General features: G+C 42.3%; 1 protein-coding gene across 2 annotated transcripts; it reads left to right on the top strand.

Annotated features, from left to right (window-relative positions):
- The first annotated feature begins 11,441 nt into the window (after positions 1-11,441).
- Positions 11,442-50,828, top strand: Wdr26 (WD repeat domain 26). Of its 2 annotated transcripts, none has more exons than XM_051148051.1 (14): positions 11,442-12,148; positions 13,863-13,962; positions 14,066-14,170; positions 19,871-20,007; positions 23,491-23,588; positions 24,617-24,773; positions 29,533-29,671; positions 34,742-34,882; positions 37,736-37,855; positions 40,026-40,171; positions 41,509-41,587; positions 42,671-42,800; positions 44,801-44,986; positions 49,700-50,828. In XM_051148051.1, exons 1-14 carry the CDS (start codon positions 11,787-11,789, stop codon positions 49,723-49,725), a joined length of 1,926 nt encoding a protein of 641 aa, XP_051004008.1. In that variant the 5' UTR covers positions 11,442-11,786; the 3' UTR covers positions 49,726-50,828. The 2 variants fall into 2 exon arrangements, with proteins under 2 accessions (XP_051004008.1, XP_051004009.1); XM_051148052.1 differs by having other exon boundaries at positions 11,657-12,148; positions 14,066-14,122.
- The last annotated feature ends 672 nt before the right edge of the window (positions 50,829-51,500 follow it).

Raw genomic sequence — 51,500 nt, 5'->3', positions numbered from 1 at the left:
CTGGCCTCAAACTCACAGCGATCTGCCTGCCTCTGCCTCCCGAGTGCTGGGATTATAGGCATGCGCCACCACCGCCCAGCACAAACTCTTTTTAAAGGCATCTTTACCACTACCCATTTTCACAATGTCTGAAATAGAAGAAAACATAAACCAAGCTGCACACAGGTGGCTCAGTGCCTCTTCTTAGAGAGCACATCCAGACTTGACATGAAGAGCACCTATCCTGTGCTGGTTACAGTTTGTTTTTGTTAATGTGACATCTGAGGGTAACCTCAGTTGAGAAAAGGCCCCATCGGATTAGACTGTAGGCGAGCGTATGCAGTGCATGTTCCTGTTTGACGACTGAGGTGGAAGGACTACCTTTCTGTGGGCAGTGCCACCCAGAGCAAGTGGAGCTGGGGTGTACGAAAGAGCAAACTGAACACGACAGGAGGAAGCAAGCCTGTAAGAAGTATTCCTCTATGGCCTTTGCCTCCAGATTCCTGCCCAGCCTTCCCTTAATGATGGAGTGAGCTGTAAGATGAAATAAATCCTTTCTTCTCCAAGTTGCTTTTTTCATGGCCTTTATTATAGCAATAGAAGACCAAATTAAGACAGCTCCTTGAGGACTGGAGAGATGGCTCAGAGGTTAAGAGCACTAGCTGTTCTTCCAAAGGTCCTGAGTTCAATTCCCAGCAACTACATAGTGGCTCCTAACAATCTATAATGAGATATGGTGCCCTCTATGGCCTGCTGGCTCACATGCACGCTGAATACTGTATAAATAATGATAATGATGATGATGATGATGATAATAATAATATAAGAAGAAGAAGATGACAACGAAGACGAAGACAAAGAAGACAGCTCCTGAGCCAGGCCTGCTGGCACACATCTTTAATCCCAGCAGAGGCAGGCAGATCGTTGTGAGTTCAAAGCTGGTCTACAAAGTGAGTCCAGGACAGCCAAGGCTACACATAGAAACTCTGTCTCAAAAACCAAACCAAAAAAAGACAATTCCCTTTTTTGGAGTATGCACCAATTTAAGGGCTCTGAGCAACCTGGCTGCCCTCCCTAGAGGGCAGCTCCCATAGCTTCCTGGAGCTAACCTAAGCTACATTACATACCATACCACCCTACCCACCCCACCCACGCCCCAAGCATCAAGCGAAACCAAGTAGGTTTATCTAAAGTGTCCATGACCTCCTCTGCAAGCTAACCTGGCTGAAGGTGCTAACAGTAGGAAAACAAGTGTGAATTCCTGAGTCCACTCAGCCTCTTTGCAACTCCAGATTCCTCAGCTCCAACATCTTGGTGTAGGGACAGATGAAAATGCAAAGTGGACACGGTTAGAGCCTCCTGATTTAGTGTTTCTCAGGCAAACTTCAGCTGTGAGAGCCTCCCTGCTATAGGGAGAGACAATTCCTTCCTGCTCTCCTGTGTCATTTTTGGGTGTGGTGTCCTAGTCTGCAGGTCACATCTGGCTTCCTGCATAATTTCTACCATCTTGCATTCCAACCAGGACTCCTTGGGAAAATAAGTTGCATCTTCAAAGAAGAAAACCCTTTTAGTGTCCATCAGTGGTCCTCTAACTAACCAGTCTGGTGAAATGGTACAGGCATCAAAGGTGAAAGACCAAGGCTACATGCACAAAACGGGCAGGCACAAAAATTAACTTACAGGATTTGCTCCAGTTCTCCTTTTAACCTTGAAGGAATTAAACAATTGCTTCCTTTCATATTCTACCAACAGCTAGCTCTGAAAATTAGCATGTTGTAGGCTTGAGTATCCAGCTCTGCTGCTCACTAACTGTGTGACCTCAAATCCTCTGGGCTTCAGTGTATCACCTGTATCCCATAAGGCTGAGAAGAGTAAAACAAGACAATATATGTGCCATACTTACAACAATGCCTGGTCAATAGTGTCAACGATTAGTCAACGATTAGTCCTATGTAATGATTATGGAAGCTCTACTGTGGGCATCTTTCATCACAGGAAAGAAAGGGCAAATGGAACCAGGGGCTGGCAAGATGGCTCAGGGGATATAGGCACTTGCTGCCAAGCCTGAGGGCCTGCCTTTCATGACAATTACCTACATGGTAGGAGAGATCTGACTCCAAGGTTGTATCTGACCTCCACAAAAGTACGACCTCTCCATCACACATAAGATGAATTAAATATAGTAATGAAAGAGTAGAACCAGAAAACAGGAATACTATTCTAATTCTTGATAAACCTTACCAACACATTTACTTCTATACCACACTATTTGACAATAACCTAACATTAGAAGCAGATTGGGAAGTTGCTCGAGACAGGGTTTACTCTGTGTAGCCCTGGTTGTCCTGTACTCTCATTGCAGCCCAGGCTGACCTTGAACTCACAGAGATCCACCTGCCTCTGTCTACTGGAGTACTGGGATTACATGCATGCGCCACAGCCGATATTATGAGATAAGGGTTCAAAAGGTTATCAGGAAACTGGGCATTCTCTTTTTCCTTTTCTTTTTTGGTTTTCCTGTCAGGGTTTTTCTGTGATAGCCTTGGCTGTCCTGGACTCTTTATAGACCAGGCTGGCCTCCAACTCACAGAAGTCTACCTGCCTCTGCCTCCCAAATGCTGGGATTAAAAGCATGTGCCACCACGCCCAGCATTCTTACCATTCAGAAATGCAAACAGATAACTTTGTGGCCAGACAATGGTGCACATGCCTTTAATCTCAGCACTAGGCAGGCAGAGGCAGGTAGATCTCTGAGGCCAGCCTGGTCTACAAAGTGAGCTTCAGGACAGCCAGATCTACATAGTGAAAACTCTGTCTCAAAAAGCCCCAACAGCCAGGCATGGTGGCACACTCCTTTAATCCCAGCACTCGGGAGGCAGAGGCAGGTGGATCACTGTAAATTCAAGGCCAGCTTGGTCTACAAAGTGAGTCCAGGGTAGCCAAGCCTACACAGAGAAACCCTGTCTCGGAAAAAAAACCAAAAACAAACAAACAAACAAACAAAAAGCCCAAACAAAGCCGGGCATGGTGGAACACATCTTTAATCCCAGCACTCAGGAGGCAGAGGCAGACAGATTAATGAGTTCGAGGCCAGCCTGGTCTACAAACCGAGTCCAGGACAACCAGGGCTACACAGAGAAACCCTGTCTGGAAAACAAAACAAAACAAAAAAACCAAAAACAAACAAAAAAAGAAAGAATCTGCGAGTCTCTAGTCTGACCTAGCCATGGGTTTCTTCCCATGAAGAAATGCCGGGCTATGTTTTGTTATGTTGCCAATCACTGGCATTAAGGTCTCTCCTCACTTAAAAAAAAAAAAAGACACAGGAAGATTAAAATAGGACAATACACCAAGCACGGCGGTGCACGCCTTTAATCCCAGCACTTGGGAGGCAGAGAGACAGGTAGATTTCTGTGAGTTTGAGGCTAGCCTGGTCTATAAAAGCAAGTCCAGGACATCTAAGGCTACACAGAGAGACTGTCTCAAGAAAAACAAAATAAATAAATAAAACACAGGACAATACATGTACACATGTCTCATGCAGTCCAAGCGGGCTCGCCCTCACTGTGTCAGGGTGTAGCTGACGACGCTGAACCTCTGATCCTGTGCCTACCTCCCAGATGGTGGAATTATAGACAGAAGCCACTGTGGGCGGCTTAGCCTCTCAAAAGATGCAGCTACAGACAGTTGTGAGCCACCACATAGGTGCTGGAAATAGAACCAGGTTCCTCTGCAAGTTAAAATGCTATATACTGCTGGGCCATCTTCCCCGCCCCTCTAAGCAATTCTAAAATAAAAATAATGAACCTAGAAAGCCTAGGTAACTTTTCAACAATTTTTTGAGGCAGGTCTCACTAAGCTCAGGCTGGTCTCTGATTCACAGAGATCCTCCTGCCTCTGTCTCCTAATTGTTAGGATTAAAGGAATTTACCACTATGCCTCATGTAATTTTTAAAGAAACTTTATAACTACCTGCTTCAATTTTTTTCTTTTATTCTTTTTCTTTCTTTTTGGTTTTTCAAGACAGGGTTTCTCTGTGTAGCCTTGCTGTCCTAGACTCACTTTGTAGACCAGGCTGGCCTTGAACTCATAGCAATCCACTTGCCTCTGCCTCCCAAGTGCTGGGATTAAAGGTGTGTGCCACCATGCCCGGCTCCTTCTTTTGTTTTTGGGTTTTGGTTTTTTGTTTTGTTTTGTTTTTGAGACAGGGTTTCTCTGTGTAGCCTTGGCTGTCCTGGACTTGCTTTGTAGACCAGGCTGGCCTTGAACTCACAGGGATCCACATGCCTCTGCTTCCCAGTGCTGGGGTTAAAGGTGTGTGCCACCACACCCAGCTCAATTTTTTTCAATTTTAAATATCTATTAGTCTAGTATGTCTATATTGACTGTGTATACATATTTTTAATAACCAGAATTTATTTAACAGCTATAGTTGTCCCACAATTGCTTATGAGTTATGATAATGCCAGAGGAACAAAGACTATATTTGAACTGTGAATAAGTAAGACTGCCCAAAAGGCCTGTTATCTAAGAATCTGTGTGGGGACTCCCGGGGCTATTAATTATTTATCTATTTTTCAAAGTTAATAAATAGGAATGCCTTTCTGCTCTTTATCACCCAGATGAATTTAGCCACATGTGTGATGGTATGTGTGCATGTATGTGTGTGTGATATGGAATGTGGTTGTGTGACAGACTGTGTATGTGTGTGTGATGTGTGACGGGAGGCGTGTGTTGGTGACAAGGTATGTACGTAGGAGACAGCACCCTGAGAATGCAGGAGAATTCGGTTACAGAGAGGAGATTCTTTTTTTTAGTTTTTCGAGACAGGGTTTCTCTATGTAACCTTTGCTGTCTTGGACTCACTTTGTAGACCAGACTGGCCTTGAACTCACAGCAATCCACCTGCCTCTGCCTCCTGAGTGCTGGGATTAAAGGCGTGCACCACCACGCCTAGCCAGAGGAGATTCTTAAAAAGCAAATACAGCCTACACACAGCAATACTTTATGTGCCATGTTTTATTTGGATCAACTTCTCATATTTTGATTGTTTTGAGTGTTCTTTTAAAACACTAGTGTTTTTAAAGTATAATACTAATACAAAAAAGCAAATTTATCTATCATTTTTATAACTCAGATAAACTCTGTTGACACTTAAAAATGTATTGACAGAAAATCTGAAGTGAGGGAAGTTTCATTCAGCCCCTCCACAGGGTGCCACTGTCTACCCACGTTCTGTCCCACCAGACACGGGAGCATGTATGCACTCTCATTTCCCAAGGACAGTCCTCTTCACAGTGTTCATAACAGCCCTTCTGTGTGCAGCATGCTTACCTGGCCTCTGTGTCCTTCCCAGCCCTGGTGAATTCCTCTTCCTTTCAGACTCTGCATCTGCCAGCGTCACTGCACCCACAGGCTAGTGTCACATATTTAAAATGTGGTGCTACCACAAGGTTGGCACAGCAATTATAAAACTACTCCAAGCAATCTCTCATAGCTATGCGGTTTTTTTTTTTTTTTAAAAAGTTGTTAGTATAGTCATTTTCCTCAGAAAATTTCCCCTGACATTATTATTTATACCAAATGGTCTCTGGAGAGCTGGGGACAACTACTGAGGAGAAGGCTACTTTTTTGTTTTTCAAGACAGGGTTTCTCCATGTAATGGCCTTGGCTGTCATAGACTTGCTTTGTAGACCAGGCTGGCCTTGAACTCACAAAGATCCACCTGCCTCTGCCTCCCGAGTGCTGGGATTAAAGGCATGCGCCACCAGGCCCGGCTGAGAAGGCATTTTTCTCTGGGACAAAGGGGCATGCTTGTCCACTTGTGAGCTCAGAGGCCTCTGTCTTCCCAACACAACCCCTGCTTACAGATTGTTCACTGCATGAGTGTAAGGAGGAAGGAAGCAAGCATGTGCTGGAGAGACACAAGACCCTGGATAAAACTGCTTGGTGACATGGCCCTCCCTTCCTCCTCTCACATACACTCACACGAAGTGTGCCAGGCAGGATTGGCTGCATATGGCTGCACAAGGCCATGGCTGAATGGCAGTGAGGATAGGAAAGTTGCTCAGGTCCTTAGCTCAAAATAAAGCTACCTGGCTAGGTGTGGTGGTACATGGCTTTAGTCTTAGCACTCGGGATGCAGAGGCAAGCAGATCTCTGTGAGTTCAAGGCCAGGCTGGCCTACAGAGTGAGTTCCAGGATGGCCAGGTTAAAACAGAGAAACCCATCTTGAAAAACCAAAAACTAATTTGAAAACAATAATAAAACTAGCTGATATCTTTGTCCATAACTGCCTCAAACCCTTAAACGATGGCCATTTAAATTCATCTTGAAAGACTGTAACATCTTTTTTTTTTTTGCTTGCTTTTTCCAATCTTACCCATCTACCAGCTCTATCAGGCAAACTGATAGGGGTCGTTGTTTTACTCTTTTAAAGTGACAGTGGCTTGGTGGTGGTGGTGCACATCTTTAATCCCAGCACTCCGGAGGCAGAGGCAGGTGGACTGCTGTAAGTTCAAGGCCAGCCTAGTCTACAAAGCTTTTAATTTTTGTTTTTGTTTTTGTTTTTTCGAGACAGGGTTTCTCTGTGTAGCCTTGGCCATCCTGGACTCACTTTGTAGACCAGGCTGGCCTCGAACTCACAGTGATCCGCCTGCCTCTGCCTCCCGAGTGCTGGGATTAAAGGCGTGTGCCACCACGCCCGGTTTACAAAGCTTTTAAAAAAAGAATAAATAAATTTTAAAAAATGACACAGTGTCCAAGGGACAGTGAAGTCAAATGGCTTGTTTTGAGTCAGGCAAGAGACCAAGAATTCTGACTCCAGGACTCTCCCATATTCACTCCTGATTCTCCTCAGCCAACTCCAGTCCAACAAGGCCAGCCTGTCCCTTTACAGCCTCCAACACAGGAAGGGTATAGTAAGAGTGTGTGTGTGTGGTACAGGCCTAGACTCCGTGCAGTCCAAAGTTAAGGCAAGAGGGTGGGTTACAGGCCAGTCTGGTCTACAAAGTGAGTCCAGGACAGCCAAGGCTACACGGAGAAACCCTGTCTCAAAAAACGAGACGTGGGGGGGGGGGGGAAAGGGGGGAGAAATGTTGCCTTAGAATATCCCAGTCATGTGTCACTTCTATTTCTTGAGTTGCCTTTTAGCCAATAAGGGCTGATGCAAATGAGTGAGTGAGTTGTTCTTTCTCTCTCTCTCCCTCCCTCTGTTTTTGTTGTTGTTTTTGTTTTTAAAAGGGTCTCTCTATGTATTCCTAGCTGTCCTGTAATTCACTATGTAGACGTAGCTGGTTTCAAACGCACAGAGCTTTTCCCATCTCGGCCTCTGGAGTGCTGGGATTAAAGACATGCACTATCACAACCCAGCTGTTTTTCAAACTCTAAAAAAAATTTTTTTTTTGAGGCAGGCACATCGTTGTGTGTTCAAGGCCAGGCTGGTCTACAAAGTGAGTCCAGAACAGCCAGGGCTACACAGAGAACCCTGTCTCAAAAAACAAAAACAAAATTAAACAAATTTTTTATTTACTTATTTTTCCTTTATGTGCATGAATGTTTTACCTGCATACATGTATGTGCATCACATATGGGCCTGTTGGAGCCCCTGGAACTAGGATTACAAATGGCCCAGGTGTTGGGTATCAAACTTAGGTCCTCTGCAAGAGCAACAAGTGCTCTGCTGAGCCATCTCTTCAGCCTCCAAACCCCTTTCTTTGAGAAAAAATGCATTTACTTTTTTGGGGGGGGAGGAGAGAGTTGGTTTTGGTTTTTTTTTTTTTTTTTTTTCTTCTTCTTTTTTTTTCTCTTCTTTCTTTTTTTTTTTTTTTTCTTCAAGACAAGGTCTTTCTGTGTTATCCTTGGCTGTCCTGGACTCTCTTTGTAGACCAGGCTGGCCTCGAACCCACAGTGATCCACCTGCCTCTGCCTCCAGAGTACTGGAATTAAAAGGCACGCACCACCACTCCAGGCACCCTCCTTTACTTTTAAAAACAGCAATTATACTTGGGAGGCACGGGCAAGCAGATCTCTGTAAGATGAAGGCCAGCCTGATCTACAAGTGAGTCCACGACAGCCAGGGCTGTTACACAGAAAAACCCTATCTCAAGGAGTAAAAAACAAAACAAAAAAACAAAACACTAATTATGGCTCAGTACATTGATTTCACAAATGGGTATGACCCATAGTTTGAACAGTACTGCCTGAAGATGAATTCACTTGGCTTCTGCCCTCAAGGCATCCACACACGTGCTGGCAGTCTCAGATACACACAGTTCCTACACAACCCGAAGACTTGCAAAGGCCTAGTGTCAGTTACTTCAGCAACCTACTGCAGCACCCCTGAGAAGGTGACACCCAAAACCTTGTCTTTCCAGGGGTGGGGACAAAGTTCAGTGACAGAATACAGTTCAGCACACATGAAGTACTGGCTTCCCTACCACTGCCAAACAAACAGGACAGGAAGTTACCTTTCATTTGACACCTACTGTAGGCTTTTCATACGCCCAGACAATAGCACAGAAATGAATCAAGCACCTAACCTAAATATACATGCAATCTTTTTCTGAGAGACAGTTTGACTTAATCCTAGACCCAGCTTAGTGTTTTGTAGGAGGAGGGAAGGAGAGAGAAAGCCAGGAGATAGAGGTCTAGAAAGGACCCCCTGGGGACCTCGGGAGTGTCAGAGAGTGAGTGAGATCATACAGAGGACCAATAAATCATACTCACAGTAAAGGCTGGAAGGCTGGAAGCCAGGACACGCTCCCCTGAGGAGGTTCACAAGGAGATGAGTCCTGACAGAGCAACTCCATAGAGTCACACTCGTAGAGAAGACAGGGGTCTCCTGGAGAAAAAAGCTCAGCAGGCACATTCCAGTGACAGTAAGGAAGGGTTCACAGAGATGGCAAAAGATTAAAACCTTTTCATAAAGGTACAGTGTACAATATGTAGCACATAATTTGAGTTGACTAAAAATAAAATAAAAACAAAAAGCTTTTTATTTTTTTTTTAAACAAAAAGCTTCTTAAAAAGAAAACTAGCCAAAGGAAGACTGAGATAAGACCAGATACACTGGGGAATGAAAGACAATTATAAACTATTACACCCTGAAGGTAATGTGACCGTACTAAAACTGTCCAAACATACAAAATAGTATTTCAGAATTATTCACTGGCAAGTGGAGCTAACACTTCTCTTAAAAAACAAACAAAACAAAACAAAACAAACAAACAAATCCCTGGCACTCAGACAACAGGTTCCCAATCTGTTTTACTACAGATAAAAATGTGTACATGTATATGGGCTTCATATAGTCAAAAAATTTTAAGAGCAGCACTGGTTACCCACAAGGAAGAAAAGCTGAGACAAACATTTTGAAAATGGAGGGCAATGAAGTCCTATTTATTGCTCCTTCTTTTGTTCCCTTTTTGTTAATAAGTGTGAGCCTGGCCTGTAGCTAAATGGTTCTTTTCTTTATAAAAGCTATAGACTTTATTCGGACTAACTTGCAGATTTGATCCATCCTCAAGATTGCTAAGAATCTAGTAGATGACAGAAAGTAAATTTTGCCTAAACAGTAACAACTTTCATGATAATGGGATTTCTAAGGTTACTACTGTACAGCGATGTATGAAGGCATTAACCATCTAGTAATTCTGGCTTTGCTGGATAGACTGTCTGTGCCCTATGAACCTCAGCTAAAGCGAAGGTCTGTCTCAGGTGAACACAAACACGGCATGTGAGTCACCTTGCAATTACAGCTGACACCTGAAAGCATATTTAAAGCACGAGAACCACAAGGCTAAACTCTGTAAGGCTGCCCTGGCCTCCCTGTCTCTCTCCTCAGTGCCAAGATGAATAGAGCTCAGCATTGACAATCATAGGATAATTTTTATTACACTTCTAAATTAAAAAGGGCTGCCTCCAAAGGCCTCAAAATTACTGAGCTGTGAATACTGTAAGTCTTAGGGACATGAGATACATTGCTTGAGGCTGTTGGGGATTGGTTTGTTTCAGGGTTTTGCTGTTGTTTTTCCTCCCAAAGGGAAGCCATCAATAACTTCCTAAACTTCAAATATCTGTACATACCAGGTCTACACACTATGTAACTGATTAGGTGGGGGGGGGGGGTGTCCTGTGGACCATTCACCACTAATACACAGCTGCTGTATTTTCCCACACAAGAAAGCCATTTAGAGCACCGGGCAAGTGAAACGTAGGTCACTAGAAAACATCAGGTCAGGATCTGAATCGATGCTTGAATCCTCCCTGTCTGAGTAAGACAGGGCAGGAACGAGGACCAAGACACGTGAGCAAACACTTAAAAGAAACAAAACAAAACAAGCGGGGGGGGGGGTGCGGGGTGCGGGGGCGCGCGCCTTTAATCCCAGCTCTTGGGAAGCAGCAGCAGGTGTATCCTTGTGAGTTCAAGGCCAGCCTGGTCTACAAAGCGAGTCCAGGACAGCCAGGGATACACAGAGAAACCCTGTCTCGAAAAATCAAAATAAATAAACAAACAAAACAAAACAGTAAGACTCCACAGCAAAGCGCCTCCGCTCCTCTACACACCCTCAAGCCTTTGGAAGTTCTTGCCCCCCAAGAGTTGTTTTTCCTCCCAAAGAGAAGGCAGTTACAGCCGACTTCGCCTTCCCGGGGCGGAGCACGGTCTCCTCTCCTCTGCTCGTTCGTCATCTCCCTTGTCCTGGGGTGACACGGATAACAGCCACTGTGTGTAGTGCTTGGCTGTGGAAGTTCAAGTGTTTCCACCCTAAAAAACGAGGCTGTGGTTAAATCCTGGGTGCAGAGGCTGAAGTCAGTGGACAGGGGCCTAGCACACCCTTGTGCTTGAAGTTACAGCTGCAAAACGAGGCTGCCCGCGGCCCCACCCTGGCCCGTGCCAGCGCGTCTGCGGGCCCCCTCCAACGCCGGCTGGTACCTCCTTTCTGGGTCACTCCGGGTGCACGGCGCGGACACGAACCCTACCTCCTACCCTGCAGAGCCTCGGAGGGTGGCGGCGAGCCTCCTGCGGGCAGAGCTTGCACCCCAGGCCCGGGAGCCAGGGCGGCCCTCGCACAGCCCGGCCAGGACGTGCCGGCTCGCATCCCGCCCCGAGCCGGACCCCCGGCGGCTCTCGCCTTCACCCCACGGCCTTACCCCCGGCAGCAGGACACACACGTGCTGGGTGACAGCCCCCTATAGGTTCCATACCTGCTGCCGGAAGTGAGCGAGGAGGGCAGTATAGGCATTTCCTGTGACGCCAGCGCCCAGACTCCATTAGGCAGCAGCTGGGGGAAGAATCAACACACCAGGGAGCGGAGCGGCGAGGACCGAGCACCGAGGCGGCTGCTGCCTCCGCCGCCGCCGCCGCCGTCACTGCTGCCGGGGCTTCAGCTTCGGGCCCGCGCCCCCCCCAGTGCCCGCGAGCCCCCGGGCCGCGCCGCGAGCGCCTCCGGAGGGGGGGGGAAGGGCCCGGTCCTCCTTCTCCCCCTCCTCCCGCCCCGCCGACCCCCGCCGCGCCCCGCCGGCCTCCCACCACGGCCTCTCTCGGCGAGGAAACTCTGGCCTCCGCTTCCTCCTCCTCCGACTCGGACGCCGGCGGTGCCTCCCCGCCCCCGCGGAAGAAGCCCCGAGCCTCGGCGGCGGAGGGAGCAGGAGAGCCCGGGGCCTCGGCCGGCCGAGCAGGCCTCCCCCCCCAGCCCTCGCCCTCGTCGGCCGCCTCCTCCTCCGTGGTGGTGGTGGTGGGACTGCCTCCGGCCGCCCCCGCCGTCCCCCAGCGGAGCAGCGGCCACAGCCTGGTCAGCGGCGGCACCATGCAGGCCAACGGGGCGGGAGGAGGCGGCGGCGGGGGCGGCGGGGGCCAGGGCCAGACCCCGGAGCTCGCCTGCCTGTCGGCGCAGAACGGGGAGTCGTCCCCGTCGGCGGCGTCCGCGGGGGACCTGGCCCACGCCAACGGGCTCCTGCCTGCCGCCCCCTCCGCCGCTGGCAACAATAGCAACAGCCTGAGTGTCAATAACGGGGTTCCCGGCGGGGCCGCCGCGGCCTCCGCCACCGCCGCCGCCGCCCTGGCTACCCCCGAGCTGGGCAGCAGCCTCAAGAAGAAGAAGCGGCTCTCGCAGTCCGATGAGGATGTCATTAGGCTCATAGGACAGCACCTCAATGGCCTAGGGCTCAAGTAAGTGTCCGTCCTACAACCGGTGAGGGCCAGGCCGGGGCCGAGCCGCCGGGAGGGTCGTGGGGGACCCCGCGCGCGGCCCAGTGCGCAGGAGGCCGAGGACAGACAGCCCCGGGAGGAGCGGGAGGGAGGTCGAGGAAAACGAATCGGCCTGATGTCGTGGGACCAGTCGGAGCGTCTGGGCTGGGAAGGGGTAGTGGAAGCCCGAAGCGACCCCTCCCCACGCACCTCCAGAGCTAGATTGTCCGAGAAGGCGGACACCGAAGGGTGTTTATGCTGGGGGGGGGGGAGGGGTGGATCAGAGCGGTGGAAATAATGAACCTTGGAGGGTTTGTTTTTCAAGTGTGTCTCAGAGGCATCTTTGTGGGACACCTCCCCACCCCCACCTCTGACCGACAACAGCCCAGGCAAACTACCAATCAGGAAGGACACTCGCCTACAAGTGTTTATGAGAACTGAGGGGCTGGGATAATTTGGAAAGAGGCTGTCGAGTAAATCTGATGGGAATAATGAAGTAAGATAGCGAATCGAAGTCATGGAGAGGCTGTGTGTGTGTGTGTGTGTGTGTGTGTGTGTGTGTGTGTGTGTGTGTATACGTGTGTACTAAAGGCCTAGCTCCAGTGAAATCCCACTTGACAACCAAGAAGATTGCCTCTGAAAAAGTGATGTCTGGTCTGGTGAATCATTTGTTTTCAAATACAAATTGGGTGGCTTTAATTTAGGGTGAAAACCAAAACGCACTGTTTTGTACACACACAAAAGAAAAACTAAGGGAGTTTTGAAGTAGGGTTGATGGGAGTGTCCTGGACTGCATAAAGGTGTCATAGCCAGAAGGAGTTGACAGAGTAAACATGTAACAGTTCCTAGCATCTAAGAAAATATTAAATGAAACTCTTGGTGTTGGTTTGGGGGGGGGTGTGGGTGCAATTTATTGGGAAATGGGGAGACCAGGACTTATTCAGAGTGACAGAAGTATTTTGATTTCCAAGCTGATAATTTCACTGTTGAGCTGAAAAATGAAGAGCAGTAAAGAAACGCATAAGTAAAGCCATGAACACAAATATATGACTACTCCATGAAGGTTCTTAGATACCAGAGTATCTGGGAAACAAAACCACATCTGGAGAGACTTCACTCTGTTCCCGAAGGAAAATGATAAAGTGTGAAAATAAATTTTGTGAATGCTAACAACATATTACTGAGGGAAGCAGCAAGCTGACAGCAGCAGGCGGAAATAACTCGTGACTATTTGGAATCTACACCATAGTAAATTGGCTATTTTTAGTATGGAGAGAAAGGAAATGGTTTTTGATGCTGGATTTGTTTTAATTTTTAAGATTGACCTAGCAGAATTTCCATACAAGCGAGTATCTGGCAGGAAAGCCCTACCTAAAACAGGCCATCTTGTCACCTTGAATTTTTTATCTTTCAAAACGCTGTGCCATAGTGTCTAGATCCTAGTTTTATTTGATCAGTGCTTAGAGCACATTTTTAGAAGATGTATGCTGAAACATTAAGTGGCAAAAGTAGGAAAAACTTTCCTGGTTTTGATAAAGGTTTTAAACTTTAAATGTAGGTGGCATTTTCAATCCTTTACTTAACAAAGGGTTTTAAAGCTATTTTTCTTCTTCATGAAGTTGTAGATGTTAGCTTGTTAGGAAGAGTAAGTCCCTAAAGTTGGTCAGGTCTTTTTCACACTGTATCTCTCCTGCAGCCAGACTGTTGATCTCCTCATGCAAGAGTCAGGATGTCGTTTAGAGCATCCTTCTGCTACCAAATTCCGAAATCATGTCATGGAAGGAGACTGGGATAAGGTAAAGTAGGGCATAGAGCTGTGTGGCTGATGCTATAGTTATGTATTTGATGGGAATTGTGTGACATGTTTGTTTTTCTTTTATACCATTTTTTTTTTTGCAGGCAGAAAATGACCTGAATGAATTAAAGCCTTTAGTGCATTCTCCTCATGCTATTGTGGTAAGAGGCGCACTTGAAATCTCTCAAACGTTGTTGGGAATAATTGTGGTAAATACACTTTTGTTCTTAGTTTCACATTTATGCTTATTTTAGGATATTGATAACTATAGGCATCTGATCTTAAGAGGCTTGAAAGTAAATTTTATATAATTTATAAATAAATGAATTGTTCATGGTTGTAAGCTAGGAACTTTAAATATTTTAAGTTAAGCTCAGTAAATGTGTCATTTGAAACAATTCATAATTGAGGGTTTATAAAAATTTAAAGATCTTCTGCTTTTAGTGCTGTTGATAGCCTTATATTGATAGGGTCAAGGATAAATTATACTTTTATATTACTCAAAATACTAGTGTGTTAAAGAGAAAATATGCTTGGGTGCATATACCATACAGTCTGGAGAGGCTGGTACATTATTTCTTTGATCATTGGAATTACATAGTTAAGCCAAATTATTACTGTTGGTATTCCCAACATTTTCTTTTATTCAAGTTATATAAATTGACAAGTGTCAAAGTTGGTGTAGTATGTGTCACTTTGGGAGGTTTAGGCTCAGATTTGACTATTGGTTTCTACTTACCAATCCTTATTTTCTTGGCAAGATCAGTTTAATAGTTTACCCTGGTATCCTCTTTCATAAATCCTTATGAATTTGTTTTGTTTTTATGCTGGTGGGTTTTAATTCTTCAGAGAGGGGCACATGGTTTTTTTAAGTGCCAGTTTTTGGGAAGCATGAAGAACGGGCTGCAAGCTTGTGAACTTCTAGCTGATTCACTTATTGTCTAAAGCAGCTTCCTGTCTGTGGGGGGAGGGAAAGAAGGGACTAGGAAGTGAAGTAAGGAAGGCAGCTGGTGTCAAATATTAGTAAGCCACCATTAACTACTTGGTTTTTCTTTTAACCTTTTTTTACCTTTGTCTATAAACTTAATAGTCATTTTTTTTTCCTCTTTTTAAAAAAACTTTGTAACAAATTACTTTCAATTCTTATGTGATTCTGTACAGTAATGTACTCTTAGTGGGCTTCAGGCAAATAAAGGTCTGAAGAAGCATGACAAACATGAGCTTAGTTAAATTCATGATTCCGTTCTTTCAACAAATACCTAAAGTATTAAAAATTTAAAGGGCTATCAAGTCAAATGATTTAACTTAACGAATAAACAACTCCATAGTAAAAGTGAGCTAAAGTAACTAAGCGTCCGTAGTTGAAAGGATTACTTTTTTTTCCCCAGGAAATAAAGTGTCCTTATTTGGTATATCTGGGGCTTAAAACCTGAGTGTATTTTAATTGGGCAGTTTTTCACAAATTTTTAGCGCAGAGTGAATGAGCTCAAAATAAGAATTGGCCAAAATAAGAAGTGGGATTTATTTGTGGCTATAAAGAAATTATTTGTGGAGTATTTTGATGTGATTTCTTGGATATGTTTTCATTATTTAAGTTTATCCAAATTGTGTCTGTATTCTAGTGGTGAAAATTTTAATGGACTAGAGCTGGGCATGGTGGCGCACGCCTTTAACCCAGCACTCGGGAGGCAGAGGCAGGCAGATTGCTGTGTGTTCGAGGCCAGCCTGGTCTACAAAGCGAGTCCAGGACAGCCAGGAATACATAGAGAGACCCTGTCTCAAAAAACAAAAACAAACAAACAAACAAAAATTCAATAGACTCACTTCTTTTAAATTTTGACTTATAGTAATTTGAGACTTCTGCTTAGATTTAGATTATGACTCATTAGAACCTTCAATAGAAGCAACATGTAAATTGGAGAAAGGTAGTTATAGATAATAAGGAAGAATCCTTTCTTTTTACAGCCGGTTCAGTCTGTAGGACATTCTAGGATCTAATAAAAGATGAAGATTAAATCTCTGGCTGAGCCTCACACCATCAAACTGTTTAGGTATTTATACAAAGAAAGGGGTCCGACTTTTTCTCCCTTAAGCATTGATGAGTCAATTGCTTTAAAAGATTCAGGTCAGCATTTTTTGGAGCCTCTCCTTACCTTTCAGATATCGTTTATGCCTTCCCAACTTCATTACTAGAAGATCATTTACTATACGTTGCAATTTGTAGTGCTATCTTAGACAGCCTTGGGTTTTAACACTCCCAGACACCTGGTGACATAGTCTTAAACTGCATGGTGTCCATTATTATTTCCAGTGATGGGAATTGAAGCCAGAGCCTCGTCTGGGTTAGCTAGGGCTCTGATACTGAGCTGCCTCCCTAGCCTTAAGGCTGAGCTTAGGGTGTGTGTGTGTGTGTGTGTGTGTGTGTGTGTATGTGTGTGTGTGTATTTCTGTCTGTGTGTATTTCTGTCTGTGTGTGTCTGTGTGGTTTTTGTTGATTTGGTTTTTGGTTTGTTTTTTTTTTTCCCCCGAGACAGGGTTTCAGCTCTGGCTGTCTTGGAACTCTGTAGACCACAGAGATCCGCCTACCTCTGCCTCTCAAGTGGTGGGATTAAAGGTGTGTGCCACCACCGCCCAGTTTGAACTTAGTTTTTTAAGCCTGAATGTTTTACTGATGTAGTTTACTCTCCTCATTCTCTCCCTGTTCCCCACACTTAAAGATGGTTTCCAAGCAAATGATACTCAGAATAGCAGGCTTTCTGGGTTTTTTGGATGCTAAAGTCACGAATCAGCATCTCTAGTTTGAGTTGATATGCTTAGCCATGTCTGAGATATCCGGACGGGCACTTGATAATATCAGAAAATTGCTGTATGTTTCAAAGTCTCTTTTTTTAATGTAAAAGAAACAATCTTAACAGTAATGGACAAATATTGACTTGACATACAAAGATTAACTCATAAAGTCAAGTAAGAACTTTGAGAGCCATAGCTTAAGTATAATTTATTCCCCTTTCCTTGGAATCAGGATTTAATTGGCAAATTTGCTTATAGCATTATTCTAGAGTTAAAACCACCTCAAAGTAAGGAGATTGTGCGCAATAACTAGGCTCCAGTGTTAAAATTCAGTCTGATAATATGGGGGAAAGAATAGTGATTCAGATACCGGGTAAGGTGTGGGAGAGTCCAAGAAGAAATTTCAATTTTAGGTTTTTATTAGATTTTAAAGGAAAGATCAAAATATTGTTGGTCCCAAAGACATTGAAAAAGCATCAGAGACCTGAAATGGTCTTATAGAGGTCTAAACGGAACCTGAAAATTTTCTTATTCTTCTTCTTACCCTCTGGCTTCTTTCAGAAGTTTCTGATCTATAAAAGAAAGAAAAGAAGATCTCTATCTAAGCAACCCTTAGCATTGCATGATTTTTAACTTTCAGGAGTGAGCATCATTTATGCATTAAAAAGGTCTTTATTTTCTTGAGATTATATTCCATTTTTAGCTTTAAATTTAGCAAGGTAAAATAAAATTTCATTGTTACTGTATGCAAGATACTTGAGCTGGGTTTCAGATGGGTAAACGTTTTTTTCTCAGCAAGCTCTCCAGCTGTGTTTGTCTAGCAGCATACTAGCTGTATGCGCTGGGCCAAGCGTGGATACCCATGTGAGGGTGTTCATTGTCTTAATCTGGATGAAATGACTCACAGAAATGTTCTTGTACTGCTTTTCTAGCATTCTCTGTATATACAGAAATGTGTGTTTGTGTTTGCTTTGCTCAAAGGTTTAGTCTGCCTTCCTTTTAGATCCTGTCCCATCTTTGCCCCATAGAATACAATAACATGTCTGCCAGGAAGGAAGAAACGGGATTTGGGCACTGTCCCTGTGCACACTGCTACACACTGAGTGGAGGGAGGGAGAGGGCATAGAACCTTCTGATTGATTAATAATAAATTGTCAAAGACTTGGCTCAGAATTAAAAAGGAAAAATGTTTCCCAAATTCCCAATGCTGAGAAAATTTAGTGAGGAAATGAAATACATGAAAGTGGTATTGTTTGTTTGAATTAAAAATACACTAAATTAATGAAACCATCAACAGTGTGCTGATAACATAGAAACTTCATTTTGTAAAGTTAATTTTTTTAGAAGATGGTGACAATAACTTGAAGTATAAGGGCCTGCCCTTTTTATAAGTTTTGCTTTTTTTTTTTACTTTATAAATTAAATTTTGGGAGTCTTATCACCTTCTGAACTTCAAAGTATTTTTCATTTGACATATAAAAATAAGCTTAAGGATACATATACACTTGCTTTTTAAAGCATTTTGGTAGTCTGTTTTTGAAACTTGGATTAGTCTAACTTTATGTGTCAAGTTGTTAAGTGCAATTTTCTTAGTTATAGGAGGTCATCTCAGTTTAAAAAGTTTTTGTTTGTTGTGTGTGTGTGTGTGTGTGCGCGTGTGTGTGTGTGTGTGTTTTACCTAAAGCTTTAAGATTAGATTACAAACCTAAGGAAGGTGTTTCACAGTGGATGTGTTTAAATAGTTGCCTGGTTTGCATAAGAGAGTTTTTGTTTTCTCTAAATATGACTTTTGATATGTGTCAGGTGAAGATTTATTAAATAAACTTGTATTTGAGAAACAATAGAATAAGCCAATAATTTATATCTTCTAGATACTGCTTAATATAAATTCTTATAAAGCAGTTTGTTATACTCAATTTGTTGTTACATGGCAATTTCTGTACAGCATTTTGTAGCAACTTAGATTTTTTTTAAGTGGACCTAGCTCTTGCACTTCTGACTGTGATGAACAGTCGCTCTCTGCTTGTGAGAGGCTTCTTCCAGACAGTGCTCCTCGGTTAGGTTTAAAGGTTAAAGGACACTGTGCACGGAACAGAGGTACTGCTCTCATCTGACAAGAACTGCTAGGCTTGGGACTCATCATTTTCATGTTTAGAGTGAGATGCTAATGTGACATTAAAAATATTAAAGCCAAAAATTTCCCTTTGGAAAAAAATGAGAAAGTGTCTCCTAACTGAAAAGTTTTATCCTTGTAGGCAAAGAAGGACTAATACTTACCGGAGTTTTGTTGCTAAACACATTAGTAAACAGATTATTACAGATACAGACATAGTAGATACTGAATGGTCCTAAAGGCCATTAAATCCAGCCTTCTGATGTAAGCGTGTCCTTATAACCACAGAGACAGTGAGCTTGTGCTCGCCCATGTTAGTGACAGGATCTCCAAACTTTTGCAGACCAACCCGCAGTGCGCATCTGTTAGAAAGCCCAAGTCTGGTGCTTTCTTTCACATGTCTCCCCAGCGACTTCAGTTCTGCCTTCCAGTCCTTAGTTTCTCTTTCACACTGTGACTTTTTTGTTTTGGGGGGGTTTTCTTGGTTTTTTTTTTTTTTAACTTGTTTTTGTGGTGCTAGACTCAAATTCAGATCTCTCCACACTCTGCAGGTGCTATACCACTGAGGTAGCCCCCTGCTACATCATGGCTTTCAAATACCTGCCGTTAATGGGGATTTTTTTTTAACCAGTCTTTTCAAAGCTGCATAAGACCTCGCACTGCTCTGTTACAGTAGAAATTTTGAAAAGCAAATTTGGAATTCTTTAATTAGTTTTAAATGTTGATACATAAAATTGTAAGGAAGTGTAAGAGCAGGCGATGCCTCCGTCGGTAATGACCCTGACTGAAGGGTTATTCATTCAAAGAGTTTTATTGATGTGTAGACTTGAGCAGTGATATTTAACCTACTGTGACTCATAAACTAGAATATTTGAGTCATCTTGAAGCTTTATAAAATTATTTTCAGAAGGCATAGTAGATGGTTTCTACTGTTCTGTTTAGGCGCAAACGTTTTCTGAAACTTCCATCAACTTTTTCCCCTGACTGCTGCTTTCTGTCATGTCAGAGGATGAAGTTTCTGCTGCTGCAGCAGAAGTACCTGGAATACCTGGAGGACGGCAAGGTCCTGGAGGCGCTTCAGGTGCTGCGCTGCGAACTGACGCCACTGAAATACAACACAGAGCGCATTCACGTTCTTAGTGGGTAAGGAGTGGAGTTCTTAGACTCCAGGCTCATGAGGAGCTCTTATTTTATAAAAGTTTTTGATTGGCCAAAGTTACATTTCATTAACTTTCTTTCTGAGATAGAAAAGACCTGGAAGCCAGGTGTGGTGGTGCATGCCTTTTATCCCAGTGCTCAGGGAGGCAGAGGCAGGCGGATGTCTGTGAGTTTGAAACTAGCCTGGTCTACAAAGTGAGTCCAAGACAGCCAAGACTACACAGAGAAACCCCGTCGCAAAAAACAAAACAACAAAAAAGAAAATACTTGGACATTGCTAAGTCTTCGTACTGGGTACATCCACTTACATGTGCACAGCCTACTTAGCTACTTATATTAAGATTTGATGTACGTAAGTTAGGTGAAAAGGAGAAATCTGTATAGCCAATGAGATACTATTTCAAAATCTTCTCAAAGAGAAAAGAAAAGCAGACCTCGTGGCTTTGGATCCCGGCGAGCGTTAAAGGGCAGCCATACAAGTGCTCTACGTACAAAGCCATCAGGCACTTAACTGTGGGCGGGGCCTTTAGTTCTCTGTTGTGTTTTTAAATTTTGAGGCATGGTCTCATTACATAGCCTTGGCTAGCCTGAAACTTGCAATGTAGACTAGGCTGGCCTAAAATTCATAAGAGATATGCCTGCCGATGCCATCCTAGTGCTAGGATTAAAGATGTATGCCGTCTTGTTTGGCTCCTTCTCCTTTTATTAATTGACCTCATTCTTTGCTGTGCCTGTAGTGCTGGATGCTAATGCTGGTGCTGCTTTTTTGTTTTTTGTTTTTGTAGTTTGTTTGGTTTTTGTTTGTTTGTTTGTTTTGTTTTGTTTTTTCAAGATAGGGTTTCTCTGTATAGCCTTGGCTCACTTTGTAGACAAGGCTGGCCTCAAACTCACGTAGATCTGCCTGCCTCTGCCTTCCTGAGTGCTCGGACTAGCCTCTTTGTTTTTTTGTTTGTTTGTTTGTTTGTTTGTTTTTGATTCAGTGGCTCACTGTGTAGCCCTGCAGCCCTGGTATTCACTACCCAGACTGTGCTGGCCTTGAACTCACAGATCCGGGCATTCTGGTGATTCTCACATGTACCCTACCTAGCTAGTAGCCTATTTGATACTCTCCACTTGGATTTCTAGTAGGCATGTCTAGCCCAAATGTCCTGTTTTCAGACCAGTTCTTCTCTGTTCTGTTTTTCTTCATGGTCACAGCAGCTGGAGGATGCCTGATGTAATAAAAGTGATATGAGTTATGTTAAAAGACTTCTAGATTTTTTGTTGTTGCTTTTGTTTTTCGAGACAGGGTTTCTCTGTGTAGCCCTGGCTGTCCTGGACTCTTTGTAGATCAGGCTGGCCTTGCCTCCTGAGTGCTGGGATTAAAGGCGTGTGCCACCACGCCTGGCTAGATTTTTTCTTTTAAATCACTTTACATCCAGATTACAGCCCCTCTCCCCCCTCCTCTCAGTCCCACCCTCCCTCCTTCTTCCCCCACCTCCCCTCCCCTACTCCTTAGAAAAGGGGAACCTGTCCCCCAATCCACCCAGCGCACCAAGCAGGCCTGTTCTTTGTATTTGGACAGTCTCCTTAAGCTCCCATGGCTACCTCAGCTTTTGGAGCAGCTTGGGTTGTAGGCCACCACGTGTCAGTTTTACAAAATTTAAAAGTAAATTTTCCCACTTAGCTACTGACATTAAATTCTCCCAGAACATTTTTTTGTCTTTTTTTGTTTTCCACTTATTTTATGTCATTTACATGAGAGGTCAGAAGACAGCTTGTGTGAGTCTCCTCCAGCCTGCGGGTTCCAGGAATCACACTCAGATTGGTAGGCAGCCTCCTTTAAGAGAGCCTTGACCCTCTCACTGGCTCCCCAAAATTATTTTAAAAACAAAGTATTCATAGTATCCAGTTTCTCTTGGGCAGGGGTTGGCCTGTTAAATATAATTACACTTTCTAAAAAGTTTTTCATTAACAGAATTGATAAATCCATACTAAATAGCAAGAGGACAAGAGATTCTATTATTTACTTAGACTTTCTTACTCCCCCCCCCCCCCAGGAGCTTTTATTCAAGCTTGAGCCCATACTCCTTTTTCTTTTCTTTTCTTTTTTTTTCTCTCAAGACAGGGTCTCTCTGTGTAGCCTTGGCTGTCCTGGACTCACTTTGTAGACCAGGCTGACCTTGAACTCACAGTGATCCACCAGCCTCTGCCTCCCAAGTGCTGGGATTAAAGGCGTGCGCCACCTTTCTTACTTTTCGAGTTAAGGAGAGGAGGAGCAATGACTCTGGTATCTGAAAGGCACCACTGAGCCTTGCCTGTGCAGCAGGGGGCAGACGGAGCACTTGGTTTAGTTATCCCTCACTACTTGAGTGTCCTTTGTACAAGTGGTATGTTTGGCAGACGCCAGGCAATGCGCCCAGGAGAGTTACTTGCCCCATCTCAGCTGCATGTTTGAATAAAGGCCTTCAGTTCTTTCACTCACTCCTGCTCCCCTGATAAAAGCCAGGCGGGAGGTGTGTTCCCTCCAGGGCCATATATACAGTTGCCCAGGTCAGGAACGCCTGCCTTTGTAGCGCCATCTGCACATAGTGAGGAGCGACGCTGCCTGGCTTTCTGTGTGCTTGAGTTCAGGTCCTCATGCCAAGCCAGTGCTCTTGCCCACTGACCTACCTTCCAGCCCCCGCGTTGTTTGTTTTTTTCTTTAAGTACTTGCAGCAGAGAAGCTGGGAAGTTAGTTCAGGGTGAAGAGCAAGGTCTGTAGCCAGCATGCCTGGGTTGCTGTCTTGCCTACCTTCTCTCAAGACTACCTCCTGAGCTTGCTGTGTCTGTCTCTTCATTTATGGAATTAGCATCACAGTGCTTGCTTCACATGGCCTGCTTGTGGGCATTTGGTGAAGCATGTGCTGAGAATTTGGAATGGGACCCAGCACAGAGTGAGCTACATAGCAGTAGATGGGAGCACTCTTTAATTGAAAGGGCACTGTTAGCTAGTTAGGGAATAGCATATTACTCTTTAATATTTTTGTTTTTGTTCTTCAAGACAGGGTTTCTCTATGTAGCTTTGACTGTCCTGTACTTTGTAGACCAGGTCTCTGCCTCTGCCTCCCCAAGGGCTGGGATTACAGGTGTGCACCACCACACCTGTCTCCATTTTATTTTATTTATTTTTGTTTTTCAAGACAGGGTCTCCCTGTGTAGCCTTGACTACCCTGGGCTCGCCTTGTAAACTAGGCTGGCCTAGAACTCACTGAGATCCACCTACCTCTGCCTTCTGAATGCTGGGATTAAAGGCCTGTGCCACCATGCCTGACTCCTTTTAATAATTTATGAAGGTACTAGATTTTTATTATGAATAAGTTGAGTTCACTGTAAAAATGTTCTTCTTGATTTGTATAACCAAGAACTTGATTGTGAAAATAAAATCAACTGTTTTTCAATTATATTCCAAAGAAAAGGGTTTGAGGTTTGTTGCCTACTCTGTTACAGGTATCTGATGTGTAGCCACGCGGAAGACCTCCGGGCCAAAGCTGAATGGGAAGGCAAAGGGACAGCTTCCCGGTCCAAACTACTGGACAAGCTTCAGAGTAAGAGTCATTTTAATGCTGATTTCTCTAGGTTAGAAGTAGGCACTGGAGATCAAATAGCAAGCTTGTACTTAGTCATACTTTTTCCTGGGTGTTTGTAGAAGAGGAGAAACCGGATTACAGAGCCCTTTAAAGCAAAAATGTTCACACTCACCAGATGTAAGCCCCTGGAGTCAGTGAGAAGGTGCTGGTCTCAGCATCCTCTTTGTGATGCTCTCAAGGTTTCCTATGGAGGAAAAAAAGTACTATGTTCAGAGAACAGTATGGACCACAGCTTCACATCATATAAGCATTATGCAGTTTTTGATTTTTCTTTAGTAGTGTCTGGATTTCTTTAGGTAAATTCTTTTACTTTTTTTTTTTTTTTAAATTATTTTATTCTTTTCCAACTGTTAAGTCACTTTTAAGTAGTGCTGGGGGTTTCATTTTTACCATATCTTTATACAAAATATCTCCTTTCTGTGCACTTCATGTTATATCATGTTACAGTGAGAGTGAAAATCTCAATCAGAAAATAAACACTCCATATGCTTTGGAGAAATGCACAAGAGGGGTGGAAAGTGTTTGTATTGCTAGAAAGCACAGTGTGTGAGTTTGCACAGTACCCTTGGCATTAGTAGTCACCGAAGGCAGCTAGAACTTGGCGAGTCAGTGTTTTGATTGTTCTTTGTTAAGTGAAGATTTTTTTTTTCACCTGGTCACCCATTGATGCATAGTCATCATTGCATTGTCTATTAATTTTCCTTTTATTTACTTTCATAGTATTTTTCTGTATGTGGTGTTTTCCCCACTCCCACCCCCCAGAAACTATGTACAAGGTACAGCCAGTATATATATTTCTTTCTAGTGGCAAATATCACTGTAGCTTTTGACAAATACTCAAAACGTAACCTTATGTCATCTCCCTAGAGCTTGTTTATGTAAAGGAAACAATATTGAGGTAAAAGGTACAACAGAAGTAAATGTCTTTACATTTCACACTTTATTATTATTTTTATTTCTCTTTTTTAAAATGTCTTTTATTAAAGCGTATTTACCACCATCAGTGATGCTCCCCCCACGGCGTTTACAGACTCTGCTGCGGCAGGCGGTGGAACTACAGAGGGATCGGTGCCTGTACCACAATACCAAACTTGACAATAATCTAGATTCTGTGTCTCTACTTATAGATCATGTTTGTAGTAGGTAAGAGGAAATTTTCTTACATGTTCAAATGTGTTAGTCTTTCAAAAATAGAAGTATGAACTTAATCAGAACATTTTGTAGGGTTTCTTTGATTATCTAGATAACAGTTCAAATCTTATCAGTAAAACCTACAACTGCCACAATTGAAACTTAGTAGAAAACTCATAGAAAATTCATTTCTAATGTATAAGCCTCTGTTTATGTAGTAAGCCACAGTTGGGAGCCGAAACCTAAAAGCTACTCTTTGATGTCATTGTCTGTGGGTTTGGTCACCCTCCGTGTTCAACAGTTTATATAATTATGCACCAGATTAATTCTTTGCATATAAAAACCATGGAAATACTTTTCCTTAATGAAAGTTCTGCTTTTTGTAAATGAAGGGCTCTAAAAATGGCTAGACTAACAGGTATTAGCTTGGTGTTTACATTTTCAAACCAGACACATAATTGAACTGGGAGGGATTCAAGCTTCTCTTTTGGTGTTAAGAGTATTTTTTAGCCAGGCACAGTGGCATATGCCCTTAATCCCAGCACTCTAGAGGCAGAGACAGGCAAATCTTCCTTAGTTCAAGGCCAGTATGGTCTGTAGACAGCCAGGGCTATTACATAGAGAAAACCCTGTCTTGAAAAACAAAACAAAACAAAACAAAAAAAGAGAGAGAGAGAGAGAAAAAGAAAAAGTATTTTTTAGTAAAAAATTCTTTTCTATTTTAATGATGCTCTTCAAATTTAAATCAGAACTTTAAATTTATTTTGTTGTTTTGTTTTTTTGAGACAGGGTTTCTCTGTAGCTTTGGCTGTCTTAGACTTACCTTGTAGACCAGGTTGGCCTCGAACTCACAGTGATCCTCTGCCTCCGAGTGCTAGGATTAAAGGTGTGCACCACCACACCTGGCAGAACTTTAAATGTAAAATACCAAGATAGAACTTATAAACCCTTTCAAACTCTAGGAAAGAAATGATTTGGTTCTGACCAGACAAAAACTAAAAGCCAGTAGCTATAGTGCACGCACTTTTTTTTTTTTTTTTTTTTTTTTGCCGGCACTCATTGAAGAATTAGTGGATGAAATTAATTTCATTAATGATGGACAGAAATGTATATGTGAGTCAGTAAGGAAGTTACTTCTGAGTAAGTGATAGGTATGGTGGCGCAGGCCTTTAATCCCAGCACTCCAGAGGTAGAGGCAGGCCGAGTCCAGGACACGGAGAAACACAGAGCAACCTGTCTTTTAAGAAAAAAAAGGGGGGGCGTGGCTGGAGAGATGGCTTAGTGGGTAAGAGCACTGCCTGCTCTTCGAAGGACCTGGGTTCAATTCCCCGCACCAACATAGCAGCTCACAATGTCTGTAACTCCAAGATCTGACACCCTCACATCAATGCACATAAAAGTAAATAAAATAAAAAGGAACTTCTGAATAACCATAAAGACTATGCTCGCATCTAGATACTGGTTTAAAATGGTACTGAGGTGTGTTTAAACCAGGCATTTTACTTTGGTTTTTGTCTTTTGTCAGTGCTGGGAGTAGAACATAGGTCTTTCCAAATGCTAGTTAAACGTTCTACCACTGAGCTGCATCCCCAGCTCTACAATTTACCTGTGTATAGTTGTGACATCAGTCAGCATACTTACAGGAAAAACATAGTTTGAGCTATGGCCTTAAAAACTAGTGTTGGTCAGCTGGGTAGTGGTGGCACACACCTTTAATCCCAGCACTGGGGAGGCAGAGGCAGGGGGATCTCTGTGAGTTCGAGGCTAAACTGGTCTACAAAGTGAGTCCAGGACAACACAGAGAAACCCTGTCTTGGGGGGTGGGGGAATATATATATAGTAGTAGTAACGGTCATCGTAAAGTGCTGGGTCATGATCTGGTGACCGAGTGCTCTGCTAGGAAGTGGTCTGTGATCCTCTCCCTAGCCCCTTTCACTCCTTCACACTGTTCTTTGACTTATTTGGGAGAATTTTTAAAGAATTTTTGGCTTAAATAGAGGCAGAGGGAGATAATAGACTAAAAGGCGATATAGTTAGTTAGTCCCTTGTTTCATAGCTCCGTCAGGAGGCTGGAAACTTAAAATTACAGACCAGAGTCTCTTAAGTGACAGCTAGACCTGATGGGGCCAGAAGTGTCAGAAAGTAAGAGCCTTAAGCTGGGCTCAGTGGTGCACACCTTTAATCCCAGCACTCGGGAGGCAGAGGCAGGTGGATCGCTATGAGTTCAAGGCCAGCCTGGTCTACAAAGCGAGTCCAGGACAGTCAAGGCTGCACAGAGGCAGAGTAAGTTTTTCTTTCTTTCTTTCTTTCTTTCTTTCTTTCTTTCTTTCTTTTTTTTTTTTTTTTTTTTTTTTTTTTTTTTTTTTTTTCTTTTGTTGTTGTTTTTTAAAGATTTATTTATTTTTATTGTGTATATAGTCTCTGTTTGCATGTATACCTGCAGGCCAGAAGAGGGCATCAGATCACTTTATAGATGGTTGTGGGCCACTGTGTGGTTGCTGGTAATTGAACTCAGGACCTCTGGGAGAGCAGGCAGTGCTCTTAACCTCTGAGCCATCTCTCAAGCCCTGGAATTTTTTTGCTTTTGTTTTTCCTGAGACAGGGATTTTTTTGTGTATCCTTGGCTGTCCTGGACTCACTTTGTAGATCAGGCTGGCCTTGAACTCACAGTGATAGGCCAGCACTCTGCTTCTGAGTGCTGGCATTAAAGGCGTGTGCCACCACCACCTGGCTGAATAAGTTTTTCTTTTGTTTGGTTGTGTTTTTTTGTTTTTTGTTGTTGTTTGTTTGTTTGTTGGGTTTGGTTTGGTTTTTTGAGACAAGGTTTCTCTGCAGAAGAAGTTTTTTAAAACAATTTTCTGAGCTGGGCGTGGTGGCACACACCTTTAATCCCAGCACTTGGGAGGCAGAGGCAGGTGGATCACTGTGAGTTCAAGGCCAGCCTGGTCTACAAAGTGAGTCCAGGACAGCCAAGGTTACAGAGAGAAACCCTGTCTCGAAAAACCCAAAAACAAAACAAAACAAAACAACCCCCCCCAAAAAAAACCAATTTTCTAAGATTTTTTTCCTTTTTTTGAAACACCAGTAACTAATGAATCTGTTTTCACGTTATAAGTGTTAACTTTTATTATAGGATTATTATAAAATATAGATAAAAATTGAATCAGTACTTCCTCAAAGGTAATTTGCTAATTTAATAAATCTTTTAACTGTGGTCAACTTTAGGTATTACATTTTTTTTTTTTTTTAATTTTATTCAGTCTTTGAAAAATATTACTTAAAGTTGACATGGAAAGAGTGCAGTCAAGCATAGGTTCAAATTTTAGTTAAGTTACTTAACAGTTTTGCTCTTGGAACCTTGTGAAAATGGGGGTGATAGAATTTCTCTAGTCGTCTCAGTTAGTATTCTGGGCGCTGAAGCAATGGCTCAGTAGTTAAGAATGCTTGTTTCTGAAGAGGACTCAGGTTTGGTTCCCAGCACCCATATGGTCAACAGCTGTTCCAGCGGGTCCAGTGCCCTTCTTTGGTTTCTGTAGACAGAGTGCACACAGTGATGCAGAGACACAATATAGACACAGCACCCATAGACAGAAGACAAAAACAAAACTTAAGACAGTTATCTTATGAAAACGCTTCAAAAAATACAAGTATGCATTATTTTGGTTCAGAGTGAAATAGCAGTTTTTAGTGAAGTAACGTAAAACATAAAGTTGCCAGGTATGACCTCCTAAAGCTAACTCAGCCTGTCATGCTGCTGAGCTGACAGTATCCTCCTTCCCTACAGATGTGCTAGCACCAAACTCTTGGCTCAATCAGTCTTCCTGCAGAACTTCACACGTGCTCATGTGCACACAGGCTCACTGTGCTGGCTTCCATTATTTATTGGTAGGGGAAAATAGAGAAGACGGTTGAGTCTTGTGATGATAAATTTAAAGGACCACACCTGCCTGCCTATCCATCCAGAACTTGGAAGGCTGAGGCAGGAAGATGAAGAGTTTCACACAAGTCTGGGCTACAGTAGTAAGAACCAGCTTCAAAATGGGTAGGAGGGTGGAGACATGGCCCAGTGCTTAAGAGAGCACTTGCTATTCATGCAGAGAACCTGCGTTTGGTGCCCAGTACTCACACAGTGGCCCAGACTATCGGTAGCTCCAGTTCCAGGAGCCTGACACCCTCTCCTGGTCTCCACAAGGCACATAAGGCATGCACGTGACGCACATACATGTTTGCAGGCACACACTGACACACTCCTTGCAGCACTCGGGAGGCAAAGGCAGGCAAATCTCTGTGAGTTCAGGGCCAGCCTGGTCTACAAAAGGGAGTCCAGTATAGCAAGGACTGTTACACAAAGAAACCCTGTCTCGAAAAACCTGATTTTATGTGTTTGGAAATGCTGCGTTATCCCTCAGGCCTTGTTGAACAGCTGATGGCATCCACCTGTAAAGTACGGAGACATAATTCCTGAATTGCCTTAGTTCCATGATTGCCTTAGTCTGACCAAGTCGTCTTCACAAGGCAGGCAAAAGTAAGCATCAGGTTGAAGGAGATTTTATATACAGATGTTCACTAGAGTTGGCTTGAACAAAAAGTACCTGGTGTCATGGTGTTTTGTTTTTCAACATACCAAAATAAATTTGATTCTTGAGGGTTGTAAATGTGTTCATATTTATACTTGAGGTTTATGGTGTGACCTCCATAAGGAGTTCTCTGGTTTGTTAAATGCCCTTCTCATTATTGAAAAAGTAACTGTGTGTGGATTTGTTTGTTTTAGGAGGCAGTTCCCCTGTTACACTCAGCAAATACTCACGGAGCATTGTAATGAAGTGTGGTTCTGTAAATTCTCTAATGATGGCACTAAGCTAGCCACAGGATCAAAGGATACCACGGTTATCATATGGCAAGTTGACCCGGTATGTATTCCTGTATGAGTCCTTAGATTGCAAACGGTGATAACTTTTTACATTTAATTATTTTATTGTGTGTGTTGGCAGCATATGTGTATGTGCACCATGTGTGTGCCTTGCCTGTACAGGCCTGAAGAATGTATCTGATCCAAGTTATAGATGCCTGTGAGCCACTGTGTAGATGCCAGCAACTAAACTCAGGTCTACAAGAGCGACAGAGGGCTGAGCCATCTCTCCAGCCCCAATGGGGGATATTTTTGAATCTTAACTCCCTGGTCCCTTTTCTCTGGGGGTTCTGAGACAGGCTTCTCTGTGTATCTCTGGCCCTCTATAGACCAGGCTGGTCTTGAACTCAGACCTCCCTACCTCTGCCTTCTGAGTCCTGGGATTAAAGGCATGTGCCTCTGCCACCCAGCTGCTTACCTATTTTCAGTATGCACATGTATAAGTAGTGGTCCTTTGCAAATGCAGTTTTGGTCTGGTTTGGAACTCCTGTTCCTTCCTTCCTGAACACTGGGCAGATAGAGATGTATCATTGTTGACCACTTTTCTCTATATTTTTTCCTTTATCTGTACACACACACACACACACACGCGCGCGCGCGTGTGTATGTTTGTACATTAATATTATCCTAGTTGTTCAGTGTTAAATACTAGAGTGTGCTAAGTTGGTGTGCATTGTTTAATTATCTGAGTGACTTGGAGGTGCTAAAATACAATCGAGTTAAGACGAAGAGACTGAGGTAGCAGTGCTCAGCACTGAGTACGGTGTGTGGATCTCATGTGCAGTCTTCTTTAGTTTTCCCCCAATGATAATATTTGAAAATTATCACATAGGGATTTTAAGTGCTAAGTTTTCTAAGAATTGTCTTTATTTCTAGGTAACCACCAGATCTGTAGAAATAAGTGTGTCCATTTCTTTTAACAAATCAAGCATTTTTGTCCTTAGTGATTCCAAATAGGTTGAGGAGCTACACTTGTTTTAGGAGTCATTCACCTGAGATCTAAAGTAAATAAAACTTGCTTTAAAGCTCAAATACAGCTTTTGGCCCTTGATAAATATATTAGCAGCCCACCCCCCAGTTTATTTTGTATTAAACAATGACAGATTAAACAGAGTCTTAGAGATAAGACTGCTTAGTGGCTGCCACCTGGGGACCTGATTTTGCTCTCTGGGACCTACACAAAGGTGGAAAGAGAACTGACTCCACACAAGTGTCTGCACATATAACATAACAAATACTTTATTTATTTATTTATTTTTATTTTTCCCAACACCAGGCTAGCCTTGAATTTAAAGAGATCAGCCTGCCTCTGCCTCTGAGTGCTGGGATTACAGGTGTGTACTACCATGCCTGGCCTTAACGGAAATCTTTTTGAGATTTATTTATTTATTTATTTATTTATTGTGTATACAGTGTTTCTCCTGCATGTCAGAAGAAGGCATCAGATCACATTATAGATGGTTGTGAGCCACCATGTGGTTGCTGGGAATTGAACTCAGGACCTTTAGAAGAGGAGTTAGTGCTCTTAAGTGCTCTGAGCCATCTCTCCAGCCCCCAGAAATCTTTTAACAGAGTTTTATATAAGGAATGAAATCACTGATTCCAACTGACCCAGAAACAAGCACATGCTATCAAGTAATTTCCATATGATGTTTCAAACATTTATGGTAGATACTTTATGAGGGCACTTTTCATTCTGTTTCAGCAAATGGTTATAGCTTACATATACACATGCATTACTTTGTGTCTGGGCATGAAAGAGCATATAACTTAAAATTGCAGCTATATATTTGCTTAGGTTGGGAAATCCAAGACAAGGCAAGTAAGGTTGGTTGTTTACACTGTTAACCCCTCCCCCCCCCCTTTTTTTTTTTTTTTTTGGTTGTTATTGTTGTTCTCAGTTTATTTTTGGTTTTTCCAGACAGGGTTTCTCTGTGTTAGCCTTGGCTGTCCTGGACTCATTTTGTAGACCAGGCTGGCCTTGAACTCAGAGATCCACCTGCCTCTGCCTCCCAAGTGCCTGGGATTAAAGGCATGCACTACCACTCCCAGCTTCTTATTTTGTTTTTCAACGTAGGGTCTGCCTATGTAGCCGTGGCTGGCTTCAAACTCATAGACCCACCTGCCTCTACCTCAGGAGCAATGGGATTAAAGGTGGGCACCACCCTACTAGGCTACATTGTTTTTTTAAAGGCAGGTTAAACAAACAGACTGGGTACCCAGTAAACTTGCAGTTGTGAGTGACCTCAAGGTTTACTAACTTGGGCTGTGAAGTCCAGCAGAAGTTCCAATTCTGTAGAATGTGAGAGATGAGATAGCTTTATAATAATTCTTTACCATAGTTACTAAGAGACCCTGTGCAGCTTTGTTATTCAAAACGGAAGAAATCCGGGGGCGGGTGGTGGCACGGGCCTTTAATCCCAGCACTCTGGAAGCTGAGGCAAGCAGATCTCTGAGTTTAAGGCCAGCCTGGTCTTCAGAGTGATTTCCAGTATAGGACAGCCAGGGCTACACAGAGAAAACCTGTCTTAAAACAAGCAAAAAAAGAAGGAAATACTGAATTTCAGGTAGTGGTTATCCAAGACCTTGCTTCTATCCATGGAATCTTTCTTATAAAACAACTAGTTTTCTAGATAAGTATTTCTAAAGGAATTTATTGCCAATTTAGAAGCAAATCTCTGTGTTCATCTGGAGTACTGTTTTTGTCCAGATTTTGTTCTTTAGTCAGAAAAGACTATGCAAGCCAGTCTGACCGACTGTGGATCTGATTCAGATACTTGATGGCTCCTGGCTCCTCTTTGAGCCAGTGTTAAGTGTCTCATTTCTCAAGATCCTGGATTGGACTATACTATCATGAAAGAGAGGTTCAGGGTCCTGAAAATAAACAACAGAGTGAAAAATCCCCTTCACAGTTATATTTCTGGAGCCAGGAGATTTCAGTCTGGTTTCAGCCCTGTTTCTAGTTGCTTTATAGCTCATCACTAGTGGACTGTACTTATTCTAGGCTTAAAATTAGGCTCTTAAAATTCTGACAGGTGGAGGGGCAGGTTGTTTTGTGTTTGTGTGTGTAACTGCTTGGTTAGCTTATTTGTTTCTTGGGTCTTTTCCCTTTGGTTCTTCATCAGCATTGTTGTTCCCACCCTCTCTCCCTAAAGCTTAGTATTTTATTAGCTATTCCCTAGGTTGGCTTTTTAAAAATGACTTCGCCCATTGTGTAAAATCAAATTGTTACTGTGAAATAACCACGTTGTCTCTTTGAGTCTTGTTCCTTATACATTTGCACTGTGTAGTTAAGCCTGGAGAGCATAGGCCTTAAAATCAGGGAGCTCAAATGCAAATTCTCTCCACTGCTACAGAGATAGACTTCTTAATCTTCTTTGGAGTATATTGTTATTAATAATATTATGTTGATATCACATTATAGAGGATAAGACTTAATGAGGATTAGGTGAGTATTTATGAGTAGGTTTGTTTGTTTTTGGTTTGGTTTTTTGAGACAGGGTCTCTCTGTGTAGCCTTGGCTGTCCTGGACTCACTTTGTAGACCAGGCTGGCCTCGAACTCACAGCGATCCGCCTGCCTCTGCCTCCTGAGTGCTGGGATTAAAGGCGTGCGCCACCACGCCCGGCTGTGAGTAGAGTTGATGTTGGTTTGTTAATGGAAATGTAGTATGATTCAGTCACTTGGAAAAACTGGGCAGTTCTTAAAAATACAAAGAACAAATGATCCAAGAATTCTGATGTTGTGTAGGGCAGTGGCAATGACACCTGTAATCTCAGCACTTGGGAGACAGCTGCAGGCAGAGAGAATGAATATGTCCACAGAAAAGTGTATACTTATTCTTAGCCATTTAATTTTTTGTTTTTGTCATTCCAACACAAACACACACACACACACACACACACACACACACACACACACAGTTTCTCTGTATAGCTGCCCTGGCTATCCTGGAACTCATAGACATCTACCTTCCTTTGTCTCACAAGTGCTGGGATTAAAAGATGTATACCATCACATTCTTCAACATTTTATTCTTAATATTTAAAAAAAATAGAAGCCAAACAAAAAGGTTTTTGTTTTGTTTTGTTTTGTTTTATATATGTATACAGTGCTCTGCCTGCATGTACACCTGCATGCCAGAAGAGGGCGTTAGATCACATTACAGATGGTTTTGAGCCAGCATGTGGTCGCTGGGAATTGAACTCAGGACCTCTGGAAGAACAGCCAGTGCTCTTAATCTCTGAGTCATCTTTCCAGCCCCCAACAAAAAGGTTTTTTAAATGGTATATTGCTCAATAAAATTAGCTACCCTATGGTATGAATGAATAACGGAGACACTGGAATGAATGAAAGAAGCTACCAAAGAATGTATCCTGTTTAATTTTGTGTTACATGAAATACCCAGAATAGGCCAGGCGTGGTGGCGCACACCTTTAATTCCAGCACTCGAGAGGCAGAGGCAGGCGGATTGCTGTGAGAGTGAGGCCAGCCTGGTCTACAAAGTGAGTCCAGAACAGCCAAGGCTACACAGAGAAACCATACCTTGAAAATAAAATTTCAAAAAACCCAAAAAACCCAGAATAGACAAATCAATAAAAACAGCAGTGGTTTCTGGGAACTGCAGGGAGAGAAATTATTACTAACAAATATGGGACTTCTTTGGGGATGAATGTTAAAAATGTTATAAAATTAGACAATGGTAGATGTTTTACAAGACTGGATATATTCAAACTGTTTAACTATATACCTTAAGAGGATGTATTTTGTGCTATTACGTGTCAATGAAGTTATTAAAATCTTTAAAAAGAAGTAGCTTTTTGTTAGGCATATTACTTTCACTTTGTTCTGAGTTTCCTAAGGGCAAAATCTGTGGCAGTTGGTATTTCTACCTAGTACATTACATGTATAGTAGGTGATAAATAGGTGTGAGCAAATCTCTGTGAAGCCAGCTGCCTGCGCTTAAGCTGGATTGGCACAGAAACTTAGCAGAATAAGTGAGAATATCTATGTATTCAGTTCTTATTTTAGAAATGGCAGTTAACTGGGTTGTCTTGTTTTGTTTTTTCCAGGATACGCATCTGTTAAAACTGCTTAAAACCTTAGAAGGACATGCGTATGGCGTCTCTTACATTGCATGGAGTCCAGACGACAGCTACCTTGTTGCTTGTGGTCCAGATGACTGCTCCGAGCTTTGGCTTTGGAATGTACAAGTGAGCGATTCTATCCTTGGTTTAAGTCCAACATACTCTTAACACTCAGAATTGTTAAAAATGTTTTCTTGTTTTGTTTTGCTTCTTGGTTTTTCGAGACAGAGCTTCTCTGAGTAGCCTTGGCTGTCCTGGACTCACAATCTGCCTGCCTCTGCCTCCCTAGTGCTGGGATTAAAGGCGTGCACCACCACGCCTGGCCTTACAACTTTGTTCTTAACCAACATAGTGGCCCACACCTTGAATCCCAGGAGGCAGAGGTAGGTGGAGCTCCAAAGCCAGTCTCTGTTCTACAGAGCGAGTCCAAGACAGCCAGAGCTACACAGAGAAACCCTGTCTTGGGAAAACAACACAACTTTATTCTTATACAACAGAACCATTTATTGGCATACTTTAAAATCTATTTATTTTGGTTTCTATATCTCTTCTCCACCCCAACACCAGGTAGGAGAGAAAGAAAGTTAGAGGGGAGAGGGGGCAGAGTTCTCCTCAGCTGCTTCCTGCTGGTTAGGGTCACCAGGCTCCGTGGGGCAAGCCCAGTCTTCCTTTCAGTATTCCTCCATCTTCTCATCAAACTTTATATGTCTAATCCCTAAGGATTCAAGCATGCATCCTCAAAAATAACGTTATCCTACTAACATTATTTTATGTGTATAAATGTTTTGCTTGCATTGTATGTATCACACGTGTGCCTGGTCATGGGAGCTTAGATAAAGAAAGCGTCAGGTCCCCTGGAAATGGAGGTACTGCTGCTTGCAAATCACCCTGAGAGGGCTAGGAGCCAAACCCCAGGCCTCTGCAAGAGCAATAAGTGCTCTTAGTGACTGGGCCATCTCTATTATTTTCTAATACCTAACCCACATCTCATTTTTTCCCAAATTATCTTTTATGCTATTTGTATCAAGTTAGCAATTAACCACCATTGTATTTGTTACGGGGTTTAGGGAGATGGCAAAACACAGAATAAAATAAAACTAAAATAAACCTGATGTAAATGACTTTTTTTCATCAAGAGTTTTTTTCTTCTTTCCAAGGAGGCAAATATAGTCCTACTAGAGACAGAATGACTGGCACTTACAGGGTCTGTACTTGAGTCAGGTCTTAGTTTCTGGACAGTGGTGGTTATAACTGTTCCTGTGCACTGCTTGATAAGTTAAGGCTTTTTCTAGAAGGTTGGTCTTTTAAGAAGCCTGAAGAAAGTAGTCATGGCAGTGCACACCGTAATCCCAACACCCAGGGAGACAAAAGCAGGTAGATCTCTGTGAGTTCAAGGCCAGCCTGGTCTACAAAGCCAGGGCAGCCAAGGCTACACAGAGAGACCCTGTCTCCAAAAACAAAACAAGGAAAGACACCGCCCCCCCCCCCAAAAAAAAAAGAAAATCCTAAGCCTGTTTGTGTTTTAGGATAGGTTTGTAATCACATGGCCTTCTACACTCACTGCTCTGCACATAATAGAAGAATAGAGCATTGATGCCCCAGCACTCACTGTTAAAAGAAACCTTTCAACATATTTGTTAAAAGTAAATGCCCAGGCAGGCTTGGTGGCACGCACCTTTAATCCCAGCACTCGGGAGGCAGATCTCTGTGAGTTTGAGGCCAGCCTGGCTTACCAAGAGAGTCCAGGACAGCCAGAGCTCTTACACAGAGAAACCTTGTCTTGAAAAACCAAAAATAAAGAGACTACACCGGTAATTAAATAGCCAAGAATAAGGAAGAGTTGGAGAAGGAGTTAGATGTTGAATTTGGTGTTCTGTCAATTTTATTCTTTTTGGTTTCTTTGTTCCTCTCACATAAAGGAGACATCTAGTTTCTATTTTGTGCCTCTTGTGCCTTTATTACTTGGCCCCAGCTTTCTAATCATACCCTTTTTTTTTTTTCACTCGTTTATTTTTACTTTTGATTACCCATTTCTCACAGGAAAATTAAGCCCATGTACTTTTTATTATACCAAGGGCAGCTATTACTTCTCAGATCCTGTTTCTAATCCCTGAACAAAATGGAACAATGGACTAGATTAAATGGTATGTGTAATGTCTCCTAAGTTGAGTAACTTAGAACCTGTAACAGGATGGCTGAGATTTTAGTGCTGAGCTTGCTTAGATGAAAGCAATAAAGAATGCTATGCTGAACAGTACAGAGATTCTTTCTTTGTTCTACTTTTAATTGAAATAAAATTACATATTAGAAAAATTAGTCTTCCTTGCCCATCTTCCCTGCTATATTGTGAACATTTGAGTATGAAATTTAGCATAATTAAATTGTTCTTAACATGTTTTAAGGGCATAGTTTTACTACCCATTAATTGTATTCTTAAAGAATTATTTATTACACCTGGCACAGTGACACACGCCTGTAATCCCAGCACTCTAGTGGGCAGAGGCAAGAGGATCTCTGAGTTCAAGGACAGCCAGAGCTACATAGAGAAACCCTGTCTCTACAAACACACACGCACAGAATTTTGACTGGGAGGGAAACTCAGAAGGATGTAGGTGTGTAGCTGTGGCCTTTTCATTGTCTTGATTGTGGAAAATTACCTTAGTTTACTAATATAATTCTTTTAAAATGAGAAATAAATTAAATCTTATTTTATCATATCTGAACTTCATAATTTTTCTTTTGAGCGCTGTCGTCTTCTTTGTGGTGAGGCCGGTGAAACATGTTTTTATGATTAGGAAAATACTCCAGTTACCTTCCTCCCCTTCTCCTTTCTTTTCCCCTCTCTTCCTTCCTTTCCAGTCTTTTTTCTTTTTTTTTTTTTTTTTCTTCTTTTCTTTCTTTCTTTCTTTCTTTTTTTTTACATAATACCCCTTAGAGAGGAATCTTGAACATCTCATCCACAGTTTTATTTCCTTGTAGACGGGAGAATTGAGAACAAAAATGAGCCAATCTCATGAAGACAGTCTGACCAGTGTAGCCTGGAATCCAGATGGGAAACGCTTTGTGACAGGAGGTCAACGTGGCCAATTCTACCAGTGTGTAAGTATTGAATGCCTCCTTGCCAGTATCTGCCTGATTAAAAGTAAATTGAAATTTTGTTTGTTTTTAATGCTTTTTTTTTTTTTAATTTACATTTGCCAGGCATGGTGGCACATACTTTAAATCACAGCACTAGAAAGGCAGAGACAGACAGATCTCTGAGTTCTACAAGCTAGCCAAGGCTATACAGTGAGACTCATATTTAAAAAATAAAATAAAGTAAAAACGGAGATTCACTTTGACACATATTTTACTCTCCTCTTTAATGAGTATTTAATAGAATTTTGTTACTTTTTCTCCTTCTGTTTCCCACCCACCACTCCAGACAGAGTTTCTGTATAGCTGTGGCTGTCCTGAACTCACTCTGTAGACCAAGTTGATCTCAAACTCAAAGTAATCCACGTGCCTCTGCCTCCCAAGTGCTGGGATTCCAGGTGTACACCACCACGCCCAACTCTCCTTCCTATTTTTAATACCCTTTCAGGTATTCATGAGAAGCATAGAATTAGCTGGACATGGTGGCTGTAATACCAGCATTTGGGAGGCAGGTAGATCTCTGAGTTTTAGGCCAAGTCTACAGAGTGAGACCCTGTCTCAAAAACAAAGATACTAATTTATTGGACTGAAAGGTTCAGCAATTTCTTTGGAGTGGATTTAGGCCTTCATAAATAAAACATAGCTAGCCAGGCATGGTGGCCTGTGCCTGTAATTCCTACACTTGGGAGGCTAAGGCAGTAAAATTGCAAAGAGTTAAAGGGTAGCCTGGCCTTTAGTGAGTTAGATAACAGCCCAGACTAAAAGTGACACCCACCCACCCCCATCTCAAGAAATAAACAGTGTTGGTAGGATGAAGATGTAGCTCAGGTAATAGAATGTCTGGCTAGCATGCGCAGCGCTCCAGGTGTGCTCCCCAGGACCCCGTAAAACTGGGCGTGGTGCACACACCGTAATTCTAGCACTTGGGAGGGAGAAACAGTAGGATCCTATGCTCAAGGTCAGCCTGAGGTATGTGAGACGCTGTGTGGAACAACCACAAACAAGAATGCTGAATTTGAATAGACCGAATAGAAATAAAAATAATAAATGCTGGAGCTGAAAGGATGGCCCAGCAGTGGAGCATGTAGTTCCTTCCACAGGACAACTTGGGTTCCCAGCACCATATTGGGTGGCTCACAACCACATCTACCTCTGTTTTCAGAGGATCCAACATCCCCTCTGGGTTCTGTGGGTAACTGAACCCGTGTGCACACACCCTCATGTAGACACACACATACACTTTTTTTTTAAAAAAAGATTTATATAGTACTCTGCCTGTGTGTACAATCTGCAGGTCAGAAGGGGGCATCAAGTCACTTTGTAGATAGCTGTGGTTGCTAGGAATTGAACTCAGGACCTCTGGAAGAGCAGCCAGTGCTCTTAACTTCTGAGCCATCTCTCCAGCCCCCAGACACACACTTCAAATCAGTAAGTCCTCAGTAAATCAGTAAGTCCTCAAAAAAGTGAATGACAGAATTTTTCAGTCATTTAAGTGATCACATGGTTCTAATAGATGTTTTCAGATTATTTTTAATTTTTTTTCCTCGCTGTATTACCTCGGGTGTTTATTTAGATAAACTATTTGTAGTTGATTTTGTTTTTGCTTTTGTTTTTTGTTTTTTGAGACAGGGTTTCTCTGTGTAGCCTTGGCTGTCCTAAACTGACTTTGTAGACCAGGCTGACCTCAAACTTACAGCAATCCGCCTGCCTCTGCCCCCGAGTGCTGGGATTAAAGGCGTGCGCCACTACCGCCCAGCTGTTTGTAGTTGAATAAAGCAGACTTCAATGGACTATGCAACAGGCCTCTTTTCTTCTGGGTAGGTCATTTGATATACTTCAAGGGCAGCTCACTGGCATTCCTATTCCAGTATCTCCTTGGGTAGCTGGTATAAGTTGCTACTTTCCACTAAGATAAAGCTTATAGAATTCATTGCAGTTTATTTTAGCAGGTTATAAGCTATTAATTGTTCTTGTTTTTCATTATCTCAGTTTTATATGTTGCAGTACAAACCTGTAGTCAAAAGTCCCACTAGTTAAGATGTTTGTCAAGCTGTCCTCATAAGGCATTGCCAAGCATTTATTTCAGGTCTGTTTTCTGAGTGGTTTTTTGTTTGTTTGTTTCTTTTCTGCTTAGGACCTGGATGGAAATCTTTTGGACTCCTGGGAGGGGGTGAGAGTGCAATGCCTGTGGTGCTTGAGTGATGGGAAGACTGTACTGGCTTCTGACACACACCAGAGAATCCGGGGCTACAACTTCGAGGACCTTACAGATAGAAACATGTAACTATTCTTTTGTTTCTGATAGTAATGGTCTAAATTAGCCAGGCATGGTAGTGCTTGCCTTTAATCCCAGGACTCGGGACACAAGCAGGTGGGGAATCACTGTGAGTTCCGGGCTAGTTTGGTCTACAGAGTGAGTTTCTAGGACAGCAAAGGCCTCACAGAGAAACCCTGTTTTGAAAAAAACAAAATAAAAAAAAGTGGGCGGGGGTGGTGGATGGAAAGATGGTTCAGTGGTTAAGAACTGAGCGTTTTCTGCTCTTTCAGAGGCCTTGAGTTCAATTCCCAGCAACCACATGGTGGTTCACAACCATCTATAATTTAATTTGTTGCCCTCTTCTGGCCTGCAGGTGTACATGCAGATAGAGCAACCATACAGACAAATAAATGCTCTTAAAAATGTGTGTAAGAGGCTGGAGAGATGGCTCAGGTTAAGAGCACTGTCTGCTCTTCCACAGGTCCTGAGTTCAATTCCCAGCAACCACATGGTGCCTCACAGCCATCTGTAATGAGATCTGGTGCACTCTTCTGGCCTGCAGGCACACATGCAGGCAGAACACTGTAAACATAAATAGATAGATAGATAGATAGATAGATAGATAGATAGATAGATAGATAAATCTTTTTTTTTTTTTTTTTTTAAATGTGTCTATGCCGGGTGTGATGGCAGAGGCAGGCAGATCTCTGTGAGTTTGAGGCCAGCCTGGGCTCTGTTACACAGAGAAACTCTGTCTCAAAAAAACCAAAAAAATATAGTTGGGCTTTTCCAGAAAAGCAATATTTTTATAATTTATTTTTATTTTATGTGCATTTGCCTGCATATATGTTTGTATGCAGGTGTCAGATTTGGAGTTAAAGACAGTTGTGAGGAGCATGTGGGTGCTGGGAATTGAACCCAGGTCCTCTGGAAGAAGTCTCTAGCCCCCAGAAAAGCAATTTTCTTTGTTTTTTATTTTGATCGGTAATTTCAATTGGTATTTAGGTGGCACTTGTTAACTCATTCTGATTGACATATATAAGGCAAAAATGCCATCTAAACTGTAGGGTTTTGTTTTTTGGTTTTTTTTTTTTTTTTTTTTTTTTAAGTTGTTTTGGGGGTGGGTTTTGTTTTGTCTTTGGAGACAAGATTTCCTCTGTAGCCTTGGCTGTCCTGGACTCACTTTGTACACAAGGCTATCCTCAAACTCAAAGCGATCCACCTGCCTCTGCCTCCTGAGTGCTGGAATTAAAGGCGTGTGCCACCACACCTGGCTAAGATGTAGTATTTTATAGTCTCTCATAATTTGAAATTCTTGACTCTTCATTTGCTCTTCCTGACAAATTGTTTTTGATTACAGAGTACAAGAAGACCATCCTATTATGTCATTTACAATTTCAAAAAATGGCCGATTAGCTTTGTTAAATGTAGCAACTCAGGTATGTTTGTTTTTTTTTACAACTTTTAGAAAAATTCAGCTTAGTGAAAATCTACTTTTGTAGTTTTTGTAAGTGTGTTTAGTATTTAAATGTGTAGAGACTAGCTATAAGTTAATTGAAATACTAGCATTTTGTACAAATAGAAAATAAAAATACTCCAATGAGTAAAGGAATTTTCACAAATTGCTGTAAATTCTGTTGAGACTGGGTGTGGTAGACCGCACCTTTTGTCCCAGAAATTGATGGGTGAGTTCTCTGAATTTAAGAGCAGCCTGTTCTCTGTAGCAGTTCTCAGCTAGCTGGGGCTAGATCCGTGGTTCTCAACCTGTGGGTTTGGGATGACTCTTTCTTGGGGTCAACTATCACACATCCTGCACACCAGACATTTACATTAGGGTTCATAACTGTAGCAAAGTTACAGTTAATGGGTAGCAACAAAAATAATTTCATGGTTGAGGGTCACCACAACATGAGGAACTGCATTAACAACTCACGTTAGGAAGGTTGAGAATTACTAAGCTGAGTGCTGTATATGCCTGTGCTCTTAAGAACTCGGGAGGGCCAGGTGTAGTGGAGGAACACTTAATACTGGCCTGCTCTACAGCACAGGTTCCACCCCAGCCAGGGCTACACAGGCAAACTCTTGTAACTATAAAAAAAGAAGAAGAAGAAGAAGAAAAGAAAGAATTAATTTGGGAAGATATATCAGTTCCAGGGGACCCTGGGGCACACACTGAGATTATCTTTTAAAAAAGAAAAACAAAACAAAACAACAACAACAAAAAAAAAACCAGGCTGGAGAGACAGCTCAGAAGTTAAGAACACTAGCTCTTCTTCCAAAGGTCCTGAGTTCAATTCCCAAATTCCCAGCAACCATATGATAGTTCACAACCATCTATGAGATTTGGTGCTCTCTTCTAGTGTTTAGGCATACGTGCAGGCAGAGTGCTGTATAAATAATGAACAAATCTTTAAAGAAAAAAGAAAAAAACACATAGGTTAGTAGAACCAGCCCAGGCTATATAGGGAGACCCTGTCTCAAAAAACAGCAACAAAACTTTTTTTGTTTTGTTTTTGTTACAGGGAGTTCATTTATGGGATTTGCAAGACAGAGTTTTAGTAAGGAAATATCAAGGTGTTACACAAGGGTTTTACACAATTCATTCATGTTTTGGAGGCCATAATGAAGACTTCATCGCTAGTGGCAGTGAAGGTAAAGTATTTCTGTCGCTGTTGGTTCACACAGGTTAATGGGTTTAAAGGCCCGTACTTCTCTCCCAGCTTGTCATGGTGGCAATATTTCTCAGTAAGTCTAAGATGTGAGATTAAATATGTTAGTTGATTATCCAATACATTCTAAATGTTACTTTTTGGGCAATGGCTTTAATTCTTGATGTTTTTGTTGTTTTTGTTTTTGATTGCTTGTTTATTTTCCTTTATGTTGCTGGTGATGGAACCCAGGACCCCAAGCTGCTGTTTGGTGGCTAAGCCCTCCTTACTGTTACAGATCAGTGGTACCTGGTACCTGCCCTAACCATGAGTTAAAAGTATGCTTGATGTTTGAATCCAATCAAGATTCGTTTTAATCATTATACTTCTATAAGACTTGGGTCCGTTCTTCACCCCACCCTACCCCATGGGACTGGTATTTTTCAAAGATTGGTAACAGGTGTGCTGGTCATAGTGGCACTTGCCTTGAATCCTAGCACTGTGAAAGCGGAGGCAGAGACAGGCAGATCTCCATGAGTTCAAGGTCAGCATGGCCTACAGAGTAAGTTCCAGGACAGCTAGGGCTACCCAGATGGGGGGAAAACCCCAGTATATAGGAAAAGTAAGGACTGGAGATTTGACTTAGTAGGTATTGTGTTTGTCAGCACACCCAAAGTCCTTGGTCAGTCCCTCACACGGTGAACCATGCATGTGGCTCACACCTTTCATCACAGCGCTAGGAAGACTGTCTTTCCATAGGCATATATTTGCCAGACTGATGCAGCACACAGAACACAGCCATCATAAACCTTGATGGCTGCAGGTCCTAGTTTTGCCTCTTCATCGGCAAATATCCTTCCCAAACATGTGTTCTCACAGAAATGTGTCACCTCCCAATTCTGGAGTCGAAGGTGAATGTCTGTCATCACACCTGTGATGAGCAAACCTGTGCTCATCCATTGAAACATAACTAATCACCAGGTTTGGTGTGCCTGAGCCTTGGCACTTGATACTCAGGGGCAGACACTCTAACCAGCCGACTTTCACATTGACCTCTTAGTTGGCCAATAGATTGTCATAATAAACAGCTGGTTTGTCCTGGAGTTCTGGTCTTAGTTTAGAACCGTTATCAGCTAGCTATAGTGAATTTGATTTTTTTTTTTTTTATGGGCCCTTTATGAGATGATCATCTTCCAGAAACTATACATAAGGTACAGATATAAGGTGGTTGTCTGCAATAATCCCTAAACAGGGCTACAGTTAAGAGACCTAATTGCATTTTAGATCATAAGAGTTGGCTTAACTTCAGCCATCGTCTGTATAGCATGAGAGAAGCTTAGTACTCACTCATAGCATGGTGAGAATTTAATTACATAAAGTTTTTAGTACTCTGTAAACTCCCAATAAAGTTTTTACTCTAGTTGTTGCTGTTTCAGTTCGGATACCTTGTTTTTTCCTGTCACCTAATATCTCCACAGAATGTATTGTCATCTCTGTTCTGGACTAATTTATGTTCAAATGCTTTTGTTGTAATTGGAGGGTTTTTTGTTTTAAAAAAATTTTTTTTTTTACTATGTGTTTTTGTGTATGTTTGTGTATGCATGCACGAATGTGAGTGCAGACACCCACAGAGGCCAGAAGAGGAGCCACCTTATGTAGGTGCTTGGGACTTGAACTCTGGTCCTCTACAAGAGCAGTAAGCACTCTTAACTGCTGAGCCATCTTGCCCCAGATTGTAACTATTCATTAGTCACCTATGGACAGACTATTGCAAATAGTTTTTGTGATTTTAGACCTAGTTGCCTTGAACAGAAAAAAAGTAGAATTATTAACATAGCTTTTCACAAAATTAATTTATTAAACTATCCATATTTTATTTTTTTTCTTCCTGTAAGTTGTAATATTGAAGAATCCTGTTCTATGTATAGTAAATGATAATTTATGGTCAGTGATTTTGTTAATAACACTGCTTTCTAACACTTCTCTGAATTGCTGTACATTCAGATCACAAGGTTTACATCTGGCACAAACGTAGCGAACTGCCAATTGCGGAGCTGACAGGGCACACGCGCACAGTAAATTGTGTTAGCTGGAACCCACAGATTCCATCCATGATGGCCAGTGCCTCAGATGATGGCACTGTTAGAATATGGGGACCAGCACCTTTTATAGACCACCAGAATATTGAAGGTAAGGCCATACACAGTCCTTGTTTTCTCCAGATGAAGCATTGCTCTGATTTAACAATACTTATACATAACAATTGAAATGAAATGGGACATTTTTTATTTCATCAATCTCACTTTATAGAAATAACTTAAGAGATCTAAGAAAGTAAACTAGTATAATATAAATGTATATATAAAAAATAAAAAGAGTATTTAATAAAAAAATTTTTAAGTAAGCTAAAACGTACTTCCTTGTTTGCATCAAGTTAGCTGGAGTAATAATCACTTTTAAGACCTTTGGGTTCAGAGATGGGTCATTGGTAAGTGCTTCACACATAGTTTGCGGCTTTGAGTTAAGACCCCAGACCTCATGCGCTGTTAGTGAAGAGCATGTGACTCTGTAAAGCACATGGGAGGTAGACAAGTGGGAGGGTCCTCAGAGCAGCAGGCCAGCCAACCAGCCGGGCCTCTGCAGCAGAGAACAAGACTGTCTCTTGAGCTGAAAGGCAAGGACTGACACCCAAGGTTGTCCCCTGATCGCCACACATCTTACCACCTGCATGCACATAATGTTGTTTCATCCTGCTATATAAATATGATATTACATGAAACATATATACACGGGAAGTACGCAATGTATAAAATTAAGAAACTTAGCTGCAATGATCAGAATTTTGGGGTTTTCTAATATGTTAGCACTGTATAGCTTACTAATGTGAACTGTGTGTCTGAGGGTGAGGAAAAGAGGAAGAAACCAAAATTTCCTATGCTGCCTATGTGCCAAGTAGCATGCTCAGAGTATATTTGCTCTCACATATGTTCATGGTCTTGTAAGAGAACATTTTTATTTTCATTTTATAGGGAAGGAACCAAAATATGGCAGACCTCGTTAACTTGTTGAATGCTGCCATTTCGGCAAGCCTAGGTCTGGAAGGTTTTTCCCACCACCTTGATACTTGAAGATGAAGAAAGTCATAAAGCTAACAGCTGAGGAGAAATTCTTGATTAAATATAATAGTACTAGAGAGAAGTAATAAAGTTTATGTAAATATCTTTTTTTTTTCTCAAAGAGAACAAGTAAAAATGTCTCATTTAGAAGGAAATAATTTATTTACAGATTGTTTTGTTCAGTGTGTTCCACCTAAATAGTTGGTGTTTTTGTTTTGTTTTTCTCGTGTGTGTGCCGTGTGCCCATGCTACTTGACATGCGTGCTGGGAACCAAATGCCAGGCCTCTGCAAGAGTGGCAACTTGTAAAGCCACCTATCTCTCCAGCCTCCCACCTAAATGATTTAGTAAGAAAAATGTCCAACAGTTTTAGCTTTTAAACAAAAACCAAAACCATGCAGATGAGGCTGGAATGGTGATGCCGTTCCTTTAGGCAGAGGCAGGTGAGCTTGAGCCCAGCCTGGTCTACAGATCAAGTTCTAAGACAGCCAGATCTACACAGAGAAAAACCCTGTCTCAAACAACAGACAGAAAAGTTCCCACAGGAGTGAGACTAAGAGAATGTGAGACGTACTGAGCAAAGTCACCAGGGCTTGGGAGCCTCTTTTCTGTTGGGTCACTCACAACCTGATATTCCTGGGAAGTCAACCAGGGACAGAACTCCTTACTTCTGGTCGTGCTGTCTAGGTTTCAAGGTACATTCTCTAAAAGCCAATCTTTGGAGGTCTGTGTCTATAATTATCTGTAGTTTTATATTTTATTCCTCATTCAGAGTATGATTGGAAAAAGTCAGAAAGTCCTGGGCGTATCATAGCAGCCTCATCTCGTGAGGAGTGCTGTTACACAGCAGTCACATAAGAGGTGCTTTTTGCCAGGCCTGTAAGAGAGGCAGAGGCAGGCGGATCTCTGTAAGTTTGAGGCCAGCTTGGTCTACAGAGTGATTTCCAGGGCAGCCAAGGCTGTTATACAAAGAAACTCTGTCTCGTGGTGGGGGGTGGGGGACCCTTTTTACTTGGTGACTTTAGTTACTGTGATAATTCATCTGGTGTACCGAATACTGGCTCAGTTGCAGCATCAGGCTCAATTCAGCAACTTCCATTATGCTGCACCAACATAGGTCTAACCCCAAAATGTGATCATTTTCTTTCTTTCCTTCCTAAGATCCATAGAGAAGGGCTTTATTTGCAGGGTAGCAGGAATTTAATCAAACAAGCCAAATCCCATGTCATCTGACTACTCAGACTCCTCCTCCTCTTCTTTCTTCTCTGCTGCTGCAGGAGCTGCAGAACCAGGGGCAGCAGAAGCAGCTCCAGCCCCAGCAGCAGGCACACTGGGGAGCTTGCCAACACCTGAGCAATGACATCCTTAGTGTTTAAAGGAGGTCCCTTTCATTTCAGAGAAAAGGACTACTTTTTGAGATATCCTTCTCTCTCTCTCTCTCTCTCTCTCTCTCTCTCTCTCTCTCTCTCTCTCTCTCTCTCTCACACACACACACACACACACACACACACACACAAAATGAAATTATTATTTTTCTAATTAAATTGTAGGAATTTGAAAGTATAAATGGGATAAAGATAACACTGAAAGACTTGTAGCAAGCCTGTGTGGTGGCGCACGCCTGTAATCCCAGTACTTGGGAGGCAGTGGCAGGTGGATTGCTGTGAGTTCAAAGCCGGCCTGGTCTACAAAGTAAATCCAGGATAGCCACGATCTCGCAAAGAAACCCTGTCTCGAAAAAAGAAAGACTGCAGCATAAGGCGTTACATGTCATTTAATACTTGAAACCATATAAAGCCGGGTTTATACATGGTGTGTAGGAGGGTGACAGAAGCACTTGCTACGTTTAGGTCCATAGACAGGTGCTAGAGTCACTTTCTTTCCCTCATGTGGGTTCTGTTGATTGAATTCTGCTCTTCAGGGTTAGCAACAAGTACTTTTTCCCATGGTGCCATCTTAACTATCCCAATAAAGTTTGGGGTTTTGTTTTGTGTGTGTGTGTGTTTTCAAGACAGGGTTTCCCTGTGTAGCCTTGGCTGTCCTAGACTTGCTTTGTAGACAGGCTGGCCTCAAACTCAGTGATCTGTTTGCCTCTGCCTCTTAAATACTGGGATTAAAGGCGTGCACCACCATGCCCGGCCCCAATAAGTTCTTAAAATGAACTTATTGTTATGTGTTATGGGTGTTTTGCCTGAATATGAACCTATACCACATGTGTGGTGTCCACAAAGGCCAGGAGACACCTTCTGAGCCCCTAGTACTAGAGTTAAAGACTTTAAAAAGCCACCATGTGCATGCTGGGAACCAGGATTCTCTGCCAGGACAGCCATTGTTTTTAAGTGCTGACCCATCACTCTAGCTTCTAGCCCAACAATTTATTTTAAAGAGAAGTTGCTGATCTTTTGTGATAAGTTACAAGACTGATTGCCTTGCTTTCTGGTTTTTGTTTGTGTGTTGCAGTATAAAATGGAATAGGATAAAGTATTTATACATCCTATATAAGGTGCATGAACCTTGAAAACAACATGCTAATGAAACATACCAGAAACAAAAATATGCCCAATATATCATGTGCTGCAATTGTATTTTATACTGAAGTGATCTTTACAGATCAGAGAAGTGGTTTGGTTTGGTTTGGTTTTGGTTTTTCAACACTGGGTTTCTCTGTAGCCTTGGCTGTCCTGGACTCACTTTGTAGACCAGGCTGGCCTCCAACTCAAGGTAATCCACCTGACTCTGCCTCCCAAGTGCTGGGATTAAAGGCCTCCACTACCACACCCAGCCTTGTTTTGTTTTTTATAAGGATGTGTGTGATTGCTACAAGATGGTGAAGTTGGTTTAAATTTGCATTCTGATAGTGTAAAAGCTGTGAATATACTAAACTGTTAAATATTTTAAATAAGTTTATTTTTATGGTATGTGAATTGTATCTTTTTGGGGGTTCAGTTTTGGTTTTGGTTTTTTGTTTGTTTTTTGAGACAGGGTTTTTCTTTGTAGCCTTGGCTGTCCTGGACTCACTTTGTAGACCAGACTGGCCTCAAACTCAAAACAATTCACCTGCCTCTGCCTCCCTGAGTGCTGGAATTAAAAGCATGCACCACCACGCCCAGCAAACTATGTCTTCATAAAGGTCATAATTGCTCCCAAATGCAGCTGGATGATCCGGCAGACTTGGAGCTTCAGTAGCTGAAGGAATTGAGTACACAGTTAAAATGCACAGCTCTACCTTGTATAACCCAAGTTTTTCTTTCTTTTTTTTTTTTTTTTTTTTTTTTTTTTTTTTTTTTTGCTGTAAACTGCCAAGATTTTCTTATTCTAATTATCTCAAGGTTAATTTTAAGAATAGGGAATTCTGTCAGGAATAGCTACCCACATCTTTAACCCCAACACTCAAGAGGCAGAGTGCTGGTAGATCTCTGTGAGTTCAAGACAAGCCTGGACTGCATAGTGAGTACCAGGCCAGCCAGAGCTTCACAGTGAGACCTTGTATCAACCCCTCCCCCGAAAAAAACAGTAACATAGAAATAGGAAATTCTAACGTTATTTGTTTCTTTTTCTCCATTATTCAAAATAATTATGAGGTTAGACTTTATTATCTATAACCTAAAATCTGAGGGGGGCACGTTTAATGATTATGAAAGTACAGGAATTTGTTTATTGTTACTTATTCTGCTGTTATTTCTTGATGTAGATTTTGAAACTTTCTAACTGATATCTTTTTTTTTTTTTTTTTCTTTCCCTCCCTTCTGTCTTTTTCTCTCTGCACCTTTCATCCTGTCTTCATTCAGAGGAATGCAGTAGCATGGATAGTTGATGGCGAATTTGGAGCAGACGACTTCTGTTTAACTTAAAATTAGTCGTATTTTAATGGCTTGGGATTTGGTGCAAACAAACATGATTGATAGCTGGACAGACATGCTCGTCATGAAAAAGAACCATTTCTGAAGCCCGATTGGGGCCAAACACTTACACCTTGCTTCATAGTAACCAGTTGATGAAGCACGTCGTTAGAACGTTGTTGGACACCATGTTGAATTATCCCCCATCGGTTGTGAAGAACTGTGCTACATTCAGGCTTACCCATTGAACTCAGTATATATATTTTTCCCTCCTGCCTTTTGTCTGGTGGGACACCATTCTTGTTGCTCTTCTGTGTAATGAAGTTCAAATGCTTGTTTGGAAACTTTATTTAACAGTTTAGAAGGCTTGATAGGAAGAGTTCATTAGTCTGAAGAGTATACATTGGACAGGAAAGAACCTTCTTTTGTTTCTCCAAATCTTTCCGCCTTATTTAGCTTGAGATCTTTGCAGCTTGGTTCGTGGATTCTAGCCTTGCCCGTTGCGCAGTATATACTGATCGGATGACAAACCAGTGAACTATGTCAAAAGCACTCTCAATATCACATTTGACAAAAAGTTTTGTACTTTTCACAAAGCTTGTTGCCCCGTAAAAGGGTTAACAGCACAATTTTTTAAAAATAAATTAAGAAGTATTTATAGGATTAAAGTGACTTCATTTGTATACATTTGGAATCTAAACCAGCTTAAAAAGCAGCTTCCTCTGTGACTCAGATACGCAGTGTAATGCTGCTCTTGTGGAGTACCACCTGAGACGTGGCATGGTCAGAGACAGTGCTCAGGAGGAAAGCCAGACAGACACTTGGAAGGTTCCCTTTTTTATTTTATTCTGAAGGAACATCAGTCTTGATACTGAAGAAATACATCAGCCGTCAGTCCAGGTTTTCAAGAAAGCTTGTTCCAAGTTCTTCTGGACTTGGGGGAGTCTTTTTCTGTGTGATGTAGCAAAAGTTGAGATCAGAAGATAGACCCACTTTGGGGATCCTAGAGTAGTTGGATCTTAGAAGAGTTCAGCAGGCTACAAACATGTAAACTGGAATTAAAATCCGAGTCATTTCTCCTAATTGCCCTTATTGTCCAACATGTAGGGATACTTGGATTTAAAGAAGATCCCTTCTCTGCTTCTCAGATGTTGCCATACTGAACCTCACTCAAACTGGTGCTGTGGACAGTCTTTCCCTCCCCCTTCCCTTTTAGTTTAAGGGACCGGTTCCTTTATAGGAAAAAAAGACTTCTCATTTTGAAGACTTTACATCTAACATAAGCCTGATATTTGTGGCTTGTTTTAAGCCTCATAACTGCTGGGTCTGACAGTCTCTCTTGAAATTCCTATTTTTCAGTAGAGGGTATTCAGGGTGACCACAGCTATTGGGAAAAGAAGTGAGTGGGATTACCCCCAATGTAAGATCCTCATGAAGGAAAATAATCTTGTACCAACTTGCCCTTGAGGCGAAGCCACGTCCATTGCATTTACACCATGACACACCCCTTCAGAGCCCTAAGAGAAGACAGGCTTGCCTTGACGAATCTTTCCATTTGGTGGTGGGGGCAGGAGTGTTATATAGGGAGAGAAAAATCAAGAACAGGGAGAAGAAAACACATTTGGCCTTAAGATAGTGTTTATTCTTCCAAAGCCCATAGTAAGGAAATGACAGATGGTAGCCGGCAGATTGTTTTGTCGAACTGGTGTGTAAAGGTTCCTTTAAGCTTCATTTTGCAAAGACCACCACT

Source organism: Acomys russatus, chromosome 6 (genome assembly GCF_903995435.1).
Source record: "Acomys russatus chromosome 6, mAcoRus1.1, whole genome shotgun sequence".
In the NCBI taxonomy this organism is placed as follows: Eukaryota; Metazoa; Chordata; class Mammalia; order Rodentia; family Muridae; genus Acomys; species Acomys russatus.
The sequence above is the reverse complement of the archived record's forward strand: the minus strand, read 5'-3'. Positions and strand labels throughout refer to the sequence as shown.

Excerpts from the sequence above, each read along its gene's own strand:
- Wdr26 (XM_051148051.1), top strand. The coding sequence starts at position 11,787 with ATGCAGGCCAACGGGGCGGGAGGAGGCGGCGGCGGGGGCGGCGGGGGC. Across the intron at positions 20,008-23,490 it reads CGCATTCACGTTCTTAGTGG|GTATCTGATGTGTAGCCACG; the intron begins GTAAGGAGTGGA and ends ACTCTGTTACAG. Across the intron at positions 44,987-49,699 it reads AGACCACCAGAATATTGAAG|AGGAATGCAGTAGCATGGAT; the intron begins GTAAGGCCATAC and ends GTCTTCATTCAG.